This window comes from Helicoverpa zea, chromosome 31 (assembly GCF_022581195.2).
Source record: "Helicoverpa zea isolate HzStark_Cry1AcR chromosome 31, ilHelZeax1.1, whole genome shotgun sequence".
In the NCBI taxonomy this organism is placed as follows: Eukaryota; Metazoa; Arthropoda; class Insecta; order Lepidoptera; family Noctuidae; genus Helicoverpa; species Helicoverpa zea.
In genome coordinates this window covers 3,571,225-3,643,313 of record NC_061482.1, presented here as the reverse complement: position 1 = coordinate 3,643,313, position 72,089 = coordinate 3,571,225, and the positions used below count along the sequence as shown (strand labels likewise).

At 36.1% G+C, this 72,089-nt stretch overlaps 3 protein-coding genes across 3 annotated transcripts; 2 read left to right on the top strand and 1 right to left on the bottom strand.

Annotated features, from left to right (window-relative positions):
• Window positions 1-19,221: 19,221 nt before the first annotated feature.
• On the bottom strand, window positions 19,222-44,204 carry LOC124644932 (zinc finger protein 568-like). Its single transcript, XM_047184622.1, has 15 exons — window positions 44,015-44,204; window positions 43,044-43,202; window positions 42,292-42,403; window positions 42,067-42,186; window positions 41,711-41,859; window positions 24,996-25,128; window positions 24,623-24,732; window positions 24,447-24,539; window positions 23,976-24,101; window positions 23,673-23,902; window positions 22,772-22,873; window positions 22,154-22,314; window positions 21,017-21,100; window positions 20,315-20,493; window positions 19,222-19,880 (listed from the first exon to the last, which is right to left on the bottom strand). Exons 1-15 carry the CDS (start codon window positions 44,159-44,161, stop codon window positions 19,761-19,763), a joined length of 2,025 nt encoding a protein of 674 aa, XP_047040578.1. The 5' UTR covers window positions 44,162-44,204; the 3' UTR covers window positions 19,222-19,760.
• Window positions 35,032-38,770, top strand: LOC124644931. The gene is made up of 3 exons (XM_047184621.1): window positions 35,032-35,955; window positions 36,154-36,372; window positions 36,783-38,770. Exons 1-3 carry the CDS (start codon window positions 35,800-35,802, stop codon window positions 38,751-38,753), a joined length of 2,346 nt encoding a protein of 781 aa, XP_047040577.1. The 5' UTR covers window positions 35,032-35,799; the 3' UTR covers window positions 38,754-38,770.
• A 2,669-nt stretch (window positions 44,205-46,873) lies between the features above and the next one.
• LOC124645131 (tetratricopeptide repeat protein 39B-like) lies at window positions 46,874-71,808 on the top strand. The gene is made up of 15 exons (XM_047184882.1): window positions 46,874-47,054; window positions 53,323-53,430; window positions 53,686-53,723; window positions 54,056-54,157; window positions 54,916-55,099; window positions 56,466-56,623; window positions 56,970-57,135; window positions 60,023-60,184; window positions 60,455-60,618; window positions 62,941-63,099; window positions 63,696-63,885; window positions 64,186-64,346; window positions 64,885-65,004; window positions 68,156-68,939; window positions 69,169-71,808. Exons 2-14 carry the CDS (start codon window positions 53,332-53,334, stop codon window positions 68,265-68,267), a joined length of 1,815 nt encoding a protein of 604 aa, XP_047040838.1. The 5' UTR covers window positions 46,874-47,054; window positions 53,323-53,331; the 3' UTR covers window positions 68,268-68,939; window positions 69,169-71,808.
• The last annotated feature ends 281 nt before the right edge of the window (window positions 71,809-72,089 follow it).

Here is a 72,089-nt window from a genome sequence, read left to right as displayed (position 1 = left end):
GTAGATATACACTACTGCCAACCATCAAGCTGTCAATTCAATGACCAGTAGATATAGACTACTGCCAACAATCAGGCTGTCAATTTAATGACCAGTAGATATACACTACTGCCAACCATCAAGCTGTCAATTCAATGACCAGTAGATATAGACTACTGCCAACAATCAGGTTGTCAATTTAATGACCAGTAGATACACACTACTGCCAACCATCAAGCTGTCAATTCAATGACCAGTAGATATAGACTACTGCCAACAATCAGGCTGTCAATTTAATGACCAGTAGATACACACTACTGCCAACCATCAAGCTGTCAATTCAATGACCAGTAGATATAGACTACTGCCAACAATCAGGTTGTCAATTTAATGACCAGTAGATACACACTACTGCCAACCATCAAGCTGTCAATTCAATGACCAGTAGATATAGACTACTGCCAACAATCAGGCTGTCAATTTAATGACCAGTAGATACACACTACTGCCAACTGCCAAGCTGTCAATCTAATGACCAGTAGATATACACTACTGCTAACCGTCAAGCTGTCAATTTAATGACCAGCAGATTTTTGGAATAGAATAGGTCTTTATTTGCTTAGAATGCAGGCACTTACAAAATAGGATTGTAAACAACATAATAAGATCCGTGTACATTCCGCCTTGTTGGCATGCAAGCACAACAATTATTAAACACAATTGATTATAAGGCAAATAGGTTATTGTATTATATCCTCTAGGAAATCCCACCACTGCTAAAGTCGTCTTGACGACAATTCAACAACCAGCAACTTTATATTGCTTCCAATAAATGCCTATTATTGAATAAATTTTGATGCAGGTTTAAGAATGAGTAAACTGATCACCAAGTAATGATTTCGTATTATAAATTACTCATTTGATAAATATTAACACCTGCAATAAATATTGCTACTTCCATTAGAATTGTAACAAGGTAAACTTAAACAAAGAATTACGTAAAAAGGTTAAAATTTGTTTGCAATTCGGGTGATACATACATGAACATAAAAGTTATGTATACTTTGTCATTCTACTCTCTTCCCTTCCTTCTTTCCTTTTGCTCTTTTTAATATGATTGAATATTAACATCGGTCAGAGGTTACTTGTTGTCAAAGCTTATTTAGCATACATTAATTTGGTATAGGCATGAATAGGACAAATTATTTAGTATAACCTTGTATATCAAATATTTTTCTGGATCACAGAACTAATAGGTAGTTCAAAATTATAAAAATTAGATAATAGGTAACTGTTGGTCCAAACACTCACGGTTTTATCCTCGTCGCCAATGTATTGTACGCTCATTTTATTATGTTAATCGACTCGCCAACGCACCACCACACAGGTCGACAGTCTGACAACGACTGACTCCCCACCGCTCGATCCGGTATTTATAACCGAGTGACGTATGCGCACGAGGCGTCATAATAATGACATAACCTATACAATGATGCACATGTACCTGCATACACTACAGTACTGAATCTAAATTAAACAAACAAAGAAAAAATTAAACTTAAACTAATACAAACAGAAAAGGAATTTTTTCATGTAAATATTTAATTATTAAGCCCGCCAAGCTGAGCAGTAGAGTTAAAACTACCCTAAGATATGATCCTTGCTAACTTGCCTAGCTTACTTGTATTATGTAAATATTCAACTATCATTCTATCCTCAAATCCGTCATTTAATCTTTTATAGTTATATTCGTATTAATTTGAATATTTAAGCGATCAGGCCGTTAACACTGCCTAGCTAGTGACTTTGTCTTTCTTATTGTCAGTGTATCGCATCGGAAAGAAATAAAAACAAAAAAAAAAGACACAAGGGGTAAGTTTCACGTAAAGTCGAGACACATATCTCGCCCTCCCTATAATTTTCCAACTTGAGAAATAAAGTAGTTGTCAAAAAAGTAGGTAGTAGTGCAGAACACTGTCTCTTCTCCCTTAACTCGCGTCCATCTTCTCGACCGCGTGACCCCGCGGGCCAGTAACAATCAATTTCACTTCCATGTAGGTTATCTTGAGCACATTCAGCGTATTCATGAGCTAAACAGCTTAACAGCTGTCCGGAGCCATCGAGCAATGGTGACTTGATCAAACTCTATTCCATCGTTCAGGAATATTCAGATGTTACCAATCTTCGTTTTTTTTTCTTTTAATAACGGACAGTTTACTTGTTATTTAATTAATGTGTGGTGCCAGTGAGATGTACTCTATCAAGTTCAATCATCATAAAGGTTATAAAGGAATGCCTGCCTTATGCCTACACCTGGTGATGTGAATGCCTCCTACAAGAAAGTGCTCACTAGCACGTTGAGGCTGAACTGCGAGATGATAATAATATATCCTGTTATATATACAGTGTTATTTTTTAATTTGTAAATATGATCGTATTATTTTTCTTAAGTTTCATTGTTTCTTTAGATTTATATTAGTTTTTGTGTATATACAGTCGTGGTCACATAATTAAAGACACCCCGTAACTCATAGTGAAATATGTAGTTATGGTACTGACATGAGCTTAACCACGGTATAAAATGTAATGTAAATATTATTAAAACAAACATTACATTGTGTTCTTTAAATTAAGGACAAAAAATATTTACTTTCTTTAATACTTTAGATTTAACGCTCTATGGGAATTGAACACTAACTTTTGTAGCGGATACTTTACTGGTCAGCTAATTCATCATCCTCCGAGCCTTTTCCCAATCATGTTGGGGTCGGCTTCCAGTCTAACTGGTCAGCTAATTAAAGACAGTAAAAGCCGAGTTAAGAAAAAAAAAGAAAGACAGAAGTAGTCGCCATATTTTTTTTAAGTGTGTAAAATATTTACGAGAACACAAATTAGGTAATAATTAAGGTTCCCTTCATTAAAATTTTTCGTTTTAGTCCAATCAATACGACTAAAACAAAAATTCTGGTAAGTAAAATGTTTTAGGCTTTTTTTAATAAAGTTTTGTCATGCGGATTCATTCATACCACTTGAATTGTAATAAGGACATGTTAATAAATCTATTATTAAAGATGCCTTGTTAATGACATTAAAAGTCAAGGTTTTGAGAACAACTGAAAACCGACGCGTAGGAAAACTTATCCGCAAACAGACTTTACAGTGGTGTAAATGAGGAATTAGAGACCTATTCACATTATTCGGTACTGTTTTTGTCGTCGTCATCTGATGCTAAAAATGACGAAAATTGAGTCTGCAGAATTTTAAGATGACAGCCGGGTCGGGAAAAGTGCCTGAAAAGTGCCTGTAGTGTATGTGTATCGGAGGATATTACTTTTGGAAAAGCACCGCATGTCCATATACTGTACTTGGCGTTTTCTATCAAAGGCGAAAGTTGCTCTGAACAAATATTGAAAAATTATTTTTTTTATCTGATAAAATTAGGGGATTGGATAAATTTTAAAAAAATAAATTGATTTTAGTCACCTCCAAATCATGTGATGAAACTAAAGTACACCAAGGAAGTACTCAAACGTAGGAGGCGAAAATGTTATAGTGTGGGGCTGCTCGCCACTGCTTAGTAAAAGACCCTTCAGAAAGGTATTATTAAAAATAGGCGAATTCAAGTACTATTTCAAAAACAAGCATATTTTACCGGTCATCTGGACTTTCCAAATTAGAAAAGATCTGAATAATGCTGCAAGAGTAGTAAAAATGACTCTTTGATCGGGCAACTTATGACGGTTTTGGTTTGGCCTATTGCAAATCCAATGAAACAAAAACCGGTAATAGGCGAAAAATACCATGGCAATAAGTCGTACATGGACCATCGATCAATTTTACTCAGATTTTAATTAAGCATGGAAGAAAATTCCCTTAGCGACTTCTACAAAACTGACCGCTTGCTCGTTCAGGGATGTCGTACTGTTATTGAGGTAAAAGGAAATAAACCAAATATTAATACTTATTGGAATGTTTAATTATAGTGTAGAGAATGTTGTTGTAGAAAAGTAACTCCAATAATATTAATAATTTGTATTTCTTCCTCTGAGCAAATGGAGTGTCTTTAATTAGATGGCCAGGCCTCGTTATGGATCATACCACCAGAGATTCGGATAAAGCGAAAAAAAACTAGGTGCGAGGGATTTTTGAATATAGTCATTATTTTTAACAATTCACAATGCCTTCTTAAACATTTTAAAATAGAAAAGAAAATTCCTATGGCAATCTGAAAAAAGAAACACAGATGAAATGCGCCGGTAAGTTAAGATTCCAACAGTGTCTTTAATTAGTTGTCCACGACTGTATATGTTATAAGTAGTACATAATGTAAGAAATCTGCCTAAAGTTCTTCGTAGAGGGACTTGTGTTAGTAGTCGAAATTGCCTTTCTCAAGGCAACTGATATAAAGTATTTGTCTTACAGTTTTCTCGCTCTTTTATTGTCTTTATTGTTTAGCGTAAGTATTTAATGTGATCAGAGCTTTAGAATAAGTGAAGTGTGGTACTCCTAGTCGTACGCTACGATTGGTCTCGGATTGCTTCGAGTTTGTGCCGACAGGAGCCGAATGTTGGGTATCACCGCAATGGCCAGTAAACATCACGCGAGCTTAAAGCTCACCTTAGGTACGCACTTTCTTCGCCACATACCGTCTTTTATTTTTATTTAATCGCTCTTCTGTGGTCTTTATTATTTGGTGTCAATGTTATAGGCAATGTGTATAATCCGGCATTGTATAGAATGCCGGTTGACGCACAGGTAATGTATGTAACGTATTTTATTACGTAGACATTTCCACCTCTCTTATCTTCTGCTGTATTAATATAATAAACAATAAACAACAACTTTATTAGGACGAAATCGAATGACAAATGACGAATGGTAAAGTGTAAAATAGTTTGAACATTCAATATCATTTCACACATTGCCTGAACACCATTCTATACAATACCTAGGAAATGTATAGAATGCCATTATACACATTGCCTATAACGTAAATATTTAATGTGTTCAGTTAAGATTGAGTGTAAGGTGTTCCTTGTCTGTTTTCCTTCCACGGCTACACACCTGTGGTTGGTTATAATTTTAAAATATTGTTATAGTCAAAACTTCGCAAACACAGCAATTTTGCTGCGTTACTGCAGTCAGTCTAGTACTCCGTCTCAGGCTCTCTGACTATGAATACGTTATGTCTCAAGGCACTCTTCTATATTATAAGAAATCTCTTCAATGTATGTATATCACTTCTCCCTCTCCCTTCAGAATAGTGGTGACGATCCAAACCGCTTAGGACATTCGTAAAGAGGGCTCTAGCTACGACCAAGATACATACAAAAAAATACAAGATACATAATGGATCCATAAATGGGCTTTTTTTAACGACGTCAAAAATCATCAAATGACCCCCCGCTGTGGGTTAGCAGCGGTGATGGGAGTGTCACACTCTTACTGACTAAAAACCGTCGTATTCCGTAGTAAACCTTTTATGTACCAGGACCGCGGTAACTCTTTTGAACAATCCCGCAGCCCCGGCAGACTTTGCCCCTGTTGGGCCCCTTGGGGAAACTGGAAAAATGTCTGTAGGATCCTATTATAAGCCTGAATTATCTCAAAAACACAAGTCGCTCTTACTTTTGGATGGCTATATGGCAATGAACAAAAATATTTATCACAAGTTCTACTGGCATTGTTCCTGCAAATATAAATACAGCACGGCCATGAGGATCATTTGTTGGAAAGCTATGCACGTATATGCCACGTCAGTTTTTTTTTATTATTTACTTGAGTTAATTATTCTAATTGTAAGTTTGGAGAGACTTAAAAAGCCGCGATTGCAGTAAGGCGGCAAAATTAAAAAATTAGTAGAGACGCACCGGCAGCCGAGGCGTCAAGCACTGCTCCGAGGCCGAGACTCGGATTATTTCAATAGTTGGTCCAGATTATACATTTGGGACATACTGCCCGGACGCTATGCCAGAGGAAGAGGTAAGTTGTTATTTAATATTCTCAATCTTTGAATGTTCATAACACATTAAAAATACTTTTATTGATATTTACAGTCATTACAACAGGAGATGGAGGCTGGGGTGATAATTTCTGAGGTTGTCACCTAACCTCATTCTCAGGGTAAGTTTTTAAATTAATAAGTACCCAATTCAAAATATAATTATTTTAATTTTAATGTTACTATTTATTGTATTATAGTTGGAGATGTTGTTGAATTGATACCGACTGAAACAAGTTGGAGTTTTTATTAATGGGTGGTTACTGTTATTATATATTTTATTATGTGTTTAAATCTGTACACTAATGTGACTAAAATATTAATTAACAAAATATTTTAGCAATCAGTGACAGCAGAGCAACGGCTGGTTCTTCATCACCCATCCAAGAACAAGTGCAAGATGCCTCTCAGTCGCCAGTACCACAAATGAGTAAGTTGCAGTTATTTTCTCATAACAGACCTATGTTTATTTTCACTGATTCTTATTTAATGTGTTATAATTGATAATTCCAGCAGTAAGTGGCAGCAGGACAGAAACTGTTGCATCCCCAACACCACCACAACGACAGAGAAATAAGAAGCTTATTTATAATAAAAACATTAGTTCTACAGGTGGCCAATAATTCCTACAATACCAATAATTTTGGGTATTTTCAGATCTGAATCCTCGCCAAAGTGTTTCAAATCAAAATCAAATGCAGCAACAATGAGAGGTGTGTTATAGTGAACATTTCCTCTTAATTATTATACACACTAGCATGCTAGAGACATTAAGACACATTCAGTAAATCCAACGTTTTTTAGATGCTGGCAACTGCTGCTCAAGCGCAAGCAGATGCTGCCAAGATAGATGCAGGCTGAGGCAGCCAAGGTACAAGCCGAGGCAACTCTGCAATTGGTTCAAATAGGAAACAAATTAACTGACGCGATAAATAATTATGTCAATAAAAATAATAAATGATATAACACGTTTTTTATTTGAAACACGTTACATAAATGAAAAAAGGTATATTACAATAATTATGTAAAACATTTCCTTTGATATTCTATACATGTGAAGAAATCGCCCATCCTCCAAATCCAAGGGATTTTCACTGCTTCGTGCTATTCGACAGATAACGATTTCAAGACAATCGAAATTGTGAATTTCTAAATCAAAAATATTTTATCATATAGTTATAACAGTTTTCATTAGAATAAGTTTTAGTTATTCGTTTTTAGCTTTGGTAGTGCATTTATTTATCTTACAACATATTATTTATATTTTTAAATAATAGATTATAAAAAAAACCTTTAAAAATATAAAAAATAGATAGCCACCGATATCGGGCACAGGGTCCAAGGTACCGGTGGTTAATCAAAAATAATTTATTCAAACTTGGCTGCAAGACAGCACTTTTTGAACTTTAGGAATTTACAATAGACCACCCCCAAAACGCACACCCTTCACCACTTCCTATGTGTTTTTGCTGGGAAGAAGAAGTGGCGCAACAAACTCCCCAGCAACACATGTCTGTCTGTAGGTTAGAAGAACCTTAAACAATGTTTGATATGTACATTTGTATACAATGTAATTTGTATTCCACAATAGAGGACAATATGCAATATTGACACAAAATTACAGTAAAAATTATTTATACACCACATGCTAGCTAGCACTCACCCTACATACCTTAACTAACTCAAGCATTTAATAAGGTTAGGGTCCCAGAGACAAAAACCTCCTCACAATACGCACCGTATCAAGTAGTACTGCCTTCTGAATCAGTCCCTTGATCCAGCCGCCCAGCGAGAGCCTCCTGAGGTGTTGGTCGAGGCTCTTGGCTATTATACCATTGGCCGTAACGACAATCGGCACAATAACAACCGTGTCGACATTCCACGTGGACAACCTCGTGCGCTAAGTCGAGATACTTTATTTGTTTCTCTTTCTCAGCTTTCACGAGGTTCTCGTCATGCGGAACGGCAACATCGACTATCATCGCGCGGCGCGCTAATCGATCTATCACCACTATATCAGGCTTATTGGCTGCAATAGTCTATGTACTTAAACATTTATTTTATGATAACTGCATCGGTAGTAATACGACAGAGTGAAAAAATTACTAATTTTGATAGTCCGTTGTTTTTAATACTTACTTTCATGCTAGAGCTTTTTCAGGACCTATTGGTAAATTGCTAAAAACTTGTGAAACTAGAGAAATCACTCATTTTGAAATATCGCCGTTTCTTTACTAGTCCTATCAATGATAAAATTAAGCTCAGATCAACAATATTCATACGACATGTGTGTGGCAGTGTCAACCGAATCGGTTAGCTGCGATTTAGCAAAACGATTGCCTGGTAAAATGTCACATGCTAGATGGCTCACAACTGCTAATAGAATATTACGACTGTATGTTCCTACAGAACAGCCGACAAATTAACTGATTTTAATTAATAATTATATCTGCAAAACATGCAGTCCAACTTAGTTTCAGATTAAAATAAACATCTCATGTCAAGACGGAGCTAGAAATTTGTGGTTTCTTATTAAAGGCTCAAGATATCTATCTGAAGACATAAAGGCTTTATTGGATCCAGTAATAGAGCGGAACGCATATTTCGCTCACCCCGAAAACTTATTGCTATCGATGTTAACCGATAACAACAAGCACATAAAGGAACATGGTTGCAGAAGAACTGAGTGAGTGTTACAGGGAAGCTATGAAAAGTCAAAGGATAATGGGCGAAATGTTTGAATTTTGGTAATGAGTCATACATCATTTGAAAGGTCTTTTCAAGCGTTACATTTTATACTCATATACTACTTACCAATTCTTAGTACTTTAGATGTTAGAACATGTTTAAGGTTTTTTTATCGAAAATTAGTTTCAAGTTCTTAGATACCTTCTCTAGTAATGAATTATATATCACTGGAAAGGCCTTTTTAAATAGAACATTTCGTATGAACATACCTACAACGAATTATAAGTACTTTAGAAGTTAGAGCTAATTTTAGATTATATTATCGATAGTTAGTTTCAAGTTCTTAGATTTCTTCTCTAGTAATGAATTATATGTCACTGAAAAGACCTTTTTAAATAGAACATTTCGTACAAATATACCTCTAACAAATTGTCAGTACTTTAGAAGCTACAGCAGATTTTAGACATAGTTATTATTTCACTAAACACGTTCCAACTCCCTAAATACTAACAAATGACAATCGCCGCCATACAAGAAACTACACAACACAAGCTTTCTATTGATATATCACTTAATGCTAGAGGAGAGGTAGACCAAAATGCTCATTGTCCTTTCTCGATATTTCCTTCATCTACAATTTGTTTTATATTTTTTTCTGTTTTAATGCTTGCAAGCAAAATTATAGGCAAATAATGCCAAAATTCAATTCAAAAAAAGATTTTAAGTAACGTATGTTTTTAATATAAACTTAGTTATTTTTACTTATTCACATATTTATTTAAATAAACTATTTGAATAATTTGGGACAAAGGTATGTGAAAAAAATTACATTAGAACTGACTTAGAACTTTATAGTTAATTTTTTTTTTCAGTTATTAATGTCACTTGAGCGAGCCAAAAGCATATTAAAGTCTAACATTTTTTAACATTTTCTAGTTACTATTGTTGCCCTTCAACTTTTGAGAGGTATAAGGTACGCAAAGAAATAACACACTTTTTTTTCTCCATATAATGGTGACACACCCTTATACCCACGTCGCTTTTGAGAAGATATTCTCTGAGACTGCACACCTCACGATTGTAGAGCGTCTTTGCATTTAAAAAGCCTCGACCTCCACATTTCCGCGGGATGCACAGTCTCATCACCGACGATCGTGGGTGATGCATTCGTTCTGCGGTCAGCAGTGTGCGGACTCTCCTATCCAAGGCATCCAATTCAGTTTGAGTCCATTTGAGTATGCCGAAGGAGTACATCAGGACTGGCATGACCCAACCATTATAGGCGCGAACCTTGTTGCCGCCTGATAAAGAACTTTTAAGAAAAAACGAAACGCAAACGTCAACATCAATGTCGGAAATTTTCTTCTCCCAAAATCTTTCTGATAAATAATTATAATGTACACATATATTTTATAAATAAAATATTGAAATACACGTAAACAATAAAATAGTAACATGACTGATAAAGAAATAGTACCTATATCGAAGATCAAGAGACACAAACACATCAGCTATGTAAGGAGAGAAAAGTAACTTAAAAATGTTGACGAGAGCGGCCCGCCTACGCGCACGACTACCAAATCCGGGATCGTCGCTCAGCTCCGCCTCGCCGCCGCCGGGCCCTGGACCATTAGAGACACCGGCGGCTGCAGCTGCGTCGAGCTCGAGCGACGAATACTTTTCCCCACCAACGTCGCCACCACCGACGGGCTTGGGATCGGGGGACCATCAGGTCCCTAGCAGGGTCCCCGCTAGCGGTGGTTGTATGCAGCACATGAGATGGACTCTAAGAATGAATGAGAATGTCATGCGCGCATACTACGGATCCACAGAGGGAAGAACTAACCTCACTGCGTACCGTGATAGGATGCCACTTTGGTTTTGCCTGGCCTTGAAACCTTTGAGCACATTGCTAGAGGGTTCGGGGCTGGGCTATCCTTTGCGGAGAGAGGGTCAGGTTACATCCCATTTGCTTTATATGGATGATCTGAAACTTTTGCCACCACAGTTTTTAGCTTATTATTCAAATTATTATTTTTAATTAGTACTTAGTATTAAAATCTGCATGCCTTAATGGCAAAATATGGCTGAACTGTTAAAATGTATCCGTATCACCTGTGCTGTACCCATATTTGCAAATAAATTGATTGATTGATATCTTTAAAAAAAGAATTTTGGCTTATGCCAAATTGTGTATGAAGCATTGATGGGAAGCATGTCCGCGTCAAGTATCCACAGAAAACTGGCTCTCTTTATTTCAACTATAAAGATTATTCTTCTATCGTATTACTTGGTTCGGTTGACGCAAATTATAAATTTGTAGCTGTTGACGCTGGATCATGTGGCAAAGAAGGCGACAGCAATATTTTTAGAAAATCAGCAATAGGGAGGAAAATGGCTAATAATACTTTCAATATACCGCCCGCAAAGTATTTACCAGGAAATCAGGACATACTTCCTCACTTTTTTATTGGTGATGAAGCTTTTCCTCTCAGTACTTACATGATGAAGCCCTATCAGAGAAGAAATGCTTTACTGGATCGAGAATTTGAAATTTTCAATTACAGGCTTTGCCGCGCCCGACGAGTTGCTGAGAATGCTTTCAGGCTGCTAAGTCAAGTATTTAGAATATTTTATACGCCATTGCACCAGAAACTTGCCCTAATTTAATATTGACAGCATGTATACATGCACATCTGGAATACAACCAACAACCACACTACGTTCGTGATATCCCACAATCATTATGACGGCACACAAAAGAACGAAACTCATTGACCTAAGGGCGCACTGTGTCTGGACTATACATATGTGTTGTGTGTTCGATAGTTACTGGGTTACCCCAGCGGATGTACTGACTAGGCCCCTGGGTCGTGTAGCGTTTGATAGATGAGTGCCTGACTTAAATTTGGGTATGTGTGGCTTGTTGTGATGTTGTCTGGATATGAAATAATCGTTGTTGGAGGGGAAGTGTTAGAACTCTTTTGGAGAAAGTACCTCATAAGCTTTTGATATTCGAACAACATTATTTTTTATGACGTGTGTCATTAATCTTTACATACCTAAACTCCATTTAAAATAACATTAGAAATTTAAGTAAACCTTTTTTACTGTTTGTTCAACCGATTTTGACGTCTATTAGTAGTATGATTAATGACGGCTGCAGTAAATACTTGGTATTGTAACCACTATTTTGCTTTCAATTCCGTTCTTTTGTCTACGGAATAGAAGTCAAAATCGGTTGAACAAACAGTAAAAAAGGTTTACTTAAATTTCTAATGTTATTTTGAATGGAGTATACATGTTTTTTAGTGGTCAAGGTCTTAGTGCCATTAATCGGGTTTGTATTGTATTTAACTGTATTGTATTTGTTTGTAATTAATCAAAAATGGTAAAGAATAAACCCCCCGAACCGGATCCTCCTGACTCCCCGCTCTTCCATGATTCCTTATCCCAGCTTGCAGACGTTGCAAGCAGTGTCGCCGACAGGCAAAATCATTCTACCTCACCGATACGTAAGCGCCCGATCCCCATTTCAAGTGATACAAGCTCCCCCGCGAAACAACAAAGAAGCCAAGTCGGTCGTAGCCGGTACTCAGTGACTGTCAAAGCACCATATCTTGTACATGTATCCGAATGTTTCAAATGCACAACATTCTATCAGAAAGTGGTATAAGTCATATAATTATTTTATGAAAACAAAAATATGATTTGAAATATTCTTGATTAAATAATGCGCATTATAAAAAGTTTCTTGCTACATATAACACCAGTAGTCCTGAAGAAATGTTCATGAAGAAAGTAATAAGTTGTGATTCATCAAATCTACCACCATGCCAGTGCGAAGTACTGCAATAATGATTAAGAACTGCATATAATTCTAATACATGGCAAAATTGACATTCAAAGAAACCAACAATTCTCTCGATCTTGCGCTTATAGGTACTGAGCGCATATCTTCAGGGACAGCATTATCATTCTTTAAATATGAATAGGAGACGGGTGACAGAAAGAGGATATGTATATATTAGTAGGGGAGGCAAGAGTGCTAAACCGGGAGTGACTCGAGCGTCAATGAGACCTATTAGATTGCGAAGCTTAGATGATAAGAAGAAAAAAATGTCCTGACATACACACACTTTCATCGGTGGGTGGAGCGGCTATAAACTTTCAAAAATGTAAAAAAAAACAGTTGCGTGGACATACTCGAGCGCGTCAGATATTAATAGCATGCACGTCGTACGTCATTTTGAAAACATACGTATATTAATCTGACTGTTTCCATGGTGGGGGTGGTCGTAGGTAAGGGTTAAAAATGGGAAAAAAAATAATTTTATCGAGCGCGACAGATTTTCAAAAGGGGTGTTAAGTGAACCAAAACGAAGTCTCTTATGCAATAATCTGACGATTTAGACGTGACCTAAACTCGTGGCCATTATTTGAAATTGCAAAAAAAAATCGCCATTTTGAAATACTCGAGCGCGTCAGATTAAGATATATATGGTTCATTTATGTACCCTTAACGTAATCATCTTATAATCTGACGATTATCTGGAGAGACTCGCTTAATCTGACAATGGAAAGTTTTTAAAACTAATAATAATCAATACTGTAACCTAATTTTCTTTGAAAAATTAACACCAATGTCGTTGTTTTTTAATTTTGTTATAATCATTATCTAAGTCGTGGTGGCCTAGTGGATAAAGAACCAACCTCTCAAGTATGTGGATTCGATTCCAGGTCAGGCAAGTACCAATGCAACTTTTCTAAGTTTGTATTTACTGTCAAGTTTATCTTGGACACCAATGTCTGCACAGCAAGTACTTAGTACTTACAAGACATACACGTTGTAGCACTTTGGTATTCCTTTAAAACTTGAGATATCAATAGATTATTTAGTTTTAACTTTTACACACTTTTTGATCTATATCCCAGAACGGACAAACATTTCAACAAAGCTGTCATAATAAAGGTTGTTCTAGATAAAAAGGCCTATCCAATGATATGTATGAAATTGCTATTGGCGGAGTGTACCAATCTGCTCATACATTACATACATTTCTATAATAATTACATTGAATTATAATGACATTGATAAATATACATGTGACATAAACAATACAATTGAATCTATAATAACATGGCTTGACGGAATTATCTACGCGTAAATCTTACAAAAACTAATTTTATTCAATTTAATACATATAGATAAAAAAATAAGGCTCATCATCATCTGCCTAGCCTTTTTCCCAACTATGTTGGGGTCGGCTTCCAGTCTAACCGGATGACTAGGCCACCACGACTGTATAAAAAGAAGACTATAAAGAGTAATTATAGAGGACATAAATTACAAGAAGTATACGAAATGGCATTTCTCGGTATCACGATAGACAAACAATGCAACTGGAAGGCACACGTATTTAACGAAAGTATCCAATAAAATGAATCGTCTTCGTTAAAAACAGTATATATGCATATTATGTATGACTTCCTGAGATTAGCGAGATCAAACAAAAAAACTCTTTAGCTTTATAATATTAGTGTAGATTATTTAAGACCCAAAATGTACCAACACTTATTGCAAATGAATTGAATTGAAAAAAGAGAGAGAGGAATAGAAACCTGAGAGGAGAATACCGGCATCACGTAGCTGCACGCTTTAAACTTTATCGATTAATTTTCCTTACTTCGGCTTACGGGAATCGTCAGATTATATATTTTTCGTGAACGTTGAATTATTCCCTTCAAAATAAAAAAAAATTAGCCGCGCTCGAGAAAGTCAAGATGACGTTTTTTTTTTACAAGTTTGCTTCCTTCCTACTTCTTATCGTCAATCGCAAATTGTCAGATTAGTGGAATATACACTTTTTAGCATATAACTAACTTACCCTATCTTAATCTGACGCGCTGGAGAATGTCAGATGATATATATTTTTTTACTAATCTGATCCTTTATTCTAGACACGCGGCTACATATACAGAGCTTATACTTGGTGGAGGTGTTAAATGGGGTAATAGGTACCTCCCTATATACTAATCTGCCGCGCTTGAGTAAATCCCAAAATCCCTTCTAGGCCTCCCCTACTATATCGACCTCCAGCGGATACGGGCCGAAGACCAGAGCCCAGTCCTCCAATGTTCGCTCTGTCTTGGATACGGGCATTGCTAAAGGTATTTCTTTTGTAAGGATTTGCGACAAATTACGGAAAGAATTCCCATCAAAAACAAATTATGTTGAGAAATTCTATAAGTTACGGCAAATATAGATGAAGATATACTGGAAGCCGACCCCAACATAGTTGAGAAAAAGGCTCGGAGGATGATGACGGCAAATATAGATGAAGATCCTTTATAATATTAATAATAGCTAAATAATAGGGGTTAAAGTATGAAATTGCCGTTTTAGTCTGATAGGTTTTTTGAATTGACATAGAATCTCAATGGTTTGAGGTTTGCGAATGAAACTTTTTTTACATGGTTCCTGTGATGTTCTTCCTTTAAAAAATGAAACATTTGAATATCGATGTTCAATTGTTTTTGTTATTCAACTAAAACAAGAAAGATGGATACTGCAAAAATTCGAGTAATTTTTTAATACGAATTCTGACGCGGAAGAAACGCGGCAGAAACAGCCCGCAATATCAATGCTGCATTTGGAGAAAGGTCTGCTAATGAACGCACCGGTTTTGGTTTAAACGCTTTCGTGATGGAAACTTTGATTTGACGAACGAATCACGAGGAAGACCGCCCACACAAGTGAATAACGAGGAATTAAGAGAGACAGTGGAAGCCGATCCTAGTCAAACTACCCAGGAATTAGCGGCATATTTTAACGTTACATTACCATAAAAAATAAACAATTTCGTTTTTCAGTACAAATCGCAATTTCATACTTTAACCCCTAATATATCAAATGAAGTCTAAAGCCGCGTAAAAAAGACAGTCCGAAACGAAAAACCATTATAAAACGACGTGATAGGCATTTTCAACCAACTGATTAGGCTCTGCTTGGTTAAAAAATAAGCAGAGGAATTCTAATTGGGTTCCTATTTTGGAAGAGATATCTAACTGCTGAAAGTGCCACCGACACGACGGAAAAGCCGCGGGGCGGCACTGGCCGGCCGGAGCTGGCCAGTGAGTTCTGCGCCAAAATGTGGCACCCGCTAGACCAGCGCGACTGCGTCAAATTGACATTGCTTGTGTTTTTTAGAGTAATTTTGATTTGCTTACTTTATCATTGTAAATATTATTTTGTGAGAAATATAAATAGCTGTAAGTGTAATCAAATAAGAAGCCAGGCACCCAGATGTACAGTAATGGAAAGAAGTGTCAACCGTCAACATCTCTGGATGCCTTGCAGAGATGCCCGCTCAGTAGCAGGGGCAAATGCCCCGGGCGGCACGTTTTAGGGGGCGGCAAAATTTCACTATAAATACCTAATAAAAATATTTTGACTAAACAAACAGGTTAGCCAGAAAAAATCTGAAAAAATCGCCTTCGTGACCTGTCAATTCTGACGGTTCCACAAACTAAGAAAAACTCGCGGCTCCATGCCCCCTAGCAGAAGTTATTTTTGATTAGTTGTTCAGGCAACCAAACCTCCGCCTTGTTCACTTTTGCTTTTTATGATATGCATACTTTATGACTACTCTAAGGAAAAAATCGCGCTTGGCTTATACATTTGCACTTTATTTCTGTGCATATCTTACTTTTTGAGTTTACTTGTGTTAATTTACGGAGGTTTTAAATTATTTTCCGTCCTTAAGCAAAAAAAGTTTTCGTCGTCAAACATAGGTACCTTGTTTGACGACACCGCTTTCCGGCTATCTGTTTGCTTGCGTTTGGGTGCTCCGTGCTGCTCTCCTCGCCGCTGTCCCAGTGGTGAAGCTGTCAGCAGCCTTGGACACCACACAGCCGTTTTGCACGACATGCGAATATCAATCCCCCGCGCTCTTATTGCCGTTGGCATTCCAGCCATATTAGAACCCAGTGGTCTGGCTCGCGACGATGGCAAGAGACCAGACAGTATGTCGTACGTCGGGTATGGGACGCGACCTGTGTCGATACTCTTGCACCATCCTATCTTTCTAGCTCGGCGCGATGTCTTGGTTCCGCTGCTGCGGCTGCAGAAAACCTCAAACGGCGCAAATATAGTACTGTAGAGCAATTAGAACCTCTTTAGTCTTTAGTTTAAGATTGTATTTATAATATTTAATACCTGGCCGGACAATTATTTAAATGTGTTCCATGAAAAAGAATAGGATTACGTATTTTATATTGAAGTTGTCGCTTCACCATATTGTACAATAAACGTCGAATTGTAATCAAGTTTTTCATTTGAGCAAGCGAGAATCTCCCGGTCCCACAAGTGGTGGAGGCGCCGGGTAGAAGAAAAACCGGAGGTGTCGAGAAGGGTAACGAATTCTACGCGACGGAGCCAGCGAACGAGAAACAAGTCACAACAAATTTTTTCACGGGTGTCGATGACGTAAATTTTGATGAATTTTTAGTGCAATTTAAATTAATAGCCGCAATCAATAAATGGGCGGAAAATGATCTCGCGCTCATTTTAAACGCAGGCACCGGAAACAATCAAAGATATATATTAATTTGACAAAAGTATATAAGTATTTGGGACCATCTCCCTAAGACGACAAACTGACCCATCTTTGTATAGAAGTTTCCAGGATTTTATGCTTCGACTGGCTGTGACTTTAATCCTGCTTTCTTTAAGAAAGGTAAACAAAGACCTTTTAATATACTAACGAAGAAACGAATATCAGCGAGCTTTTATGCAGTTTGGAGATCACATCACTCAAATCGCTCATGTCTGATGGCACTGGGATCTTGGACCAATAGTGTTGTCCAAGTACGTCGGAACACGATCATGTATAGGTAACAAACATAGTGCCACGACACAAAACTAACTGTGTATATTGTATCATGTCTAAAGAATAGTTTATTAGCGTAGACCCGCCAAAGAAATAAAAAAAGTTTTAGTTGAATTTTAGTAACCATTATTATTTTTGTTTTATTAAAATATAATACAGCAAGTTTTACTTTTGTATATATAAGATATGGCAACCTAGGGAGCCAGATTACGTATTTGGCAGCAGGAAAGAATTATCTCATTATTTTTTTTTTATTTGATTTATTTTTCAAGTTTCTGGTGAAGAACACTAGTCTCGGTGGTTAATAGTGTATCGCATGTCATGCACGGAACGGACTAACTCATCAGTGCACTACACGTAATGCATGGACAGTGAAAGTGCTAAAGTATAGAAGTATAGATTTCCCACCACTCAGCGGTGATTTTACTTCAATGTTGCCTTGCTAGTTTTATTAGTGTTCATATCGAGGAAAGGTATTACAAAATAAAAATCACTTTATCATAGTGACTGATTTATTGATTACTACTTTTATATTACAGAAATTGTCTAATAATATATTCCAATACGTGACGGATCTATGGATCAGATTGCAAATGCTCCCATGCAACAACGTCGTAAAAGGACGAAATTTCGGTACCAGTTCGTTTACATTTGAATATGAAATATTATGATTTTTAAAAACCATTGTAAAACAAACAACTCGGAGGATGATGATGTAAAACAAAACATTGAAAATCAAAATATCGAGTAAATATACAGGATTTTATTGAATTCATTAAAACAAAATATTTACATTTATTTCGCACAGAGGTTGAGCATTGCCATCCAACGTGGCAATGCTGCCAGCCTTTTGGGTACATTACCCAGTGACAGCGATGGGGGGCAATTTTTTGATGCGCTGTATTATATAGTTATAAGTTGTATACATATATAAGTTTATTTTAACTTTTTAAAATTAATATACAGGATGTTACAAAAGTACCCGAAACACCGCAAGGAGTCAATGAACCATATTTTTTAAATCATTACCAATTTTTCAATTACCGCGAAATAATAAACAAAAATTGTTTATTGATGTGTAAGCTAAATCAAGTAAGATCATAGATTATATGAATACCATACTTAAGCTTTTTTAAGTACAATGTACAGAAACGGTATGAAACACTAATAGCCAGCGCGTACTGGTGACTTTTGTCACTGTTATCATGTCCGTGAATATACATGGAAGTCACCCAGTTGTCATATAGTAACACCGCGCATCTCCATAATTTACTATCTTTTTTGAATACTTTTGTACCACGTTGTATATCGTTTACCTATTTAACGGATTTGTGATTTTTACCATGTGAAATACATGTAACGTAATTAACGCACACCCTCAAACACCCTAATTAGAATATTATGTTATAATCATAATACATACACTGAATTTTTAATTTAACATGTATATGCATTGTTATTTACTAAATTAGTTATACCAATTCTTGGCGAACTTTTTGGTCATACTACTACGCACGCAAATATCGCGCCGCGCGCCGCTCGACTCGACACAACATAACGAAACTACGGAAAAAGCCGACAATACACGAAGTCTTATTACTTTTAGAGTCTATTTGAATTTGTTTTGACTGTACGGGGTTAATATGACAATAATTTCCGTAGTTTTAATTATTTTTGGGATAAAAAATTACCTATATTAAAAATTATATAAATCGATTCAGTAAGCGATTCTGAACAAACTAATTTCAGGATGTGCGTTAATTAAGTTACATGTTGTATATATCTCAAGAGACTCTCCCGAAAGGCCTACATTGCTCGTAATATATCTGAGAAGGATCAAAAGTTTTATAACTTTTTGGGGACTTCGTTATGAGTTGCAACTTCAAGTGTACATTTTTATATTTTATAACCTAACAAAGTCAACTTAAAGTACGTGTTTTCTCATTTTTTGGGTTCTGGGCCGGAGCTCCATATATTTCGAAACATCCCTTTTCCTAAAAACAGATTGCTTTCGATAAGCATACGTAACTCAACAATGCGCATACCCTCTCCTTTGTGACGTCACCTATAAACATAATGCACGAGAGAATGTGACATGCGCTGTTGCATTTGCACATTTTATTGCCTGGTTGCCGCGAAATTAAACTTTAACTAACGCTACCATAAGTTCAAAATACATGGAGTCAGCTCCAAATTAGTTCTTAATTACTATGATTTATGCTTTGAACTGTATAAGTGATCGCTTGCACCTCAGAAGGCGCTTCTGCAGGAGGAGCGGGGAAGTGGCCGTGGGCTCTTCTGTGGTTCTGTAACGCTGTGCCCTGGAAAAGAAACAAATCAGTTGAAAACAAGGAGCAACAACGAGAAACACCCAATTCCGCCGTGTATCGAGAGGAATAGATATACAAATATACATATGCAAAGAGTATCACCTCTTTAGAATTTCTTTTCAGAAAATTGAATGTTGTTTCTTCTAGGTAGGAAAATTGTACATAGTGAAATGTAAGATTTTTGTTGTAATCATTCTTTGGTAAAATATTAATGAAATGTATTCTTTCAGTTCGTTTAATCTTATATATATGTATAATCTAGCTAGAGAATCCAAAACTCTAATCACTAAAAATAAAAATTTAATTTATTTAGTGCAGGTGATTATCGTAGTCCCATATCTGTACAATATAAGGGGCAACGGGCAATGTATCACGGACGAAAACAGTGTAAACAGTAAGTTTAGCGATAGAAAATAATATTCGACCTGTATGAATCTATCGCCACACACTTCACAGATGTAGGGCCGGTCGCCCGTATGTCGACGAATATGCAGGTTGAGATCGTTGCTCTGCGAAAACGCCTTCTCGCAATACGTGCACTTGTAAGGTCGCTGTCCAGTATGTACTCGCATGTGACGAGACAACTTATTGCTGCGCGAAAACCCTTTAAAATATAACCACTCATTAACAACGACATTATTATAAACTAAGTAGAACAAGCAGTGCTTATACAGCGTGTTACAGAAGTACCCGTAAAACTGAAAGGGAGTTAAATGGCCCCTTATAAAGAGTTACAAAAATGTATAAATGTATTAGAATATCGTCAGGGTAAACCGGATCTCCGAAAATCCCGTACAACATACAAGATTAAATGAAGTATAATACGCACATTGCTACAAATTATTTACAGCAATAAAAATACCACGAGATGTTCAGTAGTCACAACAGTGGCAAAGTGGAGTGGCAAATTATTAGTAGGTACTGTGGAAGTACTGTGTTCCAAATAATCAATCTATCTGAAGAACTTTTCAATAACATGACAGTTTGCAACGCTTGGCAATGATTTTAGCAATATTTTTTTGGAATACTTTTGCAACACCTCGTATATCTACAGAATTTTTTTTTCGATATTATCATTTATACACATGTAGTACTATTCGACAAAGGATTGTTAATTTTAAACATACCTTTACCACAAACACGACAGATACATGGTTTTTCCCCAGTGTGAGATCGTCTGTGGCATTGTAAATCTGAAGACCTTGGGAAACCTGTAAATAATTAAAGGGTAAGAAATCCTTGTTTCTATATAAGTTAGCCTTTAAGGGTTGAGCGCACGAATGCACTACAAGAACGTCCGACCTCATTGCATCGCGCATTCCTGCGATATTACGCCATACTTGGATAGTCATTTTAAAAGACTTGGTCCACTCTGAGACAGCTTTAGTGAAAGACGCTCGGCGCCTGCGCCGCCTGCATTGTTTTACATAGTTTATATTAACTAGCTGTAAACTTTGACTAAAACAAACAAATAATACTCTTATCTCCCACTACGAACGAAAACCGACTGGTTTGACAAGCCTTGCCTTCTAGAACGTAGCTGTCAAACCAGCCGGCCGGTACCAATGAGCATTCATGTTTATATAAAAAGGTAGGTGCACTACAGGGTGTAGTATCAAATACACACCTGGCGGCTAGGAAGATAGTACATCGATTCAGAACTGTGGGGTGGGAGTTAAAAAATAATATACTACAGCCAATAACACCAGCACCCGATGATCTACTGAACACAATCTTTTGTAATTATACAAAACGTCATGGCGGCCAATGTGGATGCTCAAATGATGTTCAAAAGTTTGTGGGCATTACCGTGGCCAGTCATGCTTAAACGCAGAGTCAACAAATGATGAAGACGTAGATTTAGATCAAGAACTCGACCCCACATTTGAACACAATGATATATTTTTATATATATTTTTCAAAATGTAGATAAAAAATATATATTTGTAAAGAAAATAGATTTTAATTTAATTTAGTTTAATTTTTTCTTTTTATTTGACGTGCTTACACGGTGGTTTTTGAATGTCATAATTTGGCATTGGATTTCACTTGAGATTTTTATTTAAAAAAATGTGATTAAAAATTGTAAAAAATAGACATTGGATATAGTTTCTTCCTGATTAGAAGAAACAATTCAATAATAAATTCATCCAATCCCAAAACCATAGTCTTATATATTTTTCAAAATGTAGATAAAAAATATTAAATCACATCGCAGTTTTGTGTGGTTGCCCTAAAAGGTAAGATTTTTTAAATGGGCTTACCTTTACCACAAAAATCACATTTATAGGGTTTCTCCCCGGTGTGGCGCCGCATGTGAACGATCAAATTGGAGGAGTTCGAGAAACTCCGGCCGCAATAAAGACACAAGCAATTATTAGACGAAGGTTTTTCGCGGTGCACATCATGCACTCGTTTGTGAGATCTGAAAGATGAAGACAATTAAGTTAATTTTTTTTTTCAATTAAACAGTATTTTTAATAAGTAAACAAGATGTTTCAAAATATTATCTACCTATAAATTATCACAGAAAACCCTGGTCAAAAAACGCCCAGAAAAATCGTTATGTCATTAACTTTAATTCTTCTAATCGATGTTAATTCATGTTTTTCCAGATCGTGCAATTTTGGGGATTGACTATATTTTATGACTCTTTGTCGATCCGCAGATATTGGGTAAAAATTTAAACCATTCTGCACAGTTAATTTGTTTATTAATTTTAACAAAATACATATCATAAGTGCAAATCTTTTTTAATTTGATTGTTTGTTATGTCACGAAGTAAGTTTTGAAAAGTGTAAGTAAAAATAATTCTTTATAACTTCTTTAATCTTTTAAAACTACTCTTTACTTTTTTTAAAACTTGTACAGAAGCAACTCACCTTAGATTATCACTTCTGTGAAACTTTTTTTTGCACACGTCACATTCATAGAAGTTTTCTATTGGCATATGTATTTTAGTATGTTTCACAAGTAAGTCTCGCCTGTAAATAATATATTAATTTTATTTTAAAAATATATTTTTTCAATATTAAGTACCTAAGTCCATTACACACGGAGTCGTAGCGTAAGCGTATCGTAATTTGCGGTTACGACAATAGCAGTAAGAGCATGAATATTTTCAACTAACTCCACACAGTAACCCTATCTATTAATCGATTGGTTTTGGAAATGGAAAAACAAAATAGTAGTGTGTCCGACGAAAACACATTGACAACGCTAGTTTTAGAAAGATATTACTATAAGAAATTATTACACACATGGTAAGTAATGAGTTTTATATCAAATGTTTCAGATTATTTTTAACGGCTCAAGGTCCATATGCCATGCTTGCAAGAGTGGCAGACCTGTTAAGGGTTAGAAGATTAGCCAAAAACCTTTCTAAATACGTCAAGCCATTTTTTCGTTGGAAATAAAAATGATCCCCTATAACGAATAATGAACTATTGTTCTATTGAAGGACCTATATTTATTTGCAGAAGACTTTTTTAAACAGATATGTGTCGCTTGATTTAAAAAAAAACGTGTTGTTTCTGTTTTACACGACAACACTCCCCGACACACGAGTCTCATTTGCGGAGCAAAAAGTGACTATGCTTTTGCTGTTCAGAGCTTGGAATCTAATGCTCGAACATTCGTGACAGGAGCAGCTCAAACATTTAAGAAGCTGTTATTTATTTGAGTAGCGACCCAGTATTCGACCGTCTCATCCTCAACATCCAAATACGCTTACGACCCGTGTGCGCCTTAATGAAACTTCATGGAAGGTATGTGAAGTCATACTTATAGAAACTTCTACTGCATGTATCACACTGGAATTGCCGCTCATCTCGTCTGGTTTTTGGATCTATAAATTTCACTGACACGCTTTGACCCTCATGATATCTTAAAATGTGCTTATTTAATGATATTTCATAAGCAAATTTTAGTCCACAAGTGTTACATTTATATTTTCTTTCGATTTGCTTGCACATGCTTCTATGGCGCGCTGCTGAGCGCAAAGAAGCAAACACCTGAAAGAGAACAATTAAAATAATAGGATATTATACGAATGATACTTTTTAAAGAGTTCGGATAAACGCGTACCTTGGTACAAAGGTTACACCGATGAGACAGTTCAGGATGTTCAGCATCGCGATGATTAATAAGATCCGATTCCGATTGCAATATGCAGGTACACACACTGCATACTTGTAGCAAGTTGATAGCCTCCTGGAAACATTCGCGAGTTAAGACAGATTATTGAGCATCATTCTAGTACAAATATCACACGAAAAGGGGATGTGGGTAATATTTCTTGTACTTTTTAGGAATTAACAACGAGTTCTCCCACGAGCTGTGGGAAGAATCTGCCACAGAGGAATCTCATGAGTCCTCGGTTGCTATACACCTCCTTGAGAAAACGGATGTTTTTCGGCTAAACACCAATAAGGAGAATAAAACTTTTACTTACTCAAACACAGAAAAAGTTACCATTGCGATGGATGTGTTGGTAGTGCAGTAGTGCTAGTGATTTGCAATAGTTATGAATGTAGAACCTTAACCATATGTACATACCATATCTGAGTTCGGATCTATGAATTCCCGCAGGGTAATTTCTGACGCAATTTGTTGTTTTTTTTTATTATTAGAATCTGTATTCGTGGAATCCTGGAAGACAAATAAATATTTACATTATGCTCATACCATACTTCAAGATAATTTCAAGTATCTAAGTGTAGTACACTACATACATTCTCAACATTATTTATTCCAGCTTTATCTTCAATACAAATATGCTGATAAAACTTTTGCGCGTCGAGATATATTTTCTTGCAATTTAGACAACGCAGCACCTTCGTCTCTAAAAAAATAAAAAAGGGAAACATAAAAAAAACGTTGATCGCAGCATTAAGAACAAAATAAATCGAAGGTATTTTTTTTGGTGCAAAACCAAAAGTTATAAATCTACTGACACTAACGTAGTAAGTCATTTTCCCATTTAACTGGATGCAGTTGCGTACCGTATCTCTAATTTGCTTTGCTCATTATACGGATATCAGTTTATGATATATGAAACTATTACACTTAATTCATTCATTTCCATTGAATTTATTTAATACGAACCTTTATGAGTTACGGCATGTAATCCTAATTCTTCTTTGGTTTCAAAATGATGCTTGCAAAATGCACATTCAATCTTTTTAGCAGGCATTGACGTAATGCAAAATCCATTTTCTGATAATTTGTTAAGGATGGTCTGAAATATACAATGGACAACATAAGTTAGACGATCGTCATTCAATAGAGCGTGTTGTTTTTAAAACGTGATAGAACATCACAATACCATATAAAACGACTTAACACCCTACAACAGTCTAAAACATCAACACCTAACTGCTTCAATAAATGAAACAGAAAGCTATGATAAATTCAAAAAGAGTATTTAAAACGGATTGTTTTACTGTCGAGTCTATTTTAACGTTTATTTTGAAACTAATAATCTCGTAGGTAAGGTACTTTTTCTAACACAATCCATCATGACCTCTCTTGCTGATCATACTTCTGTTTTAGTCTCAATCAAAAATTAAATTGAATTGTTAGACACTATTTTGGATGCGAAAACGACAAAAGCTTACTTTATGATTCTAAGAAATAATAATAATATGATGATGATTTGATAAATTATAAAATCACTGACAAAACGGAACCAGGAAAGAAATCTGATAGATTTACAGGTCTTAACATACTGAACCATCGTCATACCATATATCATATATCGTAGACCAACCGAGTAATTGGTTCTGATCAACTTAACTAGCTTCGATTTGATATTACCATTTTGAGGCAAAAGTTCAAAGACAACAATAACGTAAACCGTTGTCTTAAAGAAGTCCGCGGAATTCCGCAATAGAACTTGACAAGACCCATAAGAAAAAGCGATCAGCACACGTCTTGTCACTGTCACACGAATGAAAATTGTATATTTACAAGCCGACGCACACATAGGGCCGCGCACAATTGAGTTGAACTATCTGTATAAACAGTTCGATAGTGAAGTCCACGGTCTACGTTAGACGACAAATTACGCGGCCGCTATTCCATAGACTGCTCCAAAGGACTGGCTACAGTATTGAGTAAAGAAGAGGAGGAACATTTAAGCAGGTGGCTTATTTTTATGGTCAATAGTGGGTTTCCTGTAAACAAGTTGTGCTGGATAGCGTAAGTTTGCTAGTGAAAAAGATGAAGCGGGATAATCCATTTCGAAATGGCAGACCAGGTCGTCACTGGATTGAGGCTTTCTTAAAACGACATCCGAAGTAGGCCAGCGAGTGGCCAAATTTGACGCAGACCCGCGCTTTAGTGAAAGAAGAAGAAGAATATTAGAGGATGGTTTGCAGAAGTAGGCGTATATTTTAAAAACTCACATCTCGAAGAAGCAATTCGAGATCCACGTCGGATTTTTAATTGTGGCGAAAGCGCTTTCTTTTTGTCACCGTCTGACAACAGAGTTTTGGCAAAAAAAGGAGTTAAAAACATCTACAACATTATTCCCAGCGGCGAAAAAGAGTGCGTGACCATCTTGGTTACGGCTAACGCAGCAGGTGAATTGGCGCCTCCGATGGTCTTGTTCAAGCTCAAAACGATACCACACAAAATTGCAAAAACTGCACTGAAGGACTGGATTAGGATGTACGCCAAAGGGTTAGATGACAGGAGAGTCGTTTTATGAATATATGACAAATGTTTTCTATTCCTGGATTTCAAAAACTGATATCGAATTTCCAATAGTTTTTTTCTTGGATGGACATTGCTCACACACTACGCTGTCTCTAAGCAATTTCTGTCGGGATAAAAACATCCAACTGGTTGCACTATATCCCAACGCAACTCATATGCTTCAACCAATGGATGTGGCTGTTTTTCGTCCTCTGAAGTCCATATGGAAGAAATCCGTTTATGACCGGCGAAATGACAGCCAATTCATTAAGCTCCGCAAAGAGAATTTCTGCCCGCTGCTACATCATCATCATCCTCCGAGCCTTTTTCCCAATCATGTTGGGGTCGGCTTCCAGTCTAACCGGATTCAGCTGAGTACCGGTGCTTTACAAGAAGCGACTGCCATCTGATACCGCTGCTACATAAATCTCTAATTCAATTAGACCCCAATTCCATCAAAAATGGTTTTCGCAAATGCGGCTTGTCACCCTTTGATGCAAACGGCGTTGATTATTCGAAGTGTGTGACAAGGCAACCAACCAAAGCTGATAATACTAATCCAACACAACCAGATACCATAAGCCAGCATGTCCAATTCATATAATCGCAAATAAGACCCGAACACCTAGAAGCTTTCTACGCCAACGGTGATGCGATTTGGAAAGGCGATAAATCCTTGGAAGGATTATTCAATGTCTGGAGGCAAATGCATACATAAAACAATTTGCCTTCAGATAAATTAAATAGTAAATCTTCGGCTATGACAAAATTGTGTGCTCAAAAAACGTATGCAGACATTGGAAACTTCACAGGTCTGACTGACATCTTGGATTTAAACGAGTTCAATGACTCCTTAATCACTGAAAATTAAAGTCATGCAGGGAAGAGATGTGCGAAAATGTTGATGGGACCCTCATGAAAATCCTGGACGTGGAAATCCCAACTTCCCAACAACTTCTCCATAACGAGCCTTCACTAACAACATTTCCTATTGACTAAAATCAAACTCCTTCGGAAAAGAAACTAGAAATCACCCCTCATTTATCAGGTCAAGTTATTCGGACAATAGGCTCTATCCCTGTGTATATCACTCCTGGCAAAAAAAACAAACTCTGGGATAGTAGCAACGGCTTTATCGTCGAATGTGGTTGATGCAGATAATATGAGTATGATACTGCTATCACTACTTGCCCATACAAACTCTATTACGGAATCAATTCCGACACAAATACAATTTCAGACGACAGTAACACAGCCGTCATTTTCTAACAAGGAACTTGTTTCAATAACACCTCCATTCACAAGATTACCAATGCATTCGAACAAAATCATTGCGACATCGATAATGGCTGATGATACAACTCTTGATAATCCACAAAACAGAAACCAAACATCACAAAATATGATGACATCGACACATACATCTATACAACAAGCGTTACCCGAAGATGACAGTCACAACCAACCAAAAACTAAATATTATGGAGATTTAATTGTACCGACACCATGTAAAAATGGCTTTTGGCCAGAAACTCCCAGTACCAGCACAAAAAGTAAACTTAAATTACCTAGCGTGATAACATCTGATAGGTGGCAATTTTTTGCACAGAACAAGCAAGAAGCGAAGACAAAAAAAGAGGAGAATAAAGTTAAAGGAAAAAAAAATAAAAGAAAAAAAGCAGAGCTTGGAGTTGGTAACAAGAAGCCTAAGAAGAAATCAATAGATACTGGGGCAAGGGACATCGCAAATGAAGATTGGTTTTGTCGGTTATGCCAAAGAAGCACGAAATTGGACATGATACAATGTGTGACTTGTAAGACTTGCAATCAGGGATGCGGCAGTGTGATGTTGCTCGGCAGCTAAACTTGAGTCGTTTTGCCGTTCGACGAGTGTTCCAACGCTTCTAAGAGACTGGTGGCTATACAGTTGAGAAATGACACTCCACGGCAAAGTTGAAGACTCTGCTTTGATGGAGTACATAACACAAGGGAACAAGATTTTTGCTGCATGAAATATTACGACTAATATTGTATATTTTTGGGCTGTTAATTTAAGATCTGAAGTCAGAATTTCTGTATCAGCTTTAGTTTTTGAGATATCAACAAAACGTGATTTTCAAGAAAAATACAATTTTATTAACAAAAAACAGCAGAAGAACAACAATTTAAGCATCAAAAAACTTTATTTTATAAGATTTTCTAGCTTGATTCGGTTCACTAGGGCTGTCTTTAATGCTGCAACAGTAGTTCGCCATCATGTTGGCATTCCAATGACCCTGGGACCGCTTTTCCATAGTCCGAATATCTTGATGGAACCGTTCACCTTGTTCTTCACTGAGATCACATAGATTTTCAGGGAAATTGTCAAAATGGCTGAGGAGTAAGTATACCTTGATGCTCATATTACAACCAAGCTGTTGGAAATGCGACAACATCTGTTCAAAGTGCTTTGAATAAGCTTTCATCCTTTTTGTTTGATAGAAAATTTTGTGCAATCCAAACGAATTCGTTTCAGGCATTTTTTTCGATTTTGGTCATGTAATTATGAAACTTCTCATCCTTCATCAACCTCCTTATTTGTGGACCATCAGAAATTCCGGTTTTTAGTTTCTCTATACTCAAATTATGGGACTTTTTAGATATGTATTGACCATTTTTGTTCAGAGCTTTTACAAATTGTTTCATAAGCCCAACTTTGATGTACAAAAGTGGTAGCACGTGTATTAAGGTAAGGTGGTAGATAACAAGTTAGGGTAAATCAATTTGGACCGTTTTTTTTTTTTTGTTAATATCGTTCATATCAACCACGCAGAAAAACTACCTAATGATTCGAGGGTTCTCGCCAGATCATCGGTGTTTGTTACTTGAAATGGGGTCTTTTCTTATTTTTCCATAACCTTAAAGACTCGACGCATGTTTTACATACCATTTTAGACACCCAGTAGGTACCTGTCGCAGGTGTCCAAAGAAAATCCAAAGAACTCAAAGTACACCCGTTTCAAGAACTCCGACACACTTAGTCTACAATCCTTCAATGCATATTCACCACAAATATTACAGAAATAGTTAGTATCATTTTTACAGTTATTTTGCAAAATAGAAATAGTAAAAATTATATACTTTTTAAATAAAATGCTCTGTTTATGAAATTTAAGCTCGAATATACGGTCAATAGCTGTATCTCAAAAACTAAAGCTGTTACAAAAAAAAATGTGGGTAGATTTGAAATCAGCGACCTCGAATTAGTAAACAAAAGTCATAAAATTTCATGCAACAAAAAAAAAGTCTTATTTTGTTCCCTTGTGTAATTGATGGCATTCAAGATAGTGAGTCTAACAAAACTATGTTGTATGGAGCAGCTGATTTAAAGGAATTTCGTAAGAGACTGGAGATTTGCAGTTTACGAGATAACCTTGAAAAAACGAGAGGTATGCTATGAGGAAGATAGGTAATGTTGAAAGTCCTATTAACACCACTAGTTCCGCGGATTTTATGAAGCCATGGATCAGCGCGGAAGACAGTTAAAATAGATTAAAATCAGGACGGCCGTGTGGAATAGGAACTCATTTGAGCTTTTTAGTATTGATTTATAGATGAAGGAGAAATGTCATTGGGGAGTTGGCAAAAGTTGGAGAGGTTAAGTTGTGTAAAAGATGCGAAAATTATAATAAAGAATATAGTTAAACAAGTGTGTTTTTGCTCAACAAGCGACCCACATCTTACATATATTAAATATCAATCATCATATATCAACCGGGATGCTAAATAATGTAATTATATTTTAATTACAGCTTCTTTCTTTTTTCTCTATCTGCATCTTTTCTTATTCTAACTCTCCCATAACGGGCCTGCTGGAAGAGATTTCTCATGAAATAAGCCGTGCCTATGTACTATGAGTTCTATTTTTCTTGTTGTTTGTTTTCCTCGTGTGTACATGAACTATTAAATAAATAAATGCTTTGAATATCGTATTGTGATCAATTTCCAGTAAAAAAAATTGTCGCTCCTTGTATACAATGTTGGTTGGGTGGGTGTTTGTTGGGGAAAGGCTAAGCACATGGTGATGAATAAATGTGAACCACGACAAAAAGCGAAAACAACAAAGTGTAAGGTTTCACAATTTAATAGTGTTTAAAAACTCTTTCGATTGTAAAAGGTTTTGAGAACTGGCCACTGACAACTGACGTCAGACGGAACGCGGGTTTCTTAAAAAAAAGGATAAACAAAAGAAGGGGAAAAAAAGACGGGACTTAGCTGTTCGGGGTTCGAATTTTTATACCCCGCGCGGCGAATCATGATCCGTATGACGTTTCAACTGACAGTAGTAATAGTGATGCGAAACTACGATAAAATTCTGTTAGGCAAAGGTCATGTCATTCAGCCAGGTCATTCAACGGCTTTATTATATTTTATGTTACTGTACATTATTTTTTATTAAAATTGCACAATTTAAAGAGAAGATTTTTAGGTTTTTTTTTTATTTAATTTTAAAGAATTCATAATTTCCAGCTTCATGGAAAAATATTTAAAAGGTGGACATAGACCTACCGTATTTTTTTAATTCAGTCATATCATGTCTTGTCAGTCTGCCTGCGACTACTTGCGAGTGCTCTAACGCCTTGTATGGGCCACGTGTTTCTTTGTTAGCTGAGTTTTGTTTCTGTTTTCGCTGTTATTTGTTGATTTTCGGTTTTGCAAAATGTCGAAAAGACAGCGGAAAACTGTTCTCAAAAGAAGTTCGCGAGTTCGTAGTTCGTATGCGAGTCTATTTTGCTCGTAAACAACAAAATGGCAGACCCTTGTTACCGCTTGAAAATGTTCGCGATCGTTTCTCGAATAACAAAGGAAAAATTTGGTGAGTCGACCATGGAGGACAATAAACTATTATCACCAAAGAAGAAAAAGAAAAGGTTAAGTTATATAACAGAACCTGATAATTTTGATTTAGATGCTATACGCAATCATATTTATGCTTACTACCTACGAGGTGAATTACCGACCTGCCAGAAGTTAGTATCTTCATTAAAAGCTGCAGAACTCTTCAAAGGCGGCGCTACTTCCCTTAGAATTGTTTTAAAAAAATGTGGCAAGCGAAAAATATTAATGGAGCGTACTGACATTGCTTTACAACGATGCGATTTTCTTCGCAAAATAAAACAAATTGAGAACTGGGATAAGGTAGTATACCTAGATGAGACATGGCTGAACGCCAATCACACCGTAGGTAAGGCATGGACGGATGACACAGCCAAATCCAGGATAAAAACTCCGGAAGGAAAGGGCCAGCGCTTAATCATTTGCCACGCTGGCACAGCTACAGGTTTTGTGCCGAATTGCCTGTGGGCTTTTAAGTCTGTAAAAACCACGGATTACCACGAAGAAATGAATTTTGAAAACTTCAAGAAATGGTTTATAAAACTGTTAGAAAATTTGAGTAAGCCACATTATATTTGAATGGACAATGCGCCATATCACTCTGTTCAAATGAATAAACCCCCCAGTAGCAATAACAAAAAAGCTGAAATTTTAGTGGTTACAATGCAATGGTGTGGAAGCTGACACTCAAATTTTAAAAAAAGAGTTGGTCAGACTGTTGAACATGCAAAAACTGCAGACGCACCCATCATATTTTTTGGATGAATTAGCCAAAACAAATGGTCACACAGTAATTCGGTTACCGCCCTACCACTGCCAATATAACGCAATCGAGTTGATATGGGCGCAGGCCAAAGGTATCTATTTGTTTTTTTCTTAGCATTTATTGTCCCAATGCTGGGCCTTTTTTTATAACTAAATGTACAAATATTTTCAGGTTATGCAGCTAGGAGTAACACAACTCCGCCATTCATTTCAAAATGATGATTTTATTAGAAGAAGCTTGCGCTCAAGTGACAGCTGACGATTGGCGAAAAGTGGTCGAGAGAACAAAGAAAATGTGCCTACAAGACTGGGATCGAGATGTTCAATTCGACAATATTATTGACCAACCTGTACTAATAAACGTCACGGATAGCTGCAGTTCGGACTCATATTTTGAGGATCCGCTTGATCCTGTATCCGATTCAGATTGATTAAATAAAATACAAATACACTGTTTTTTTTTACTCAAAGCATTTGTTTTTTTCCAACAAATTATCGATATTTTGTTTATCGATATGTCCCTTTTTTTCGATAACAGCTTGACGACGTAACTTTTGCAGCACGTACCATGTACATTTCCATTGAGTTTTTTCCATTATTTCCGAACATTACGTAATAATTTCTTAAAATTAATTTTTATAATTTACAAATGTACACAATTATTATTTTTTCGAATTTTTAATGGGCCTGTTAAGGATTGGTTGTGACAGGCCGTCACTACAATGTTAAGCGCTAACGAACTGTCAAAGGGATCATCATTCGCCGCGCGGAGTATAGTTATAGTTCGGCCATTCAGAGAATGCGTTCCTGACACGTCGCGATTGAACTGACGACGTAACTACATTCATTGATTACACTAGTTTACAAAATCAAACTTTTTGCCTGTTGCCGTGGATTTAATGGCTGGTAACATTCACTTATGTTTAGTTTTTATTAATTACACCCGCAAAAATTTTTTTGTAGCTCGACTTTACTTGTTATTGACTTTCTCTTTTCTGAACCTTTTTCAGTCGCTGAAGTACGTATTTTATTGTAATTATACAAATATGTGAAGTTTTTACAACACGAGTAGTTCAAGGAGGCGTTGTTTGAACAATCCAAACCATGTTTGTTACTTATGTGGAGAATATGTGTTTGAGAAGAGTAGAAATGTCATCAGAGACGCTTAAAAATACTTATTTTTTATATTTTGGAATGTTGTTAGATAAAAATGACAAATCTTGGGCTCCTGATTGTGTTTGTAAATCGTGCGTTGAATATTTAAGATTATGGAAAAGTGGTAAAAGAAGTACTTTTCAACTTAAAACACCAACTATTTGGAAAGAATCGAAAAATCATCTCGACGGCTCTTACTTTTGCAGCGTGAACATAAACAGCTTAAACACCAAAAATCGAGCTAAATGGCAAAACCGAAGTAGAACATGTGTTTAGCGAAGAGTGTAGCATTCACCTGAACTTTCAGAGAATAAAAATTATATTGAATTTTGAAAAATTATAATGAAAATTATGTTGAACTTGTCGAAGACCTGCTTTTACAAATAAGAGGTATGGGATGCAATTTGAGCATAAAGTCACTTCCTCTTCAGTCATCTGGACAGATTTCCAGAAAATTTAGGAGATATGAGCGAAGAGCAGGGGAGAACGTATGCATCAAGATTAACGTGTCATGGAAGAACGTTATCAGGGTTTCTGGGATGTAAATATGATGTCTGACTATTGCTGGTCTCTGATACGCCATTTCCCAAAGTCTACACATAAGAGAAGAGCTTTAAAACCAAGTTTTTTGGAACTTAACAATTAATATAATTTTTAAACAAATATTCTTTAAGGTAAATCCACGTTTTTTCTCTTTAAACCGCACTTAGCTGAATCTCAAAAACTAGAGCTGATAAAAAAAAACTACTAATAGTTTTAAATATGGTTAAATATGAGTAGTCAACAACAGCTTAAAAAATCCCGGCAACAAATGTACTGTAAACTAGTGTTATTGATATAATAATGTTGTTTTAATGCTCCTCAATTGTTAAAACGGTAAACAACCAGCAAAAATATTTTTATCGTAACTGCAACGCCATTGCAAAGTTACGTCGTCAGTTCAATCGCGACGTGTCAGGAACGCATTCTCTGAATGGCCGAACTATAGCGATATTAATGGTGGTAATTTTGTATTTGAGTTTGATGATAATACATAGGATTTGTGAAACTAGAAAATAAATGCTAATTATAAACTGTAATAGTAAACTGGTTTTTCTTCAACGAGAATCCTTCTACTAGAGACACTTTCCACCACTACAACCTGGAGATTCTTACAAAAGTCGTGGAATTACAACATAAGATCACACATTTAACGCAAGTACATTAACGCAATGCATTTTTTTTTATCATCTGTTAAGTTCTGTTACCCTAGTACTCGTGACAAACAATGATTCGATTTCAATACCAGTATTTCATTGTAGAAAATTATTAAGTTGCTAATGCATTCTTCTCTTCAATTTCTTCTAATTAAATTTTGATATATTTTTTTTAAGTATGGTCATCTACCGATATATCTTTTTTTTTCATATTTTGTAATGTAAACGGAAGCCAAAGGTTCAAGCTGAAAACAAGCGCTTAGCCACCCTCTTGGGGGACCTAAACCTAAGCATAAAGTTGTCGCTTGAACCTTTTACTTCCAGCCCGAGACCTTTCCAACGAATGCAAAACCGTGGCAATCGGTTCGTACGTTCTGGAGTTTTAACGTCAGGAAGGAAAACCCGACTCATTTTTATATTGTAGATTTGTTAAAGGAGATTGCCACGGGGCAGGTCCCTTTTGTGGTATCGTGTGCCTGAATGGAATAATAACCTAAAAATATTGTTTATTTTTTTGTTTCCAAATTATTTTTTATACAATTTCTTTCACCCTGGGAATAAAGTTAAAATTAATTAATAGTTAAACATTACGTCGACATCCGTTTGATTGGTAAACAAAAAAAAGTTGCCAGATATCAAATAACTATTGAAAATTACGTATTTTAATCAATAGAGTAATCGATATCAAAACAAAACAGTTATTAAAAATAAAAAAATACAATTATTTTTAATTATTATTCTAACTATATTCATGATAAGTCTATATTGTTGAACAGATAAGATAAGATAGATAAGATAAGAGCGATTTTAAATTAAAATAAAAGCCTTACGTAATTTAAAAACTTAAATCGATTTATTAATGATTAAATATAATTGCTCTGGCAACATTTACTTGCGCATGTCACATCACTTTGACGTTCGTTCGTTGTGTGTTCGTGATTGCTTTGTATAATACGTTGAGTTTTGAATTCCGTATTTACTTAGTTATTATTTACGATACGTGCCTTTCTGCTACCACCGAGTTGAGCTAATAAGTTCCTCGCGTACTTACTTTATGTTTTGTGAGATAATTGACTCCTCTTTGTGAGATATTGACTCTAAGTGCTTGACTCTTGTTTGTGCTGTTCTTTGTGAGATAAAGTGCTATTCTTGGAGAACAATTTGACTCTTAGTGAAATCCTTGTGTGATATTGAACTCCCGAACTGTTTTTGTCAGAACTATGTCTACCCCAGCCAGAAGTCGGGCACACCGCCTGTCTTACCGACGCTGTATTAACTGTTCCCTTTTACTAGCGTCTAATTTACGCCGGTATACAGTTGAGGAGTTGAACGAGCAAATGACAGTTCTTCTACGAACTTGGACAACGCCTACACCTGTAAGTTATCGTGTGCATAAACAATAATAATTATTGTGGACAATATAAATATAGTGGTTAAATGCATTATGCAAACTCAAAATAACATTTGATTAGAGTAAACTTAGCACTGTAAACTTAGTTCTTTATGAGAGTTTATGTATTTACAAGTTTAAGCAGTTATAAATATAGAATAGTATAGAATATAATCTTTTCCAGGTAACGTCAGATGATATCCTATGTATTGAATGTTATTTGCTGTTGCAAGAAAGGATATTGTCAAATATAACTGGATCCCACGAGGATATATCACCTGCATATGGTCACTTAAATGTTTGTTATGGATGTGGTATCTCTGTTGCAAGTCGGAGAACCCACAGAGTTGAGTTAGACTGTCCACAACGTAGCATGATTTTAAGATGGACTTTAGCACATCTGGTGAGTATTATTTAATAACATTCTGTATCATCACGCCTATAATCCCCAATCACAAGCGTGACGACGATTAGGCAGAGGTGTACCTAACAGTACACAATACATTTTGTCAGTTATGTTCTAAGTAATAACGGTGAGACCATGCAATCAACCAGGCACAAACCCAGTATTCCAGGCTCTTCTGGTTACTACTCATGAAATCTTAATGGAAATACCCAGAAACCCAATCCTGGAACTGAACCTGAGATCTCATACCCTGCAATTGTGTTTAACATTTTCTAAATAATGTTTCAGAAAAAATGCTGCATAGTTTATTTCTAATTGATGCTATTTTTATTCATATGCTTGCACAATAACAATATAGGGTTTGGTACCTATTCTGATATTCACTAATACCAACTATTTCATTTTAGGTTCCACATTTACAAAAAGTGTGCATTCCTTGCTGGTTAGCAGCAACTCGGGAGACGAGACGTTTGGAGGTTCAAGATTCAAACAGACCTGCAAGGGTCATGGATGCAGCTCTATCTTCATTAGAAGACCCCGAGATACCTGAACCACCTCCAATGCCAGCTCCAACATCTCAACCACAACAAGCATTACGAGTTCAATCTAAGATTAACTCACAAAAGTATAAACGAGTTGCTGCAGCTTCTCGTCACTGTATGTTTGTAGGCTGTGATAATGATGAACGTCTTTTAGTACCTATGACTATAAAGGAACTGTTGTTATTGCAGTACAATATATATATACCTTTAAATGCTAGAATCTGTCATCACCATTTATATAGCAATCAGTGGGATGAACTGACTACCAACCTAAATGACTTTACTAGCTTTCAAGTTGATGATATATTTTCCATACTGGAAAGAGCTTCTCAAAGAAGTTTAGATTTTAATAATATTGCAGCAATGGATGCACATTTACGCCATTATTGGCTGGGACTTACAGAGATGCAGTTTAATGAAATATTAAATAGCCTTCCTACTTTACATAATAAGGTTAGAAATCCTAGCCTTGCATTAAGCACATTTCTTGTTAAACTTAGGACAGGGGACAGCAACCAAAGACTGGCAACTCTTTTTCAATTGCCACGATCTACATTAGAAAAAAAAATGAACATTGTTAGGGAATGTTTAAAAGAACATTTTGTACCAATGCATTTGGGAGTTAATCACACTAATATACAAAATGTGGCCTCACGTAACAGGACTATTCCTGAAGGTCTATTCGGAGACAGTAGCATGGCTCCAGATTCTAAACCTGCTATTGTCATATGTGATGGTACATATGTTTATGTACAGAGTAGTAGTAACTACAAATATCAGAAACAGACATATAGTCTACACAAATATAATAATTTGGTTAAACCCTTTTTAATCACATGTTGTGATGGATATATTTTAGAGTGCATTGGACCATATGAAGCAACAAAAAATGACTCGACAATCATGAGTGATCTATTTCGTAATGAAAGTGGTCCAATGCGCTCATTTTTTAGACAGGGGGATGTCTTTATATTGGATAGGGGATTTAGAGACGTGATCCCTGAACTCCAAAGCTATAATTATAAAACATACATGCCTGAGTCATTATTGGAAGGTGAATTTCAATTGACCACTGACCAAGCAAACAAGTCTAGGTGTGTGACTATGTGTAGATGGGTAGTTGAAATTGTAAATGGTCGCATCAAAAGAGACTACAAACTGTTTCGACAAGAATATTTTAACAGAGCATCAACACACCTTATGGATGATTTTAAAATTGTTTGTGCCCTTTTGAATAAATTCCACCCAACAATTGAAGATAGACCTGACGCTGCAGAGTATGTGCAAATTGCTCAGGCGAGATTAAACAGTAGTAATTATTTGGGGGAATTTATTCGAAGGGATAACATCAATAGGAGACGTACGGTTTTCCAAAACATAGACAGCAATGCTCCCCATTTAGATCATTTTCCAAGATTAACTTTAGATGATTTAAGAAGATTTGCATTGGGATCTTACCAATTAAAACAGGCTAGATCCTATTATGGGGAGCACATAAGAAGTAATGGTACTTATAATGTTGAAGTAAGCAATGATGTCTTGGAAGAGGATTTGCCCTTAATATTGGGTCAAAATAATTATTTAATTAGGACTAGAATTAAGTCCCGCCATGTGAGCCATAAAACATATTACTCTTATTTGTTGATAAGTAGAGATGAAGATCGGGCAAATTCTTTAGAAAGTATCATTGCTTACTATTGTAACTGTCTAGTGGGTAACCGTACGGTAGGGTGTTGTGCTCATACTATGACAGTATTGTGGTATTTAAGCTGGGGCCGCTTCAACAATGTGAGTGCTCCAGCTCAATCTTTGGACGAAATATTTTATGAAGAATAAATAGTTTATTCATGTTTTGTTTTTTTTTTATTTCCCTTGCTATTACTAAAATAATAATAACTATCAATAACGGTAATTATGAGTCTATACTAATATTATAAAGAGGAAAGATTTGATTAGGTAGGCTATAATTTATCCGGGTATGGAAAGGTGTTCCCGGGGACGCGGGTGTAACCGCGGGAAACACATAATAACAATTCCATTACTTTATGCATAAATAGAGACATAATTCCATGGTACTGCTATTTACAGTACATATTTCTATGCTCATAGTGATCTATAGTCCATGTCAATTTCTAATTATAACCTATATTCTTAAAACAGAAAAATAATGATATCTCTTGAACCAGGGTGAATAAATGAAAAAAGGTTTCTGATTATGAAAATGCAATGTTTTTCCTATTAGTTAAAATAAAAATCTTCAGGGCACAAACATTTTTCACTGGGACCCAACTTCCCTTACAAAACGGGCAATCTCCTTTATATATCACATTATCTTTTTCAAGTCAGGCTTTGCAAATTGAAGAATTGGCTACTGAAGAAAAATGCAATTGACGCCTCTATAACTGAAATAACCTGTATTCTGGCCTCTGTTAATGAAACCCTCTGCAACTGAGAAAAATATTTGTTTATACCTGGATATCTGAGACCCCAAGTAAGTGGAATACCTCTTTAAGTGAAACCACATTGCAGGTCCTTTGAGGTCTCACTTAACCAGGTTTCACTGTAATACATATACAATAACGCGTTAACAAAGTTGAAGATAAAGTAATTACTATTACTGACCAGATTTAACTGATTTTGGAATGAGCAGATTACAAAAAACAAGAAGGTTGTCTTATGCCCGCCTTCCACTGCGAACGGAACGGACCCATTACGGACTCCGCTAAACTCGTAACGATGATTTTCATACATGTGGTTCCACCAAAACGGAGAGGGGCGGAGAAAATGAACGGAGGCTTCCCGCTCCGCCTAGTTGACCTCGTTGTCAGTGGAAGGGTAAAATAAATTATTTTAAAAACTCTTAGTGGAAGGCAATATATATCATTTCAAACTCCGTTCCGGTCAACTATTTCTCGCTCATTTCACTTACGCAGTGGAAGGCGGACATTAAATGCCTGTATTCGAAAAATTAAATCATCGCTTAAGTAAGTGTCGTTCATTTCTTTTCATGTTCTCGAGAACTTGTATATATTGACCTTTATACCTTCAACAGTTTATCGCTTTGTATTGAGAGACTCTGTATATATTTTATAGGTTGAGAGTGTAACAATAGGTACTCCACGTACCAAACGATAACTATGAGATCCAACGTTTTGAAAAGTTTTTTTTGTATCTGTTTTACATCAGTCACAAAACTCGTGAAAGACGCTAGAACGAGATCGAACGAGGGCGAATTACTAGCAATAGTTAAGTATTATAACTAGTACGACGAAAATTTATATTATGCTAGTCAGTTTTTAGCCAATCCAGTCAGTTCCTTTCATGCCAGCCGCTTTCTTTCTTTCATTTACACAGTTCATGTCAATATTTATTTCATTTCATCGGATTAATACCACTTTTAATGACGCCTCAGGAAAACAATTCAACTATCAAAATAGCACATTTCTATTTTTTATTTATTTATAGCCATGAACAAATAAGTCGACATACATATACATAGATAATAGTTGAGGAATATAAGATAAATTGATTACGAGCAAAAAAAAGAAAAAAATTACACCTCATAATTTAAAGAACAAGACAAAAGTAAACAAACGAATCCCAAAACTTTTATAAAGAGGTAAAATTTTCTGGAAACCAACAAAGACCAACACAATCCAAACTTGACTATAATTCTCTGTATTTTCGCAAAGACAGCCAAAAGTCAGCCTTATTCCAAACTTGGAACTGGACGGGAAGAACAAACTTTTACTTTTTACATTCTAAAAGAAAATCTATTGCGTAGTCGATTCAATGCGAAATATAAACCCAAGTTTTGGCCAGAGCTCGTGACTAAATAATCGACAAGAAATCAAGACGCCAAGAAAAGACTACAGTACACGGACAACTACTTTCTTCGTCTTCAAACAGAATCAAAACCCATTGGGGCTTGATCGAAATATTTATGAACGGACCTTCCTCAGTACAAAAGGTAAGTTTATTTGTCTTTTTTTACTATTGGTATTTTTTTCTGTTATTGAGTTTATGTAAGACCCTAATTTTCAAATTGTCATACGTCAACATGACATATTAAACCATTGTCTATACATTTTTTTTTTAAATTTAATCAATCGATTTCTCTAAGGAGTTTCTATTTCAATAAATAATCCAACAATAATAACATTCTACTGCTTTTAAGCCTTCACAATAAATATTGAAAAAAGGTATGATTGTGTCTCAAACAAGTCATTCGGACGATGTAATCACTAATCACCCATACAAACTTTGTCACCCCCTTTGGGTTAGTTTTTTACAAAATCCTGACTAACGATGCGAGCAACAGCCGAGTTGCGGTCAATGCAAGTTGATGGCGGGCCAGCAGACGTGAAAACAAGTGTTGAAATAACTGGAATGCGAACTACCAGCTAAATTGCTATTTCAAATAGGCATTTGCAGACTCTTATGAAACATCACACTAGTTGCACGGTTCCAAAACCAAGAACAATGTCTCATGGAGAAGAGCCGGCAAGAACTCCATCCACTCTTTTATATAAATGAACATTTTAAGTAAACTTTAAGTAGATCATTTTTTTGTGTTCTTATGGTCCTACCCTACATTGATAATTCTTTTAACCTAGGGCATGACCAAATCATAAAATGGTGTAATGGTGGTGTAATAATAATAAAGTGATGGTTTAAATTAAATTCTTTGTTAGCAGCATTTTTTATTGCATGCATCATTCTCCGAGCCTTTTTCTCAACTACGTTGGGGTCGGCTATTTTATTGCATGCAAAAACCTAAAAATACCACTTACACTGGTTAACATTTTTTTAGGTCTCCCTCTCTTTTTTGGGCCCATTAGATCTGCATGAAATTCCCACATATGTTTCGTTAGATTCTCAGCACCATTGTAACATGTACCACAAAGTGGGCAGAAGGTACGATTTGTTTCATCACACTCGACTGAAAAAAATTAAAATCAACAGTAGAAATAATTGATTTCTGCACACACACACAAGCTAATAAATATTTCAGCACAAGATTTTGCCTTAACCTGCCTGATCCCCTTATAGTGGAACAGGATTTAACAACCACTTATGCAGTTTAAAAAAGTTTTTTTTTTATTATATGAACAATCATTAGATCTCAAGTAATTATTATCACATTCACCTTTTATGCATATTTTCTGGTGATCCAGTAATTTATCACGTGTATCGAAAACGACTAGGCAGCTTTTGCATACAATGCATGACTTGCGTTCTAAAATCTCATGTTCAGTTTTTACAGCCTCTGGAAAACAAAAGCATGATGTAATTTTTTTAGCAAAATTATCATAAATATTTGTACTTAATGTTTCTCCAGATCAAGAGCAATATATGATACTATCAATCATACCCAATTCTTGCAAATCTGGGCCACTGTTTAAAGAAATGTTAAAATCACTATCAACATAGTCATCATTTTCATGTGATGACAAATCTTCAGTCTTTACACTTGATGCATTGTTCTGAAAACAAAATAACAACAATATTTAACAAGTACCACATATATGTATATATTCACATTACTCACAGTATATACATATTTAACTGCCAAGATTTGCTACCTTATACTTTTATTTATCAATTAAATATAGGCATCAAAGCTAATATCAATGTATGCTATGCAACACAATATTCAACACATACTATAAAATGGAAATACTATGTAAGAGAATACACTTTTTTGTTTGTTTGTTATACCCTAAAAAAGGCTCTGAAACTACTGAATTAATTTGAAAAATTCTTTCACTGTTTGAAAGCTATACACTTCCAGAGTAATATAGGCTATATTTTATCAAAGTGTGGGCAGTAGTTCCCAAGGGATGCAAGTGAAACCCCGGAAAAACGCCTAGTTTATTTATAAACCTAAAATTGAAAACAATCAAAATTTTCGTTAGTTTTACATGTAATTAGGGGCTTGGGTTGCTCCTCCTTCATTCTTACATGAAAGAATCAGACAAGACCTGTTAATCTTATGTTTGAATTTGTATTTTATATTTTACACATTTTTAGATAGACAGGAGTCATCATTTATAACAATAATGCTTTGGATCCCTTTATGAGCAGGTTGGACTAAACTTGGCTAGTCTTTTTATATTTACTTACTTGGCCCAATGTTTTTGTCATTAAAGAACATTCTTTTTTTAAAATACCCCTAAGTGACATGTTGGCTTCTTCTGATTTCTTCTTAAAATCATAAGCCTTTTTAGCCTTTTCTTCACACTCACAGCATATTGTAGAAGGCAAGCCATCATTTTTGCTGATCTGTATAAAACATACATGAATAATTTTAACATTATACAGCAAAGTGGGCAGCACTTTTTGTAAGTAAAAATTAACATGGAGTAAGCACATAATTCTATGTCACTTTTAACAAAAAATACTGCATCGTTTTATATCAGCTTATCGCCATGGCAATATGAAATTTTAATACACAATTTTCATGAAGTCTAAAAGACAAACAGAACAATAATGTCGCAATAGACATGACTATAGCAAAATCATCAATATTGAGTCAAATTAAATATGCATTGCATATAGTACAAGTTTAGTAAGCGTGTAGCGTAGGAAACAGGATTTATAAATCATTTCATCAAAAATAAAAATTCTGGAGAATGGCTAATTTTTGGTTTTCTATCACAACGAGTTACAATATTATTCCACTGTGGTACGGAAAGCATTTCAACCACGACGTGTCGAAAACGCAATAGCAGCTAGTACCTCATGTATAATTGTATTGTAATGGGTAATAGACCTACTTTAATCATAAATGTCATTGTTTCAAAACGCTTCTGTAAGTAAGATTTGACAGAATGTGCGCTTCCCAAAGTAGTGGGACTTTTATTGCTTAGCAGAGACATACAAAACTTATAATACATTTCAAATTTCCAGTAAATCGATACAGTGCAATGTATATCAAGCCAGCCTTCTTACACAGTCTTGTTCATTTACCATAGCTTACTCAGCTCATATTTATTACAACCTTTGCTTAGGCGAACTTCAAACGGAGCTAGCTACAGGAAAATCTAAGCAATGTTTAAAAAAAGTTTCGTTAAAAAAAACGTAAACAATTATACCTTAAGTCCAGTTGTTGAAGTAATAATGTAATCTAACGTGGTTGTTGTTCCCACAATTACATCAAATATTGAGTGTAACTCATTATCTTTAGACAGGCATGTTCGACATAATTCTTCAATTTTTATTTCACTTTGAAACGAAGCCATTTTCTTATTTCTCGTTGTCTGTCTGCTTCTTCAGTCACAGATAAGTAAATAGATGTAGCAAGCTATAAGCTATATATAGTCACAGTGTATATTACATCGAGCTTAGAATTATATGTCAATGGTATATTATATTATAATTATAATAGCGATAATGTCATGTCGTTGTCAAATAAAATTAGACTACAGACTATACACACAGCACGTCGCCGCGTCGCCGTCGTCGCGAGCTTGCGCCGAACATTATTTTGATCATTGGATGAACATGAGATTAACAAATTCTGGTTATTTCATAAGCGATTAGTGATTAAGCGTAAGGCGTTCATTTTTTTGCCTTTCATTTGTCATCTTTCACTAGAAAAAATGAATGCTAAGAATAGAAAAAAAAAACTATTCACTCAGAGCCTTTAAGGTATGGCACGTATGTCATACTCTTCAGAAACGTTTCTTTCAATGCCATTCAAAGATCCAGAGGTTTTTATTTAACTCCGCAAGTACTAAGAATTTAAACATATTTTATAGAAAGTTTTGAATTGACGCATCCAGCTTCTAGAAAAGAAAACACGTCATTTTTATTGGGTAGTATTTAAACGCAAATCAAAAAATATCCTTTTTCAATGCAATAAGATTCCGAATTCCCATCAAAATTACTGATTGCACAGCAAAATATTCAACTCAAAATATCACTAAACACACTACAATTTATTTTCGCAGCGTACAGCGATTTTTCCTAAAGCAAAAGCTTTTTCATCAATGCACAGCTAATAATCTTAACGCACATTATACATGTTAACTCTTTTTCTTTTAAATATAGCTTCTATTTTTATTTTATTTACAGCAGTTTTTCTGAATAAAACGGCATTTTATTAGTCACAGTCATCTTATTATTTATTAATTACCACATAATGAGATCAGCAAAAAAAATATAAAATTAAATACAAAATTGTAATTTATTGAATTATTAAAGCCAGTAATTTATTACATTTTTTGCCCAATAGGCACATTTTTAGCTTCTACAGGTGGCGCCACGTACTTGAGTCGGATCGCAAGTCCGATGATATGCTTGCACATATAGTTCTTAAAAAAAATGGGGCAGGTGCATTTTCAGTCATTGTCAGTACTTCCTTTTGGCATACATTTCATAATATAAATAGTCATTAAAGGCAAAGGCAGTCAGAATCATCGTTTGGCATAGTTTTGGAATTTTTATTTTCCTGTAAGAAGCATGCAGCATGTAAGCAGGCATGCAACATGGAAGTAAGCATGCAACATGCAGCAAGCATGGCTTCTGTCACGGCTCCGGCGCTTCGTGGCTCCGGCGGTCCCATGCGAGCTTATCGTCGCAGATGGTTTTCACGCTCACCACCGCAGTTTCGGCTTACTGGCCGGCTGAGCCAGCTAGCCTCAACTGCGTCGGCGAGCGTTAAAGCTACCTGCGCCTCAGCTCGCAGGCCGCCTCGCCCCTCCGCGCCTACGCGGTTTTGAATTGCACTCTAGGGGTAGGGCAAACAAGACTACGTGGAGTCGGTTTTGCAGCGATTCGTTTTCGTTACTAGCTTCAATTTTTAAAACAATGTTTTTTAATTGAAGGTTATAAATGGCAATTTGCAAAATAAATTGAATACAAATAAAATTCTACCATCTTCACAGTACGCTGAATGAAATTTCAGTTAATTTGTTCTGCTTTTAGAAATAATGCAATGTAACAGGATTTTTTTGTTATAATAATCATTAAAATTTGCCGAGCATGGCTTCTTGAAAATTAAGACAAATATGATAAACAGGTTTTGTTATACTTACTGGTTAATATGCGACTGGGATAGTTATTTTGTTATTATACATACACACATATATATATTATATATATGTGTACAAAAACAATGTACAAAGGCGGACTTAACGCCTTAGGCGTTCTCTACCAGTCAACCTTTAGGTGGAGGAGAAATTTCATGGCAGGTGCACTATACTACTATACTACTACTATATATTATATATATATATATGTGTGTATGTATAATAAGTCTATGTACGTTTATATATTTTCGATTTGTCTTATATACATATTTAGTGCACCTGCCATGAAATTTCTCCTCCACCTAAAGGTTGACTGGTAGAGAACGCCTAAGGCGTTAAGTCCGCCTTTGTACATTGTTTTTTTTTGTAAAATGTGTGCAAAAAGTATAATAAATATATAAAAATTTTGCTATGAAATATGGAAAATTTGCTGTGCAGTCAGTATTTAATGCTTGTATGTAGTATTTTTGTACAAGAATAAATTTAACTGTATTGCATTATAAGGAAAAAAGTAATGTCATATTGATGTATAATTTCGAAATATCTGCAGTTTGAGTTTTGTTAAACATTTAGTTTATTTGTAGTGAAGTAAGTTATTTGATGTAAAAAATAATATAAATGATGAGTATTTATTGATAGGCGATTATTTATTTGATATGCAATTTATAATATCCCATTTTTATTGTCGGCTCAACATGTTTTCTTCTTCTTCTTCCATAGTCTTCGCTCATCATCTTGCTACAAGGTATTGCTGTGATATTGTACTTTATTGACGTTGTTTGTTAATATTGAAGGTAACGTGACGATCGTCATATTGCGCCATTAAATAGACCGTCTAGCAAGCACCTTACAGATTCTAAGGAAAAAAGAACAGTCCATTCCATAGATTAAACAGATCCATTCATTCATTTCACAAAATAAGGTGGTGACGTTAGAGAAAGACGTATATTTTGTATACAAATAAATAAACTGTTTTATTTAAGCTTCACTGTAGAAAATATTAATGAAATAGTGCAACGATCATTCATTGATTTAAATATACAGTTAAGGATCAGGTGTGTTTAAAAGCTTTGTGAACTAATATCGATTTAACTGGAACCATGTAAGTAGTATTGATTTGCTAGCGATTTAATAATTATATGATATTTGCCTATATTATTACCTATGCTGAGTTGATTAACATCACTGTATTTTCCTTTTGTTTTCTAAATGCGTTGCGATATGAATTATGTGTTTAAAAATAACTATACATATAAGGCCTATTGATGAAAAAGATAAAACTTAACATATAATTTAAATATTATAGTAGACTCCCAATTATTGTTTAAATACGGTCTACTTTACTGGTAAAAAGGTTTGTTTTGATTATTGTGACGGTAGGACCCTTTGACCTATGATTAGTTGACTAACAGTAATTACTGCAGATAAAGTAACTCACATTCTGTAGGTTGTACAAATAAATGTTCTGTTATTTATTATATATCTTGTTTACTATTTGACCTGATTTTAATTTTGTAAACCTGAATAAGGAAAAGGTTTACAAAACTCTTCTAGGCAATGCCCCTCAGTCTTCATTATAATTATAAAATATATTTTCCGATTATATTTCTCTATGGTTTGAAAATATTATCATATTAAACTTAAACAAAATTTGGTCTAGCAGTTTTCCATTAAAGTGGAACATAGATTAGGATATATCTATAAGCATAATAATATATAAAAGATATGCATGTTAGTTTCACTAGATAAACTAGAAAGCCTGAACCTATTCTGTTGAAAATTAAAGGGAAGTAGCTTAGCACCAGAAGATGGATATAGTATTTTTTATGAGTTATCTCCATCCAATTACAGGACAGTAGATTTTCCTCTAAACTGCAGAAAGAGCAAAATCTATACTATATGCTACATATAGTAATATAGGGCCGAAGTTTGTTTGTTTGATTGAGCTAATCTCAGGAACTACTAGTCTGATTTGAAAAATGAATTCAGTGTTAGATAGCTCATTTTTTGAGCAAGGCTATAGGCTACTTTTTATCTAGGTTCGTGCTGAACTTCCCATAGGATTAAGGGGAAACCGCTAGCAGAAGATTTTTTTGCTTATAAAAATCACTGTTTATCTTGACAAATAAATGCCTATGTGTTTATAAGAATTAACTAAATCCAGGTGTCTATTTCGTCAAACATGCTGGAGCTTAGACATGTAAATTTTCGTGCTCTGCACCACATTGCATGACATTAGGTAATACAAAAACTAATTGCTGTGCTGTATGTCAATAATATATTCTGACATTGAACGTTTTGCAATGATAAGTTTCCTTTTTTTACTGTTCATATTTAATTAATTTATCAATAAAATACTACACGCGACGCAACCCGATGAGCATGTCCTATGTGATTGGGGCCATTACGTCTTTAATCATACGTGGGCTTATTAATATACCTACTGGTAGTTTTCCCGCGGTTTCATCCGCGCCTTTGGGAACTACTGCCCATACCGTAGTATAAAATATATTATAGCTTTCGTTACTCGGGAAAAGTGTAGCTTTCCAACAGAGAAAGTTTTTTTTCAATCGGTCCATTAGTTTTTGAGTTTATCCATTACAAACAAACAAAGATATTTTTTTTTCTTTTTAATAATCGTATAGATTTTTAGATGTAATTTACGGTAAAGTACCGATTTGTAAATCTTATAGTAACAAACAGCTGTTTTTGCATTTTCGTCAGCATCTCCCTTTGCACATGGATGTATGTAATGATAAAATTATGCGGTAGTAACGCGCGGTATATTACGGTGCGGTATTTTATCGCGTCGCGTTGGATTGTGTCGCATCGCGTCTTGTTCTTCGCTCAAGCAGGACAGACCGTAAAACTAACCGCATAATTATGCCATTGTTGCGTGCATAAAAGAATACCTCTTGAACCAATTGATAAGATATCTGTATTATTTACTTTTATGATATTATAAAACTGAAGTTTGTTTGTTCGTTTGCTTGAACGCGTTAATCTCAGGAACCGCTGATTCCATTTGAGAAATCAATTGAGTGTTGACCATTTATCGAGGAAGGCTATAGGCTACTTTTTATCCGGGTTCGTGCAGAAGTTCCTACGGGCTGCTGGTGAAATCGCAGGCAGAAGCTAGTTAAGAATATTAACATTCTTGACAAACACATTTCGATAAGTTTATAATATCGATAGACTGCGGCTTGGCTAAGATTTTCTGGCGTGTGAGACTATTTGTCATATTTGCGGATGCACCCGTAGCTGGATGGTGACAAAAACTGTCCTATGTCCTTCTCCCGGGTCTAAGCTGCTCCCCCCTAACTTTCAGCTTAATCAGTCCTGCCGTTAACGTGTGATGGAGTGACCAAGGGATGTAGGGATCAGTATACTAGGCTAGGGCTATTCTAGTAACATAATAAACTTACACAAAAGAACACGCATACCCTTATAATAAATACATGTTTTGTGAAACACGTTAGAAAATACCTTTTAATGCAACTAATTAACAACGGTTCAGTTTTTGTATTATAAAACGAACATCGCATCTTCATACACATAACTGGCTGAGTTACTGAGATTGTAAGTGAAAGCGTGGTAGACACCAGTTGCTGACAACTTTCACTAAAAGTTTGCACCAATGAATTTAAACATATTCGTATGCCAGTTTACGTAGTAATAATGACCATTTCTTTTTAGAATTAGTACAATATTCTAATTAACTATTATCTACCTAATTTGAAGACCTAGAAAATTGAGAATTTATCATTCAGAAAAAAGGCAGAAGTGAATGAATACTAGTATACTTCGGCCGTTCAGAGAATGCGTTCCTGACACCTATCAGTTAGTCACGACTAGTGATGGGCACAACATAACACTGAGTTCGTTACCGTTCCTTCAAAATGAACCGCCGCATTATTTTAAGATTATTTTCGTTTTAAATTGGCGGAATCATTTGTTTTATATTTTAGTTATTTAAGTGGAAACCAAAAAAAGGTAATATTCATATAATAAAATTGTTTTATTTATTCTTTGTTACAAGTACATTGAATTGAATGTGCGAACAGAATATTAATCAGACTCCGATTTGCTTGAGGAGGTGGTGTCTTCATCATCATCTTCGCCTACATGTATAATTATATTATTATCAATAACAGAATCAATCCTGATATCTCGGTCTAACAAAAGCCGGGTAATCAAATAAAAACAGATCGAAAACACTTGAAAAACGTGGTCTATGCGCACGAAACGACAACGGACGACTGTTTTAGCGTCACAAAATGGCGGCCCATAACGCCATTTGGGGTTACCATTTTTAATCTAAGTATAAAAATGCGGTTTGGTCATAGTTTTATTTTTATATTTCATAAACGTTATAATTAAGTCTTATAGTCCATTATTTTCCAATTCTTAAAAAGAAAATCAAAACGTATTATTTTATATTATAACTGTATAAGAACAGATTACGATACTTGCCTGTTATTTTTAGCACAGCACTACAAAATATAAACCGCTGACATAACCTTGTAATAGCGCAGTATAGATTTAGAAAAATATTGTTTACCAAGTTATTTGACACTCAGTTTGGCACAAAATTATAACATTCATTGATTATTGATATAATAATGTTGTTTTAATGCTCCTCAATTGTTAAAACGGTAAACAACCAGCAAAAATATTTTTATCGTAACTGCAACGCCATTGCAAAGTTACGTCGTCAGTTCAATCGCGACGTGTCAGGAACGCATTCTCTGAATGGCCGAACTATAGTTGTTGGGTATATTTATGAAGTGATATTTTGAGTTGTAATACAAATGCACAATTTGAACGAAGCTGACAGTTTTAATTCCTCCTCTGGGGCATAACAATGAGAAACCCGGCCAAGTGCGAGTCGGACTCGCACATGAAGGGTTCTGAATCTATAAAACGTCCGTTTGTTGTTTGGGAGCGTATGCAGTGCATCCGAGCGTCTCTTTGCGATAGGTCAGTTGAAGACGATTGGTTACCATAAAATTAGTTATGTTTCCAAGTTAGGTCGGCGTGGATGTCATATGTGCGTGGCTCAAGGAGCTTCAATACTATTCTGTCTACAGAGGAGTTATCTGCCCATGCTGTGCGCTATTTTGCATAGAGAATAATAACCGACAAATCTTCATTCATCTTACTTTATTCATGCTCAATTCTTGCGCGCAAGATGCAGGTACCCAGTCTCTTTTATTTCATGTCATATTCCATCAATGTGAACGCAACATAAAAAGAGCAAAAGCGAAATTAACCACTACAAATTTGGTGTCTAAAATACCATAATGCTGTATAGTATCTAGACACACGGCAGTGTGTCCGCCAAGTTCGAGCAAAAAAAAGCGACACACCGGCCGTGGGTTATATAACATTCACATGGAAAATTAAAAAAGTCTAGCATAAAACTGTTTTAGAAGTCGGTTATCAATGACGCATTTTTAAGAATTCTGTGTACGTTGTTAACTTTTTAGTACCTCCCCTGTATCGTCAGGACGAGCTACCTATTATGTAATAGAATGTGGCTAAAACCCTGCATGTCATACCTATCTGTGTTTATGTATCATGCTCTGCGTTCAGACATCGAGAGTTTGTCATGATGTTTATAGAACCTAGGTAACTGTTGTGACTAGCATAGTCATGATACATAATAGTATGTTATCTAATAGCTACCTACGAACAGAAGTTAACTTGTTGACTAGGAGATAATTCACAAAAATAAATAGACAAAAATGCATTTTCTTTAAAAGGCAGGTAAATGTCATATTGTAGTAAAAAAAAATAGATATGAAGCGACGAAGATATACTAGGTAGTGTACATCTTTTTTTTAATTTCATTTTTCATTTTTTATTTCAACAGACTTCCATGTATTCAGAGACGGCAAATACACTTATCCAGCACCATGCATTGGCCACAATTATAGTTCTTATATTTATCATTGTATTGACTGTGTGGTGGTGGAGAGAAGAGGTTAATTTGTTTGACATTAACCATTATCATATTTTTATGAATTTATTGAAACGTTTGCGGCCTCATGATGCAGTCCCACTAGCAATCTGTTCAAATCAGAGCTGCTAGCTTTGATCTGATGTTGCCATTTTAAGATGTTAACCAAGAAAAGCGCGTGGTAAAAGTCAAGGGGGATGCCTATCGAATTAATATTTAATGTTTCAAATAAACCATACCACAATATTTATTGTATAATATAAAAGTAGATCCTATGTAGGCTATAAGATCACCGGGATGTGATCATTAGTTACATGTGCTAGACGTTTATTAGTAGCCTTCATGGACCTGCAACACTTTTCCGTGGTAGCATTGTATCGACTCCCGTAACGCAAAAAATTGTTATGAAGTTTAGAGACATAATGATGGTAGCACAGATTAACTCTCCGATAGACCGTAGCATGTATGGCCGTATAAGGGAAATAGCAGAAAAATCGGTTTACATTTTATCTTAGTCTGTACCGGACTTTTTAAGCAACCTGCTCTTGAAATCTCTTCGTATCTTTGTTTTAACTTACGTAAATAAAAAAACACCTTACTAAATTGGTCCCATATCTGCCTACCTTTAGTACCTATTATGGCCCACAAGCACAGTTGATTCCGCAGTTCTAAAAATTTAACCATTGATTTATAGGGATTACTTGTCACGTTTGACGAAGGGCCGCATCGCATCGCATCGCAGTTTTGTGTACTTGCGGAAATTCGCAAAATTTAGAACGTGGCAAGCGTCATTATTGACGATACCAATTAATGTACATTAATTCTTATCTAATAAATTATAATCAATCAGTAGATAAACTTTACCCAAATTAGCAGAGTCTGTTAGCGTGGACGTGGAACGTTCTAAAAACGTATTGCGGCCGTGAACTTTTCAAACAGCTTAGATATCATACCTACCTATCTATTCATTTTCATACATAGTTAATACTAATAGATATCAAAGCTAGAAAGCTGTGATTCAATATGGTACGGATATTTCTGGGTACCTACATAAATATTAATAATGTCGACTGTGTACAAAGTTCACCAGAATTATTCGCATGAATTCTTACACCAATGCTGAATTCATCATACGATACATAGCTAACACTTACTAGAAACAAATAAGTACCTAGTTTAGATCCAAGTAACAAATCATGATAAGTTGTTGGTTTTAGTATTAGTAGGTATCGTATGAACGTAACATACTTTTGTTAGATCCGTTTAAGGAAACTATTGAGATCGAATCTGTATCCTGTAATATGTAGCCCCAAGATTAGAGATAAAATCTCGCTTTTTTTCGTATTTTTTTTCCCAACGTATTGGTCACATGAAATCATCATTGATGTTTGTAATTTGGTGTGTTTAGAATTCGGAGATGGCTCTAAGGCAAGAGACCGCTCCGGCGTTGACGCCTCCGCTGCTGCATGATCCTTTCGGCGTCGCGGCGGCGACCCTAGCCGACGAACATTTTGAGGTTTGTACCTTATTCCCAGCTGTGGCGAATAGTTGGAATAAAGATAAAAAGTCATTTATAGGCTGAAAATTAGCAAAGACAGCCCCCAAAACGTCCACCCTTCACCACTTCCTATGTGTTTTTTGCTGGGAAGAAGTGGTGGAATGAACCCCCAGAAACAGCAATACTTTACCCGCTAGTACGAATGATGACAAACATTATAAAGCCCTAAATGGTATACTCAGAAATAATACGTGTATTTTATACTTGTTTCAGGATGAGTTTGAAGATGCTACAGATGAACACCCACCCGCGTAAGATAACGTTTGGATTTAGTGGACTCTTTTATAACATTACGAGTAAAAAGTCTTGTCAGCCACCTATTGGTTTTATCTTCTATCGATAGTATTTTTATTTAGTTAGTTAAACTTTTTGTCAGATGTTTTTATAATCCCCTGAAGCGTACATAATTAATGTAAAAAACAATTCTGGATTTTTTGCAACTACATAGATATCTTAAGCTGAACTATGTTCGCACCTATTTTTGTTTCTGTTTAGCGAAATCAAGAATGCACATAACATTGTGTTGCTTTTTTACGTACATTTCATAATACTTATTGACCTTATTATTCCCGTATTCTTATAGGCAAACTGCTGATTTACACACTTCCTTCGAGGACTGCGAGGTGGCCATTAGAAAATTCTTTAATAATGATTTAATTGGTGCGACGAACATGATGAAACCCTGGTGAGTCATGTGAATATTTTCTCTCATTATATGTATATCTATGTTTTCATTATAATCCTTCGCGCGGAATCCTTTTGTCAGTGCTTGAATTGATTGTTTTAATGTCTATACAATAATTTTCACAGTGAATATAACATACCAGCTGCTTTAATTCCCGTCCCGCTAATACTACTTTCCAAACCCGGATAAAACCTAGCTCATCTTACCCGGGGACAGAAAAAGCTTCCCAATAGTTTCAGTCCAAGAATTTTTCAAATGGGTTCAGCAGTGTCAGAGCCTTTAGGGTACAAACCGACAAACAAAAATAATATTCGATAAAATTGTCTGTTCAATAAACAAGTGGGAGTACAGTACGATAGTTAGAAAAACGTAAAGCAAAAAAACGGGTTTTATAGACCTGAACTTTTATGGACCTCATTGGGCATATTTTTGAATGTTTGAGCAGTCAGCTCTGTTACCACATTTCTCATTGGCTCACAATTTTTACTCCACAGACTACAAAGTTGTTGAAGCTTATTCCATAGGTATATCGGGTCTGGTCGGTTCCATATAATGTGATTAGGTACGAAACACCCGATATAAAGCCTACAAGAAAGATTAAACATAGTAACGTAGTTATTATAGTTTATTGATCCGTTATGGTCGATTGTCCCCTTCTAAATAACCACAGCCAAACAGTTTATTCATGTTTTCTCTGTACAGACAACCGATGTTGGGTGCCTAACCTACCTGCCTAAATTATAGTGTTTTGTGTCTAGGGAACGCACGTCGCTTTACCACAGCCTTGGCACTGCCATGTTCGAGTTTATACCAGCAATGTTGACCTTCGACCACGCACAAATCAATCGGACCCTGGCCGCACTCAAAGTAGCCATCAATATTTGTAACCAGCACAGGAAAAATTACACCTTTGTAGAGAGCATCGGCACAATTATCAAAAAGGTAGATAACTATTTATATTATAAGAATTTTTACCACGGAGTAAACAAACAAGAGCGGAGATGCCATAATGTAGGTAGGTCAGGCGCCTTCTTCTAGGTCAAGTAAGCAGGGTGGTCATGACCAAAAAGATCAGTTATGACTGATCTGACAAGGCTTCGGGTTCTTTGGGACATCTGTCAACGATGTTTGTTATTACAAAAAATGATCGGGTCTAAAGATGGCGTATAAAGGCTAAGACAGTAAAGGTCTATGCACACAGCGGGCGCGGCGCGGCGGGACGGGACGGCAACGCGACACTGAGCAGTTGTAATGTACTAGATATTACGGACGACGCCACACAGAGTCATCCCGCTCGACGCGACGCGACGCGACGATCTAGTACATTGTGTCGCGTCGCCGTCCCGTCCCGCCGCGCCGCGCCCGCTGTGTGCAGAGACCTTAACATTTGTCGGCCCCGCATTTTGGCGCTTTACTTTATTACGAGATTATCCGTTATGGCACCACCGCTTGTCATTATGTTCTCCATGATTTTTAACCATGGTGCCCTAAAATCAATCCATTGATATAATATATTCTAGCGATGGACAAGAATGTCTATGTAAATAATTTGTTTCAATACATTATCTACGGACATAACAACGCCATTATGTGACAAGATACAGATTTTAAATTTCAGAATTGACAACTTTTTTACATAAAAACAATGAAGTAGGTATCATTATTATAATATTTTTTATATGGTACCGGTTTTGCTATAGGAACATCTGCACTGATGTTCTTCCGAGTCTATGATTATAAGATGGCAAGTCATACAAATAAATAATTATAATTTTTAATATTGAATTATGAATTATATGAAATCGTTTCAACGAAATCAATATCAAAACCGCACTAATAACAGTTACCTGGTTCACAGTACAGTTGAATGGAACAAAATGACTGTTGTGAAGAATGGAGCGTTATCTAGACGAACCAATCATTGATTACTGCAACATCATATATTTTAGAGTAGTTAATGGCATTTTGATTGCTTATAAACGTTGACCTTAAAATTTTAATTGTTATATTCCCCCCAAATCAAACTTGATATTATTTTGATGACCTAAACTAATTTGTGAGCTAAATTCTGTATGCGAAAGAACTTAATTTTGTTCAAGCCCCAACTTTTCATTAATAAACATTTTCTTTTTATAATATTCAAAAAAGTAAGGAAGTGGGGATACTAGGTACTAGATCGTTTAGGGTTGTGAATAGTTTTGTTTTATTTAACTTTACATAACATAATTATGAAAGCCAAGATTACTACCATTTTATTTGAAAAACTGTAGTCCAACGTTCCTAGTACCCAGTTCATCCGTTTTTGCAGCCAAATTACGCCACATATACAGATTTGGAAGCCCACGCTGAGCTGTGCTATGCAGAAGCCTTACTACTTCAAGCAGCAATGACTATTATGGACGGAGAAGACCTCACAGGGCTCATCAAGGGCACTATCAAGGTCAAAAATTGCTACACCAGTTACAAGTAATTTTTTTTATTAATAATATTATTAGATAAGTCTCAAATTCATTTAAGATTATATCAGAAAAAAGTAAACCAGCCTAACCAAGGGGGTATTGGGTTGTCCGGATTGAGGAGGTCAGGTAATCTATGTAATAAATAAATAATCGACATATATTAACGTATTTAATTTAAGGTACGACACTGCCAATATATTCAAACTAAGTATAGTTGATACTGTTGATAGTTACCTACACCACACTGTATCATTTCTGCAACCAGCAGTAAGCAGTAGGTACTTCCTTTTGAAGTTGTGATTATTGCAATAATGTATCTGTCGTTATCCCTTATCAACTATGTTTTTCAACAGGGAGTGCGCAAAAATATTAGAAAAGAAGGAATGGGAGACAGAACTATCGAGAGTGCAGTTCCGAAGTGGTGTGCGCCTGGGCATTGCCACGTTCAACGTGATGATATCCATGTTACCGCCTAAGATTATAAGCGTCTTAGAATTCGTGGGATTCTCGGGGAACAAGGTGAGTGTCATCTTATCGTTTATAGTTACGTATTATTATATAACAGTTTTTAAACCAGGCAAATAATGCATTTCTATAGGTACTTCTATACTAATATTATAAAGGGGAAAACTTTGTTTGTTTGTAATGGATAAACTCAAAAACATTGGACTGATTTTATAAATTCTTTCACTTTTAGAAAGCTACATAATCTGTGAGAAACAGGCATTTTATCCCGGTACGGGCAGTAGTTCCCACGGGACGCGGGTGAAGCCGCGAGAAAACGGCTAGTACATAATCAAAAAAAAGATACAACAAGTCTTAAGATGCATATCGTCGTTGACAAGAAATGTATAGTAACAAAGTTTTATTTAATGTCCTTTAACCTAATTTTGTACCTTTTTATGATGTGGGAAATCTGGAAACCATCGCATGGCACCCACGGCTGAGTATCAGTCTTTCATATCAAGCTATACAAAAAAAAACAAATTCAACGTATGACTGGTCATTCTTCACATGTTAGGCTTAATGAGTTGAAACTTCTAAATTATGACAGATATTATAATGAGTGATAATAATCTTATATCTATGTAGGTATACAAGACAACTGGCGTAAAAATGCGGTTGAAATACAGTTACTTGTAACAAGTTCTAGACCCAATAAGTGTGACGATGAGAACACGCGGGCACTAAAAGCTAGAGTTTCCAACTTTTGACTTTCAATTTTCTTAAAGATGGGTACTTGCTTTTTTAATTACTTACCGAAGATCTCATTTTCACTGGTCATATAACTTATATAAGAAATTTACACAGCTTCCTGTAAAGAAAATATGTAAATGTGAAATCACCAATTTGAAAGAACCCTGAAGAAGCATTTAAAATAATGTGTGTATCACAATATATTTATTAGTATATATTATACTTATTATTAGGTGTATTTATCAAGAATTTTGTTGTGAAATAACTGTTTACTTTTGGTTTAATCCAAAAATAAATGAGCTAGATTAATATGAATTAATAACTGGCGCAAAAAATGTGATATGCTAACGAGTTTTGGTAATTTTTTGTTAATTTTTGAACGGCAAGGCCACGTGATTTGCGTAGAAGCGAGGCCAGTTGCTAGCGTTAGTGCTTTGTTGCACCTGTATTCAAATTATAATGCTTAATATATTATAACACGTTTGTTGACTTAAAATACAAAATCCTCGTGTTGTCCTAAGGTCGTTTATAATAATAATAATATTGGTGCGTTTAGGCATTTAAAAGTATTTTAATATTTATCTTTGTAAAAATGTTGCACACCGTTTTGATTGCGAAGATAGGTCACGCGATTTTAATTTTCGGTAAAACAAATCAGAAACGGTAATGCCCCTTTCTCGAAACTAAGGAACTTAAATGTAAAATCTAAAAACATTGCCTTTGTCCACTATTTTATGGTATAATGAATATTTGATGAATAATTCAAATTTTTTTCAACAGAGCTGTAGCAGTTACGTACCTAATACGTACATAACCTTCGTAAAATTCGATCCTTGTTTTATTTCCGGATATGCTATAAAACAAAAAAAATACTAAAATCAACTTTAAATGGTTTTTGTAGCTATTATGTTGGTACACAATTTACCATGACCATAATTGCTTGATATTGAACTAGTGCTCAAAATTGAGTAGGTAAGTATTATAAGATGTTTTACAAAGTTGTATGAAGGCTACTGTGTTTCTGCGGATTGAAAAATAATGAGGTGCTTGGAAACATGCAATCTACCTTAATCAATCTTCACGCAAATATAGGTTAGAAATGTTAGAATACTCATTTAAAATATTGTACACGTGACTTGAGATCTTAATGCCAAATAACGAGCTTGATATTTAAAATTCATACATATTCGATCAGCAAAAACACCTGAATATTAAGCTTTATTTTATTTATGCCTCTTATCTATAGTAATATCAAAGAGCTAAAGAGTTTGTTTGCTGAACGCGATAATCTCAGGAATTACTGGTCCGATTAGAAAAGTTAAAGATAACCCATTCAACGACGAAGGCTATGGGCTACTTTTTTTATCAGAGTTCGTGCAGAGGTTCCCACGGGATGCGGGTGAAACCGCGTACAGAAGCTTAGTATTAAATAAAAAATATTGTCTGTGATCATTACCTACACATCTGAGATAAGCCTGCACCTGGTTATAGCCAGATTTGATTTTGTTTCCTAAAATTTTCAATCTGCTTTCGCCGCATAAAGGCCTTGAAAGGCAGTTTATGGAGCTACATGCATAATTACTGATTTAAAAGACTAGATAAATGCCGACCAGATTTCTATAAGACTTTATAGACTATAAATAAAGTATAAACTGGTTCGTTCTCTTCTCTATATTAATAATGGTATTGTTTAATTTTCACGCTGTCTTGTTACGTTTTGACGGCTCTGAAGCCTGTGTACCTAGAAGCTCTGGAGTAATACATATTCAGTCTAACCGGGTGCAGCTGAGTAACAGTGATTTATAAGGAGCGACTGCCTATCTGACCTCCTCAACCCAAGTTACCTGGGCAACCCTGTATCCCTTGGTAAGACTGGTTTGCTTCCGACAACACGTAACGACTGCCAAAGATGTTCAAATGACGGACTAACTACAGTTCATCGTGCCCTCCGAAACAATAATTTACAATAGGAACACATACTTAAAATAAAGTCACATAATTATCTTGACTAGGGTTATATGTCTGAAAAAAAAAAGATGTATCGATGCGTAATTAGGTGATGGTTTAGTGCTGGGGAGTTTGTTCCACCACTTTTTCTTCTCAGCTAAAACGCATAGGAAGTGTGTGGGCGTTTTTGGGGTCTGTCTTTTGTAAACTTGACCTTCATAAAGTGCTGATTCTTGATCTTTGCTGTTTTGGAATGTTCCAGACCGTTGGATTGGCAGAGCTGGAGGCGGGGTCGAACGAGCCAGGCATGCGGTCGGTACTCTGTGACCTCACCTTGCTGGGCTACCACCTCGTCATGTGCCATTTCATCGGCGCACCAGGCGACCTGCCTGTCTGCGAGAGAATACTGGACAGACAGCTCAAGGTAACAGCGACCTGTCCAACGTTTTGCTCTTCTAACGGATCACATACATGGACGGCATGGTACGGCGCGACTACAACTCAGCTATTAACTTTCATTGAAGCCAACAGCGAGCTTGCAGCTACCTGACAAGGGCCGCCCAGCAGCTGCCTCATGCCGTGCCGTGCTGTTCATATGTGACATGGCCTTAAACTCTCAATGTTAGATTGACAACTTGCCCAATATCAACATCGGGGGCAGTCAAAAATTAAGCAATCGTTGAAATGGTTCCAGGTGTACCCGCAGAGCGTTTGGTTCCTGATGTTCAAGGGTCGCATCGAGCTGCTGCGCGGGCAGTTCGACGCCGCCATTGAGTCGTACAACCGCTCCATCAACAGTCAGAAGGAGTGGCGCCAATTCCATCACGTCTGCTACTGGGAGATCATGTGGGTCAACAGGTCAGTAACATTGTTTTAGAAAACTTTCATAAAGCAGCCCGGAGCCTGGAAGTCGGTGATTGATTCACTCGTGCATCGGAGAGCACGTAAATGTCGGTCCTGGGCCTGATCTCTATCCGGTCGTATCGGATTGCCGTCCCATCGGGCTATGAGAGTAAAAGAATAGTGAGTGCACCTGTGTCTGCGCAAACGCTTGTGCACTATAATATGTCCTGCGCAGATAGCTCATTACATCATCAACATTGTTTCTTTGGCTTCTATATGCTGCTGACTTGGTATTAGGAGACATACGCTACCCCAGGATTTTCTGCACACCTTTATGAGATACACAATCACATAATACATTATTTTGTTGTATCTAAAATGGTTTAGGCAGCATTTTCGTCGTAAGCTCCCAGATGGCTTATTTTTTCCTACATCTTCAACAAATATCGTTAGTGTATATAGAAATAATTTAAAAAAATACCAAAATTTATTAAAATCTTTCTTGAGAATCCAGCTATCGAATGGTGAAAATAAATGCAGTCGTTTTAAATTAATCGCGAACGGTCAGACACAGCCGGAGGCATAAATAATAAATAAGAAGAATATAAAAGCAGAAATATATAATTGGTTTTATTTTTTATTGATTTTCTGGTGCTCATATTTTAATCGTTTACATAAGTCTTATTTTATTATCAATATGCGGTTTCTACTTTTTATTTCTCTATTTTAAAATGCAAAAAGTAGTAGACAAGTCAATTCAAGGTTTATGGAGATATGTCAGAGAGATGCAAATGCTATTGCCTGACATTTAAAATAACACTTCCTCACATATTTTAATTAACTGCTCTGTAGCAATAACTATGATAATATAATTCAAAAGATAATATGTTTGATATCTAATAGTCTTTCTTTAAGATACGTGTTTAACCTTGTGCAAACAGACAACTGGTGTTAGCAGGTTTTTAAGTAATATGATACCACATCGTGCGCTTGAACTTGTGTCTCGAGAGCTACCTCCTGCAGTCGGTAGAAAGTAGCGTATAACCGTGTGTGTACAGGGTATCTTCTAAGAGCTCGTGGCTAAGTCAAAGCAGCGCGGATCGATTGATCATAATGTCGGAACCACACTTCGCTATTCGTTATGCGCGTTATTTGGCCGCATACGAAGAAGTGTGGAGGGTTCATTCGCCTATATTTGCTATATTTGCCCGCATAACGCATAAACGCGAATGGCAAATACGCCTATCCTACCTGTTGGTTTTTGACACATTTCTAAAGGCCCCAGTACACGTTGGCCTGTGTTGGGCCAAGCTGTGCAATGCACAAATGTAGGCCACGATCAAATGGTGTTTACATATTGGCGCATGGCTCATTGCTGCCTGGCAAGCCACTTGCGATGGACGTCGAAGTAATTAAGGCTTCGGCTATTTATTTGTACACTACTATACATATTTTTATTATACTACACTACTATATATATTTATATTATACTACACTGCTATATTTACTACTATATTTATTTTTACACGCAACACAAAAGTGTACAATCCTCAGCGGTCGGTGATGAACTAAACATTGGGCGAATGTGTAAACACCACACGCCAAGCTGGGCCAAGATTCCTTTGATGTGTGCCCAAAAAACCGACAACTCGCCGAATGCGCGCCAAGCTTGACAAATGTCCGCCAACCTGCACCAATACCCCGTGTACACATTGGTGATGGCGTGTATTGGCCGCACTTGGGCCAACGTGTACTGGGGCCTTAAGAACACGAATAAGCACACCGGCACGAAGTGCAGATGCCGTGTTTGTTGTTCGCTCACGGTGGCATGGGAGTTCGCAACCCTCATCCTAGCCGCTGCAGTAGACGTGGAAGAAGCAACGGGTGCCAGGTGTCGAGGGACGACTTCCGGCTATCGTAGGCGTGAGTTTCGGGTCGCCTATCGTCCTCCCGTCCCCTAAGAGACAACACGCGCTCCTCAAAGACAGTAAGCAAACCCCAGTAGGTTTTAGTCAGTAAGAGTCTGACTGGGAGTGTCATAATCAAATGACCCCTCACGCTGCTAATCCACAGCAGGAGGGGTCATTTGATGATTCGTTATATAAAAAAAGTCGGCAGTGCCATGAGCCGTTTTGAAGAATTACTCGGTAGTAAGTTGGTTATACCGTATTTATTACTTTGGCTGACGTTTGCCAGCTGTTATGAATATTATGCGAATAAAGTGATTAATTTATCACATTGTCTAGTCAATTTGGGTATTATATATAATGAAAAGTTATTATGTATAATATGTATTTAATCACTGTGACTGTAACATATATTCTTGAAACTTTTCAGTTTGAAAATGGACTGGCGTGAGGCGGCATTGTACGCGAATAAACTTATAGAGGAAAGTTCGTGGTCAAGGACCATTTACTCTTACTCTAAAGCGGCTATGTTATTACAACTGAATGATATCACGTCTGCAGAGAAACAACAATGCAATGATCTCATGAGGTAAGTCACACAATACATATTAACCCGTTATTAACTAGGCACTAAAGTTACACCATGGAATAAAATTCTTGGGCCAAAAAAGAAAAAGAACTGCTAGAGTGCTCAAGTATAGTCAACTTCAGGTCAGTGGTAACAGTTTTATAGGACAATCGTACTTATTACTATTGAGTTATTTATATTATAGTTTATAAGTTATTGCATGACAGTTACCACTGATTTGCGGTCTATCAATTTCAAACGATTAAATGCGACAGCACTTTTAGATGCTCTTTTAACGTTGGCAAAGCGTGATAGATAGAGCGTTGGCTTCAAATACTTTAATCAAATAACAGAGCTTCCCTTATACTTTTACTTATTTACAGCCAGTTTCTTTATCAAAAGTAAAAGCCAAAGTCATGTCATAAAGTAAAAGTAACGGGCAAATTAGTTTTTTCACGATTTTATGTATTAATTTTGCCTTACTTTAGCCTTGAAACGAATTTGATCGTTACTTTTACTTTATGACATTACTTTGGCTTTTACTTTTTATGAAGAAACTGGCTGTTAATGTCATGGATTTGAAAGTAACGCCTGATTCCTTAATTTATACTTGGTAGGAACGCTTCTTACTATAAGCAGCGCATCGCCGGCAAATCGTTGCCGATGGAGAAATTCGTGATCAAGCGGTGTGCGCGGTACCAGGCGCAGGGGGGGCGGCTACTGCTGCCTGCCATCGAACTGCTGTGTCTGTGGAACATGTTCCCCATCCTCGCCAAGAACGAGAGGAACGCGCAGAACGTACTTAAGGTAATAATAATTAAAATTTATTTCTACTAATAATGTGTAGATGTGTGAATGTGTCTCCATCTCCACATTTTTTCATGTATTTATTATATTGTTATCGGCAGGTGCCTTAGTTCTCGTAGTTTCCTCATTCACAGCCTTTGTTACTCTAGTGATATGTATAGACATGCATGATTTTGTTAATCCATGGATGTAGTTTGCTGCAGAATTTCTCTACTAACCCATAATTATTGTTTGTGTTATTTTTACATTTAAGCTGTTTTTTATCCAAAAATAAATTTAATAAAACATGTCTATGAATAGTTGATCGAAGCGACGAGCCAGCAAATAGATCGCGACCCGTGCGACTGGATGGCGGGCTACGAGATCGACAACCGGGCCCTGCTGTGGTTCCTGCAGGGTTGCTGCCTCGCTGCCATGAACCTGCCGCGGTTGGCCCTCGACTCCTTCAGCTCAGTACTACAGTCAGTATACACTACATTTTTTATAGAGTATTGAATGTTTTGTGTAGTTGACAGCTGTCAGTTTTCACAGAGGCACAGGTTCACCGACGACATAAACATCAGTTTTCTCACACCATGTATGAATTTTCACATTCAAAGATAACAGTTGTTTTAAGAAAAAGCGGACGTTTATGCTGTCTGTAGATTTGGGTCTTATTTGCACTGACTAACAGTAACTGTCAATTGCACCAAAAGACGGTTACGCCATTTACTACTTTCAAGTTTTGTTGCCTCGCCCTCTGCTATAAAAAGTAAACAGTACCAATAAACAATAAAAATAAAATTCCCTGATTATATTTTATAATAATCTTTTGTGATTACTCAGTATTTTTTTTTCATATAAATCATATAATTGGTATCAAATTAAAAATTTATAATTAAAACGCTTGAAATAGAAAGTGACTTTCGTCAAAAAAGATGGGCACAAGTTACTGTATCGACATAAAATTGTTAAGATCAAGGGAAATCTTAAATAATGCTTTTGTTCTAAAATTGGCAGACTCAAGAACCATATCAAGGAAGACACGTTCCTACTTCCGTACACCGTGTCTGAGATGGCGATGTGTCACTATCAGCTCGGTGACAAAGATAGAGCACTGCAGATGCTGCAGGATGCCAGGTTAGTTTATTTCTTACTATAATAACTAAGCAATCTAGAAAAAAATATTCGACAGCTATTTAGATGAAAAAACACGAGGAGCTCGTAATTACGTCAAAGCGGTCGATCATAAGGCTAAGCATCGCTTACGACTTGACGGCTCGGGGCTCAATTCTGCTAATTTTAGTCAAGCGACTTACGATTGCTATCCAACTCAGATTCAATCGCGACTCAATCGCGATTAAAGCTGCAGCGAATGAAATTGAAAATTAAAAAAAAAAAAATATTATTTTTTAACCGACTTCCCAAAAAGGAGGAGGTTATCAATTCGGCCGGTATGTTTTTTTTTTTTTTTTTCTATGTATGTACATCGATTACTCCGAGGTTTATAGACCGATTTACGTGATTCTTTTTTTGTTCGACTCGGAATAGCTGCCAGTTGGTCCCATAGTCATCAGGTCAGGATCTGATGATGGAAACCCTGAGAAATCGAGGGCAACCTTCGAAAGTTGTAGGCATACACAGGGTAAAAACTTGACACTCAGGTGTACGCCTAAAAGCACTATTCAACTGTGAAGATTTGGAGCTGATCTGATGATGGAAACCAGAGAGGGTCGAGGGAACTCGACAACTGAATATGTAAACTACCTCGTGTTTGGGCTTAAATTATTTGTATTGACAAGACCTTTGCAACAGTGAAGGTTTGGAGCTGACCTGATGATGGAGACCAGAGAAAGTAAGTCGAGGGAACTCGACAACTGAATATGTAAAATACCTCGTATTTGGACTTATATTCTTTGTATTGATGAGAACTTCTCACTTGTATGGATAGTGACAACTATTCGTATCACTGAAAAGCTTTAAATAAAAAACTTTTTTTCAAAAAAATTAAACCGACTTCCCAAAACACTAAAAAGCAAAAAAAAAAACTATTTTTAGGTGCATCGGCCTAGAAGTCGGTGGCAAAATTAACTTAGTAACATCCATTAGACACCGACTTCTAGGCCGATGCACCTAAAAATAGTTTTTTTTTTTGCTTTTTAGTGTTTTTTGTGATTCAATAAGGAATCATATTGTCTACAAAGAAGACGGATCACAATCCATACAAAATTGCCCCACGTCCTATAAAAATGTTTAAAAAAATATGGTATACTCTAATTTATTTTTTTACACCTTCATACGAAAAAAATGCTTTAAAAATTGTTCAAGCGCTGTTATGAAAACATCGTTCTTAGGACTATTTTATTAAATAATTTTTTTGTTTGATATGGTATACCTCACAGGTGGTCCCATAATCATCAGAACAGGATCTGATGATGGAAACCCTGAGAAATTCAGGGCAACTTTTGAAAGTTGTAGGCATGCGCAGGAAAAAACTTGACTATAAGGTGCATGTCTTATAACACTATGCAACAGTGCAGATTTGGAGCTGACCTGATGATGGAGACGAGAGAAGGTCGAGGGAACTCGACAACTGAATATGTAAACTACCTCGTGTTTGGGCTTATATTATTTGTATTGAATAGACCTTTGCAACAGTGAAGGCTTGGAGCTGACCCGATGATGGAGACCAGCAGGAGACAACAAAATATGTAAACTACCTCAGAAGTCGGTGTCTAATGGATGTACCTAAGTTTATTTCGGCACCGACTTCTAGGCCGATGCTCCTAAGAATAGTTTTTTTTTGCTTTTTAGTGTTTTTGGGAGTCGGTTTTATTTTATTTTAAAAAGTTTTTTTTTTTATATTTTTGGCTTTTCAGTGACAAGCACAGTTATCACTATCCGCATAAGTGGAAAGTTCTCATCAATACGAATAATATAAGCCCAAACACGAGGTAGTTCACATATTCAGTTGTCGAGTTCCCTCGCCCTTCTCTGGTCTCCATCATCAAGTCAGCTTCAAACCTTCACTGTTGCAAAGGTCTATTCAACACAAATAATATAAGCCCAAACACGAGGTAGTTTACATATTCGGTTGTCGAGTTCCCTCGACCTTCTTTCGTCTCCATCATCAGATCAGCTCCAAACCTTCACTGTTGCATATTGTTATAAGTTATAAGACATACACCTTATAGTCAAGTTTTTATCCTGCGCATGTCTACAACTTTCAAAAGATGCCCTGGATTTCTCAGGGTTTCCATCAGCAGATCCTGACCTGATGATTATGGGACCACCTGTGAGGTATACCATATCAAACAAAAAAATAATTTAATGAAATAGTCCATAAATAGTCCTATGAACGATGTTTTCATAACAGCGCCTGGACAATTTTTAAAGCATTTTTTTTCGTATGAAGGTGTAAAAAAAAATTGGAGAGCATGCTATATTTTTTTAAACATTTTTATCTTTTTTTTGAGATAAGTCACATTGTTATAGGACGTGGGGCAATTTTGATCCATCTTCTTATTTACGATTGCAATATGACTGTAAAACAGCCTACCCTATAGACCAAATGATAGACCAATGGCAAACCAATGAAATGTCATTGGAATACGATTGGTCTTATATCAGTAGCGGAATGCCCAATATGGTTAAAACTGATATTACGATTATGTCACATTATTAACTTAGCAGAATCGGGCTGTTATTGAACATCCTTGACAGTCGTTACGGGTAGTCAGAAGCCAGTAAGTCTGACACCAGTCTAACCAAGGGGTTGCCCCGGTAACTGGGTTAAGGAGGTCAAATAGGCAGTCGCTCCTTGTAAAGCACTGGTACTCAGCTGAATCTGGTTAGACTAGAAGCCGACCCCAACATAGTTGGGAAAAAGGCTCGGAGGAGGAATCGGGCCCCCGTGCTTGGGTGATCATCTAGCCATAACAAGCTCTTCCATGGTTCGGAATGCATGATGAATAGGTAGGTCCATGCTGTCATTTCAATTTCTTTGGCAGTCGTTATGAGTAGTCAGAAGACAGAAAGTCTCACAACCAGTATTACCGAGGGATATCGTGTTGCCCGGATAGCAGAGTTGTGGAGGTCCGATAGGTAGTTGTTCCTTGTAAAACACAGGTTCTCAGCAGCAACCTGTTAGACATTACGACGACCCCAACATACCTTACATCACATACATTTATATCATTTATTTGAGTTTCACATTGTTGGAAAAAGGCTGGCAGATATAGCTACAAGTCAAAATCTCCTAGAATAACACGATAATCGTATAATTTTACAGGAAGAAGTATTCTGGATATTCCTTGGAGTCACGATTGCATTTCCGCTTGCACTCAAAGCTGGAAATAGTGAAGAACGGTACAAGCACCACTGCAAGTCCTGCCACTTCTTAAGTTCACACGTATACCGACCGAATCTCATATTTATTGCGCAAATGCATTTAACTCGGCTATAGAGAATTTCGTGGAACCTCATTCCACCATTATATTCAGTGTACCCATAGTAAATTAATACAATTGAAGAATGTCATATTTAATCTTATTATATCTGTGTGAACATAATAATCAATGTTGTTTCAACAAATTAAATGTTAAGTATATTCGATATAAGACTTAGATTAAAATACGAATCTTAAAATAAGCCGCTGCACGTATCCTACCTAGTACTGAACATTGCTTATTTAAATTTGGTTTCTTATATCATATTCGTATTTTGATCTCAAGCTTACAGTGATGATTAATTAGGTTAGATTAATTTAAAAAATGAATCATGGTATGTATTAGAAGAGATATGTTTTTGTAGATAATAATTTCCATAGCCCTAGTCTGAGAGTACAACATTAACGCAATTAATTATTATTAATTCACTCTCTGCATATCACTAACTTTAGTTGAGTTTACTCAACAACTACTTCTTATCGTTTTTTGGTTTAGTATTACTAAATATTTTAATTCCTGTCTAGCTTTTTTGTATTTCTTGTTGAAAGAACCTAGTTCAAATTTATTATTGTTTTCTTTAGTGTAATTAAGTCAAAATATTTATTGATATAGTTTGGTGAATACGTTATAGTTCGGCCATTCAGAGAATGCGTTCCTGACACGTCGCGATTGAACTGACGACGTAACTTTGCAATGGCGTTGCAGTTACGATAAAAATATTTTTGCTGGTTGTTTACCGTTTTAACAATTGAGGAGCATTAAAACAACATTATTATATCAATAATCAATGAATGTTATTACGTCGTCAGTTCAATCGCGACGTGTCAGGAACGCATTCTCTGAATGGCCGAACTATAGTAACACGCCCATGACCCGCGGGTAGCGCAAGCACCGGACGGAGTGGAATAGGTTTGTGAACGTGGAGCAGCAGCATGTGAATATTTTTATTACCATTATAATATTTTTCTCATAAGAAATGTTTTTAATGGCACCGGGACCACCCTCTTAGCCTTCACTTTTGACAATTACGCCTGCACACCCGCGTATCTCAAACGAATTTACCAAGCTATGTTAGGGCCTTGCAAACCGTTGCATGCGAGTGCAGATATGCGCGAGTTTTCTGTTCTCTTATAACTTATGTATTAATATTATAATCTTTCACAGTTATAGTGAATTTACAAATAGTAGACATATTTCTGTAGTAATTTATCATCCACAATATATATGTGAAGATGTTAAATTCGTGTATTCAAGTTCAAACAGTATAAAATTAATAAACAATACAAATTAATAAGTGTTGTGATAATGGATCTGAATGTAATTTCTTGGCTGTACTGTAATGTAGTAAACGTAAATAATAATAATATATGTATCTGCGATAACGCGAATATTGCGTTTCTTATAGTAGAGATATGCTTATTTCGGTTCAGGGTAATGAAATAATTATAACGTTTAGGAAATATCTTCCTCTTTATTTATACAATATTTATTTATGAGTGATACTCATTATTTATGAGTGATGTTCGGCAGATTTTTTTATAAATGTTCAGGCTGCGTTTCTCGATGATATATCCGTCTGGTTTCGTTATTTAATTTTCCGTCCATTTTGTGTATATGTCACGAAACCTGTAGCAGTCACGATAATGTTTGCCCTTCGAATAATGCATGTTGTTGACGCCAGAGTTTACATTAATTACTTAATAAATATTATTAAAATATAAATAGGTCTCGATCACCCAAAGCAGTTGAAATAATTTAAGATCATTGAAATTTTCGGTCGTTCCCGATGTTACATTTCCTTGAGTAAGGTTCATACAATAGGTCAAAATTTTGCTTACTTACCTATTTCTGTCGCCCAATACGGTTTTGTATTAAGGTTTCGTAATTTAGTTCCTCCACTATGTAATCTGTTGTACAAGGCCTGTTGACATAGTTTTTCCCCCAAGAACCTGAAATATAGATGTATGCGACAAGTTACTAAACTAGCGAGTACAAGTTCATCTGCCGGGAAACGCAACCTACAACAAAACACTGCTAGGGGCGGAATATTCAACGTTCTAATTATGTGGAAAATACGACTATCAAAAAATCGCCCTAACTCTTTTAGGCTGTGTTCAAACCAAACTGACTGTCAGCCACCGAATGTAAGTGATCGTTACTCAGTTTGTATTTACATACATAGTCACTTTTTCGACGAGTCGATACGTTATACGTAACATGCATAGATCCTGACATTCGGCGGCTGACAGTCAGTTTGGACTGAACGCAGCCATAGAGCTTATTTTGAATTGATAACATACCTGCTTAGCCACAACGTACATCTGGTCACTTTATGAAATACTCTCTAGCTTATTGTAATGTCACGCGACCCCCTTTTCTGAGGGTTTAAAAAATCCTAAATTGACCTTATTGGACACGGTTGACCTGGAATACGATCATGTCATGATGTGACCAGATAAACGATGTGGTTACGACTAACACACAATTATATTTTTGTAATTTGCCTATTTGTTACTACTTAATTCCTTCATCTAGATATTTATTATTTTGTTCTGTAAGTTATATTAATTTATCTTAACACAGGTATAGTTATCGGCACGAATCTTGAGCGCTGACCTTCACCTGCGCAGAAGTGATTTATTAGCAATGAACCAATCCCGAGTGACGGCTATGACGCGATGCGCTGCAAAGGGACCCAATAAATCTGCGCAGGTGAAGATCAGGGCTCAAGATTCGTGCCGATGATTATAATTAATTAGTCTTTTGTACAAAGGTTGTTATTTTTGGGCAGTTGTTACTTCTTCCATTTTGAATATTGATTCGTTTTATTTTTAAGGGTTTATAAGGATACTATAATTTAATGTTATTTTTTAATGGTGAGGATACAGAGATATGGCCAATGAATGTGTTATATCGTAATCAGTACAAATACAAATTATTAGGTTCGTCGTTCACAAATAACACTAATATCCGATACACGGCGATATTTGCCTTTAAGCGACATAAACTTACAAATTCGATCGTTCCTACGTCACATGTTCTCGTACTCAAGCCATCGATATTATTTTTGCGCTAGGTGCCTAGATAAATCTAGACAAATCTAATCTTGTATCGGATATTTGTGTTGCCTTGTCTTCGCATGACTTACATCTAGCTATTGCCAGAGTGGAATATTGTTATCTATCCACCTTGATGTACGAAAATATTCACGAAAGCATTGTTACTGGGCTGTGAACGAAACTGAAAGCAGGTACAAATATAAAAGGCTCAAAGCTCATGCTTGATATTTATCCGTAAAAGTTTACTCTGACAGAGTGTTAGGTAGCCAAACGACGATAAACAATCAGAGGACAAGTCTCATAAAATTTATAGACCTTTAACGTTATGGTGAATCCTTTGACAGTTCATAACTGATAGTCATAGTGATGAAACCTAATGTATTTAATAGATTGTTTTATAATATCGAACGAATTGGCAAATTCCTAACTTGCGTCAATCTTGTGTTCAGAGTAAAATTGCCCTAACCGCATTGTGTCGCTCATGTATTGACGATATGAATTAATTTATTAATGATTTTATGAGTATGATTTTAAATAATTTCTGAATCAGGGGAAGAGAAATATGGGGTAAACAATCTGCGTTGATAAGCAAGTTCATAGACGTACTTGTCTATGAAAACAAGAGAACGATATAATAATATCTAAGTATAATACAGTTATCGTATCTCATCATCGCAAGCCTAAGGGCCCCTACGCACTGTGCGGTTAGCCGGAGTGC

Coding starts and splice junctions, on each gene's coding strand:
- LOC124644932 (XM_047184622.1), bottom strand. CDS start 44,161: ATGGCTTCGTTTCAAAGTGAAATAAAAATTGAAGAATTATGTCGAACA. Junction 25,129..41,710: donor CTAAAAAAATGTTAACCAGT/GTAAGTGGTATT, acceptor TGTATATTTCAG/ACCATCCTTAACAAATTATC. Junction 22,315..22,771: donor CACAGAAGTGATAATCTAAG/GTGAGTTGCTTC, acceptor TTCATCTTTCAG/ATCTCACAAACGAGTGCATG.
- LOC124645131 (XM_047184882.1), top strand. CDS start 53,332: ATGGCTCTAAGGCAAGAGACCGCTCCGGCGTTGACGCCTCCGCTGCTG. Junction 56,624..56,969: donor AATTGCTACACCAGTTACAA/GTAATTTTTTTT, acceptor GTTTTTCAACAG/GGAGTGCGCAAAAATATTAG. Junction 63,100..63,695: donor CAATGCAATGATCTCATGAG/GTAAGTCACACA, acceptor TATACTTGGTAG/GAACGCTTCTTACTATAAGC.
- LOC124644931 (XM_047184621.1), top strand. CDS start 35,800: ATGTCTACCCCAGCCAGAAGTCGGGCACACCGCCTGTCTTACCGACGC. Junction 35,956..36,153: donor CTTGGACAACGCCTACACCT/GTAAGTTATCGT, acceptor AATCTTTTCCAG/GTAACGTCAGATGATATCCT. Junction 36,373..36,782: donor GATGGACTTTAGCACATCTG/GTGAGTATTATT, acceptor ATTTCATTTTAG/GTTCCACATTTACAAAAAGT.